Below are 72089 nucleotides of genomic sequence, written 5' to 3' on the forward strand. Positions count from 1 at the left end.
GAACTATGTTTCGCTCGATCACTAAGAAATTATTCCCTTGGATCCTTATTTAACATGACCATACTAAATTTGATAGAAGCATTTAAATCTGGGAGTTTTAATTGTAATTGCATACTAGGCCAATCAGTTTAGATCAAATACAGGGACTTAACACCTTAACTATGTAAGTTATCTTTCTATTCTACTATACCAAATTATACCTTAGTTAGGCTCTGCTGCCAACAAGTACCTTATATTGGTTTGATGTCTTATTACGGACGTACCTTACTACTGGCAATATAAGGAAGGCATACTTATAGTACCCCCTCGTAATGATCTTATGATGTATAACATGCATGTATCTCAAGCCTTTACTCAACTTGGCTTAGTCTCGCTTCAACCTAAAATATATCTGGTGTCATCCTATAACTTACTTGTAAACAAATAAGGTATTACTATGTATTTAGAATCTTTATACTATCTTTCAAGCCAACCCATAAATTCTCAACCTAATTCCTTTTCTTTTTTCTTTATTCTACTTTACACATATAGGTGTGTGTATGTGGATACAAGGGGTATGTCTCTTTTATTCCCTACACATGGTTATATCCTTATGGTATCTCCTCATATGTTAACCTTTCAATGCACACGAGTGTGCCCTTTTCAGATACTTATTTCACTTTGCTTTTTAAACTTGTCTCAATTGTGTCACTTTGTAAAGGTATTTTGGTCATTTCACCCTTACACATATTCGTGCATAAATTATGCATGAGAATTTCATGTGTTATATTTGACCACTCACTAGTTAATGACATCTAATGATTGTCATAATGTTAGAATAACTCGACCTAAATTTTGGGATTTGTACACATGGTCATGTGTCTTATACCACAAGACCATAAGATGGTCCAAAAAGTCGACCGAGAAACCTATTTTGTGCCCTAACTTGGTCTCTACACATTCCTTTTGATACGAAGCATACCAATATACTTATAATCTATAAACATCATGCCTTTCAAGTATCTTTACCTCTTAATCAAGGTTTATATGATATTATTTTTAAACATAATCAGAATAGTGTATAACACCATGAACATATGAAACAATAACATCCACACTTAGATCATCAAAACGACCAAACCTTTTATCCAAACACTGACTATTGGAAACAACCATAATGATGTAGCATATATCTTACCATGTCTAGGCTTAATCATTCAATATTAGAGCTTGATCATTTAATACATGTTATATAACCAAAAGAATAATAAACTATTAATATTCAAACGCATCATTATATTTGGTTCTAGCAGTAATCGTTATTATATGATCATAAACTCATTAGGGATAGGGATAAGTTTAGGCCCTACTTACCTCTAGATGTTTTTTATAGCGACCATAACTCAAGAAGCCTTATTTCACTTGATTTTCCTACACTATGTCATTAGAAAACAATCACCTAAGTAACAATACAAAGGTTGAATGATTAGACTTGAAATCTCTCTCTTTCTCTAAAAGGCGTACGCGTTTGACTAAGGATAAAAATCCCTAAAATGTAGGCATCATGCCTTAAATAAAAAATTGAATCCGAGTTCAACATACATAGGCATATGTCTAAGGCATATGACTGTGTGTCACTTAAATTTAAAATTTACGTAGAATCACCTTAACTGACTAATGTGGGAATAACACATAGACATATACACAATTGTATGTTACAGAAAACTCACACTTTTACTTTCCAGTCACATTTAATCCTTCACACAATAATTAAACTCATAAATAAAGACTATTTTGCCTTTAAGATGTACCTGTAGGAGTTACAGGTTATAAGTCTAGACTGGAATTATGACAAAAAGAAATTAGGTTGTAAGTTACCTTGAGAATCAACCTATAATGCCTTATTGCAACCGTCGATTTTAATATTTTTTAAGAAATTCATTTGTCATTATTGTAAATAGGCTTTGAAAAAAAGTTTCGTATGTGATAAGAAAAATAAGCTGAAATTTAATTGATTTTGGTGATGTATGTTTGAGTTCCAACTGAAAAGAATCTTATGTCAACCCAATAATTCATGTGTCTTAATACGACTAAAGATATGTCATACTCAAAATATTTAAGAAATGCCTAATTTGCTTTTTAACTAAACTTTTGAACTTCTTAAAGATATGTAGTGCTTTAGAATTTTCTTTAGCAAAATAAACCCATGCAAACCTGCTATAGTCATTAACAAATATAATAAAATAAGTCTTATTATTAAGAAAAATAGTTCTTATGGGCCCAGACATGTTTGCATGCACCAATTCAATGGATTTGGATACTCGTCCAACTTTTCCCTTAGGAAAAGCCTCCTAATATTGTTTCCCAAAAAAATTAGCTTTCACAAATTTATTTGATAGGCTGGATTTAAGGCATTCCATCCACTAAATTGTTATTGGATAAATAATTCAAGCTTATGAAATTTAAGTACCTGTACTTGTAATGTCATAACCAATTTTTGTCTTCTAATGATGTTTTGAAAGCATGTTTTTTCACCATCAAGGTAAAGAAGGAACATATTGTTTTTGGCTATTGGCAATTTGAATAACAAATTCTTCTCAGTTGTATCAAAAAATACAATATAAGATAAATCCTTAATAACAAGTGAGTAGCCTTCTCTTAGAAATTGAACCACACTCAACAAATTGGAGTTCAAATAAAGGACATAAAGTGCACCTTTAATACATTTTTTACCATCTGAGTGTATCTAAACATCACCTTTTCCATTGTCACATTGGTTTGTATCAACTAATCTAAACTGATAAAGGCTTTCAAATTTATTATCATGTGATTATTGTAACTTCTATCTATAAAACAAACGTTCGGAGAACACATGGTAAAAGTACATCAAACCACAAATAAACTTTACTTTCATTGTTTGAATCTTGTCCAACAAACTTGGCATGTTTTTCTTTCAACTTGAAATCCTTTTAAATATGACCAAACTTATTACAATATTAGTGTTGAAATTTATTAGGTTTGTCAATCTTCTCTTTTGTTCTCTAATTCTGATTTCAACCACTTTACCATCCATCGCCTTGCATTCCATGATGAGAATAACATTCATGAACTCTTTTGCCACTTGACTTAGAGTTGTTGCTTTGATTGCCTAACTCATTGTTGTTGTTAGAATTCCTTTTATATGGTTGTAACTTAATATAAAATGCATTTTCCACCACACCTTAGGCATCATACTACTTCAACCTATTTTCATGAGATTGTAAGGACCCTAACAACTTATTAACAATCAACTTAAGTTATTTTCTTCTTTTATGACAACTACAATATGCTCATATTTCTTGGCCAAACTTCTCAAAATTTTTTCTTCAACGTTTTGCTCAAATACATCCTTATTGTACTTTCACTTTAGTTAACAATCTCTGATAGCTTAGTATAGTAAGCATAAAAAGACTTTCCATCTTTCATAAAAGAGTTCTTAAAGTTCCATCGAAGAGTTTATAACTTGACAAATTGCACATTTGAAGTAACTTGATATCATTTTTTAAGAAGGTGGCTATTTCAATGCATAGAAAAATAACTTCACCCATGACTTGTTGAAAGAAAAAAAAAGGTTTTCACATCTGTCTTTTGATGATCTCTAAAATCCTTAACTAAAACTCCCACTTTTGTGTACCTTTTCTCTACCAGCTCCCATAAGTCTTGAGAGATGAAAAATGTCTTCATTTTGGTACTCTAAGCATCATATCAACTACCTTTAAGAATAGGAATGGAAAGAATTGATGGATTGATACCAATGTTATTGTTAGCCATAGGAACTCTGTTGGAGCTCTAATACAAGATGTTATAAACATAATGGTTGTTATACTCTCACAAGGTTCTTTCTATAACAACAAAAATAAAGAGGTAAAATCAAAGAGAACTTCATATCAAACAAGTTATAGACACAAGAAATATTAAGTAGAAAAATTAAAATTATTAAGTACTAACAAATAAAATAAAATTCTTAAAGTCTAGGCACCATAACAACTACTTAACAAATATCTCCATTAAACTAGAAACACAACTCACAATGCTTTAGACTAGGACTTTCAATAACTACAAATTGACCAAGTAAAAGACAATGACACTTGAACTTTAAGAAAATAGACTAACTAATTTCTACATTAATCACTAACACTATAACTCATTTACAACAAGAGAAAGAAAAACTCTATATTATTTTATGGAACTGTCTTTGATTTCTTCTTTCTATGACAAACTAAAATCTATTTAAGGTGAGTTACAAGGCCTTCATCTAATAACACAATGTAAATTTGGGTGCACTTGTGATATAGTATAGAAGATGTAATCCATGTGAATGAAGAAATGGTTTCTAATTTTTTTTCTTTATAGGACTTGATAAAGGCTACATAATTGTAAGGTCTCAAATATTGAGTGTTGATCCACTGCAAATCTTGGAAACTCCTATGCCACTGCCTCATTAGAGGAGAAACAATGTCCAATTGTTGTGAATTGTGCTCTTGTTATTGAATCTAATGTTTTGCTAACTAAGCAACACAAATTGATGTTGAAGAATAATGGTGATGGAAATTGCAACCAATTTCCACCACATGCACATTGTGGGAAATCAGTCATGACAAAGAATTTTGATTCAAGGTAATCAGCTAGCCACTTGACTCATAAAAGCCAATCGTCAAGATTGTCTAAACATTTTGTAATCATGATTTTATTTAATAAAATTGTTTTATCTTTATTATGAATCTTATGCACAAAAGTAGATAAATATCCTTAGAATAGTAAAACTGTGATAAAAGGATCAATGTGTGTCAATCGATCATGAGAACCTAATAATCACCTAAGATGTCCGTTCAAGAAACGCTCCTAGTCCCGATATTACCTTAACCAAAGACATATGTAACATAGTTAGGACTATCATATTGTTAAACAATTTTACCAAAATATGGTGACATATCTCACATATCAAAGTTGTTCAAAGATATCTTGGTGTAACACATGAATGTATGTTATGTAGTTATGTCTACCAGACTAACCCACTAATAGGATTCTTCATAATTAGTTGTTCTAGTATCTATAGAACATCTTCTAATAGATGATAATATATGTGATCTTTCTATTTGAGGTTATTAGTTTGTCTTATATAAGGATTAATATAGTTTGACACCAACCCAACATAGTTTTTGAGAAACTATTGTCAAAATGATAGTGATTAGCCATCTAATTTGATGAATAGAGGCTATGGTAGATCAAAAAATGATTTATTACTCTTGATTGATTAAAAAAAGCAAATTATGAGTAAATTTATCAAAAAATTAACTCATTTAATGAGTTTTGCCCATAAACAAAATGCATATGACGATTATGATTGTCATATTAAAAGTGAAAGTATAAATAGTGAAACCAAAGGCTTTTGTTATAGTGTAATTGGGGATAATGAACCAAAGATGGAGTAATTAGCCAAATTAGGGCATTTGGCAAGGCTTTAACTTCAAAATTACTTAATCATTAATTTTGGTAAAAGTTTGATCTATCTGGATACGTCATCATCATTTTTAGTAGGTTAAGTTCACATCATATGATAAATAAATAAATAATATATTTTTTTATTTTTAAATTCATAATTAAGGTTGCAAAAAAAAAAAAGAAATATCTTCTATTTTATTTTTTTAGGTGGTTAAAAACTCCTCTAAGTTAAATTATGGGCATGACTCTTGACATGCTAGTGGCTAGTGAATAAACATCATCCTGCCTCTCTATTCATAAGGTCAATTCTTAAGAAGTAAATATCCTTTCTATAAGTTTAAAAAACAAGAAATAAGGACTATGCATGATTACAACAATCATTGATATTTAATGAACATTTAATATTGTTATGGAATCATCTTTCTTAAAATCAACAATTACAACTAAGTATGGTTGTGCTCCTATTGGAACTACCATGTCCTACATTACGTCATTACTTACTATATTATCTTAAAAGTTATAGAACACTAAAACTATATACACAAATGGTGAGTAAAGAAAATGATGAATTGAAAACTGGTCATAGATTTAGTAGCAAAATCAAAATTTCTGTCAAAAGGAGCATTTGCATAGGATGGATTTTAGTTGAATTGACTCAAGTTTGAATCCATGTAAAACTTGAATAAGTTAAACTTAAGTTATAACGATAGGGATTTTGCAGTTTTCAGCAATGAAATAACAAATTAAAATTTTTAATTTAACAATACAAACACTCCGCGAAACCCTCTTTAGATCATCTCATAATATGATTAATTCACAAACATGAAATAACACATATAAGGTGTTTATCCAATATACCTATTTTAGCGGCTCTTTTACCTTTCTCTGATGGCAAAAGGTTGTGAATTTTTGCTTTCAAAACCAAGCATAGGCTTGATCCTTGGAATACGCATAAAGCAACAACACGAGAAAGGCTTATGCTACGCTTAAAGTTTACTAGAACTTGAGGGCAATATGTATTTTCAAAGAAAGGTGGAAATTTTCTCTAGCTTGCTAGGGTTTTAGTATAAAATTATGTTTGTGTTTAAAAAATGAGATAAGACACATATTTATACACATGCACAAGTGTCGATCGGAACTTGAACATGTCTCGTATGGCTCTTCTGTGCTTACCCAAGACCGATGAGTATCCTAGGCATGCATTACATGGGTGGGAATTGTCCCACTCATATGCAACTCAGAAAAGCTGTATATTTGGTCAACGCAATAATTATGTATATTCCCTCATTAATATCTCATTAACTCCCACCATTTTTTTGCATTTAACCTAAATTTAGGAGATTGTAATATTAATGAACATAGGACAACATCCTATCATTATCCTAATTTGAATTTCAAATTAAGGGATGTAGATTTAACTCAATCTAACTCAATCCTATCAATTCTCCCATACAACCCAACAACTCAAGCTTATTACACTAAGATTCCAAAGTATAATAAAATATACTTCGGATCTATAGGTCTTTTTAAGACTCTAAATTTTCTATCTGAAATCTAGATCGAATCTAACTTAGATAATCTTCACGCCTTCAAAGTTCATCAACTCCTTTTGTGTATAACCCATAGGATAAATAAAGGATTCATGTTAGGATCTTGGCTCGACATCCATTCGAATACAGACCAAGATTGATCTCTAGTAAGACATTATGACCATTCGATTAGTAGAGGTTAGCATGCGACTTCTTTTAACTTGTCAGTGATATAATTATTCGTATAATTCAATCTCTTCATCATACAACATCTCTTAGAGGCTAACGTACAGATTAAGTGTCTCCCTCAAGGCTCTTTAAATTACATAAATTAACTTTTGTTAATGACCAAATAGTATTGAATCAAGCATCAACTCAATCCCACAGTGGCCACAAATTTGATTGGTTATTAACATCCATCAATAAGCCCTAACTAAAATATTAGCTCTTTTTCTCAAGAGTAACGAATCCTTCATGAATACACCATAGTCTTTGTATAGATCTTGATATAACCAATTATCACCTTTCTAGTAATATTCTAACTAGACTATATTGAATTGGGGTCAAACCATACCAATCTTTATACAAAATAGTATGGTAATCTTAAGTCTAAGGATTACATGTTTCTTTGTTCATTAAGAGGATATTTTTTATAAACACTAGAGCAACCATCTATATAAAATTCTCTTGACAGGTCATTCTAGTGGATATGTTTTCAATATGTACCTATGTGTTGCATCAAGTTGTCAACAAATAACTTTGATACATGAGAACTGTCATCATCTTTCAAAGAGATTGTTCAACGTTATGATAACTTTATTATTATTACTCATGCCCTTTATCATGGTAATTAATTACAAACATTTTAAGAACAATCAGTTAATGTGCAGATAGGGTTCTCATGATCATGTACCAAAGAATGATACCCTTTTCACGATTCAACTATTCTTAAGACAACTATTTATTTTAAATAAAATACAAATAATAGAAGTGTCATTTTATTAATCAAATATCAAAGATTACATCAAATATTAATTGTGGTGATTAGCTCTAGAGCACTACCCTAACAATAGTTATAACTTTGCTTCAGTTTCGCTCATTTGCCCCTTTGACAACATCGTCTATCCTTTCGATGATATTGTTCATCTTGTTAATAGTATTATTCACCTCATTAACAATCTTTTAATGAAATAGTGCATCAGTTCAAACAAGCTTGAGTTGAACCTTTAACTATGAATTTAAGTCAAATTCGACTTGGTTTGAATCCACCATTACCTCTGGCATTCCACCATTATTTACTAATCAACACATATGTTCCTTTGAAGAAACACTTATTCAAATACTAACTTCTCTTACACCACAAGTGATAATTTTCTAATTCGCATGCAAAATTAAGGTAACGAAATCATTAATGTGAAAATATAACCCACAAATTAGAGACTCTAATTCAGGTTTGGTAGAATCACAGATAGTTGATAGAGATTGACACCATAGTTCACAAATCACACAGACATGACAACTAGACACACCAAAAATTGCAAGGATCATCTTTTTAGGGGTAGGCTTTGATGAAATATAATAAAAGGAAACATGTTGAAGGAGGAAGTGATCGATGTGACCTATAAAGTTGCAGGATAAATATGACGCTTAAGCTATCATCTCATGAAATTTAAGGGCAAACTGAAGTCTACCCTAAAAGAGGTTGATTTCACCCCCATAGATAATATATAATATTTTGTTTTTTCGCCTTGTATTTTGATTTATCTTGTTAGAATCAATAACAATAAGATAAATATATAGGTTGTTAACTTTTTTTTTATCGAACTCTATAAAAAGTTATCTCTTTATTACATTTATTATTATATCAAATTATATTCTTATATTCGAAATTTCTTGATTTAATGTATTATTTTTTATTTATATTCTCAGCCCCCAACAATTTTTAGTGGGTCAAATTCACATCATGATTTATATATAATTAGGGTTGGGAACAAAGGGAAATATCTTTTATATTGTTTGTAATGGTGGCTGGCTCCAAATTCTCTTGAGTAATGATTCGCCAAATGATATTTTTTCCAATCCGAAATTTGTTGTATTTATTTATTCATCCATAAAGATTGGAAAAAATAATAATTTCCCAATTATGATAAAAATTTAAATATAGTTTTCATTATAAAAAGTATTTTTTTAAATATATATTTCTATAATACAAATAAATAATTATTTCTTTTACTGATTTGAGAATTAATATTGACCAAAAAAAAAAAAAACTTAAGAACTAATCACTTAAAAATGATCTTAAAGAAATCAAAACCTGAACCTAACATTATTTCATATAGTTAGATTAATATTGGTCTAGTATGACTTAGTCACAATTACTTTCAAATAGTGTGTTTTGACTAATTTTAGTTTGAAACACATGGTTAGATATTATTCCAATCAAATAAAATGATGTGATTTGATTGAAATCTCATTTTAGATAGTGTAATTTGACTTAATCTTGCAAAAAGTAGTGTGATTAGCCAACTTATACTATTCTAAATATGATTCCAATCAAATTGCATTTGATTAATGAGATTTGGTTAGAATTATACTATAAAGTGTGATCCAATTCACTCACATACTTAAAGTGTAAATTTGACAAAATCGCACCACCGAATGTTGCTAGTTTTTCGATATGGAACATTATTAGTGACTTTTTTTAATTGTGTTTTGTATCATTATTAATTCTAAAATTAATATAAATCTTACATAAAAATATATTTAATAATTTTTTAAAAATTATAATTTTTTTAAAAGAAATTTTGTAGATGATAAATACTACGAATCTTTAGAAGAAAAAAAAAAAAAGTCATTTCGCCGTGAAGATTATTAATCAGACGTTCACAGACAATGACAAGTCCTGTGCTTGTGCTTCAACACATTTAACTTAAATTCATAACGATGATAATATTTCCAAGACTTCTTCCAATGTTATTAATTATTATTAGCTGAATTCGGATGGAAAATCAAATAAAAGAATAACAAACTGTTTTATTCCACTATTATTTGATGTACACCAGGCCCCTCTCCACCACTGTTCATTCCCCATCAGATGTTTTACACGTGTTGTTCGACCCCACAAAAATAATCACCCCACCTCAAACCCAATAATAACAATATTGAGTTAATCATCGCCATGATCATCAACAATCAGAACAAAATGAATCCAAGAAAAATACAAGAAAAGAACCAAATAAATAATAATAAAACACTACTCAATCAACAAAGGAGAATAACAGATCTCTCGATCCGAAAGCCGAAAACGTTACTTCTTCTAAATCATAAAAGCAGCGATGAAAGTTCCAACTAGAGCAGTTCCAAAGATAGCGGCTCTGTTGACCCATCCGTCGACAAAGCTACCGCTGGGAGCGGGCGGTGAAGTACTGCCGGGAGGAGTTGCAGCGGGAGGTGTTGTTGATGGAGTTGGAGGAGTGACTGGAAGTGGGGTCGGTGAACGAGGAGATGGTGCAGATTCCGGTGATTGAGCTGGTGATGGAGTCGGTGAGGGTTTTGGTGATGGTGTTGGTGTTGGTGTTGGTGCTGGTACTGGTGGCCTCTCTGGTGTTGGTGTTGGTGTTGGTGCTGCTACTGGTGGTCTCACTGGTGTTGGTGTTGGAGTTGGTGTGGGTGCTTGAGCCATGCATGAAGTGGCCAAGAGACCCAAAAAGAAGAGAACTTTAAGCATTGAAGAACTCATTCTGATTTTTCTCTAGAAGAATTGAGAGAAGAAGAAGAAGAAGAAGAAGAAGAAGAGAAGTATTTGAGCTGTAGAAGATGAGAGAAACGTTTGAGAGTGAGGGAACTGAAAACAGGAGAGGGTTATATATAATAAGAATGGAGAGTGGGGTTATTATTCAATATCAAATATTAATTTCTAAGAGATTCCTCAAGTCGTTTTAAACTATAATTGTTTGTGCATTATTTATGCTGCGTTAACGTATATATATATACAGGCCACGCACATAACATGATGAGCTAGCCAAGCGATGCCGGTGTGAACTTTCTTCGAGGATTGGCTATAGAATCAGTACCTATTCAAACAAATGAGGATGCGACACCTGTCCAATTAAGGGCTATTTTCGTGTTTTGTCAGGTAGCTTAGGTTAAGTAAGATGTCTCTTTCTACCATCAACATTTTTGACAATATAAAATTTCGTCACCTTCCCTTCACAGTCTGTCATCCTCTCCGCGTTAACTTTTCCAAATTCAACAACTCTGTAGCGTGGTCGGTTGATTTTACTTGAATACCCTTTTCCACATGACTTTATCATCATCATTTTATTGAAGTTTAATAACCACATAAATCTGATCGACTGTGTCAATGGTCAGATCATAGGTTCGTTGATTGAAATCATGATGATCAGGACTCAGTCAAAAAATGAACTTTAGTACACGTGTCAAAACACTGTAGCTTTGATGATATGGCACTTGCTTATCTTATTTTTAAAAGATTGGCCAAAAGAGCTATTTCATCCCAAGTTTTAGTGTATTCCTAAGCCACGCCAATCAGATTTTAAAAACTCAAAATTTCACCCATAAATAAACTCCCATTAAAAAAAAAAGGTAAAATCGTCATTTCATTAATTATATTAAAATAATATAAAATTCATTATATTTTTTCTTTACAATTTTAAAAACTAACAATTTTACTTTTATTAAAGTTTTTTAACTTTCAAAAGTAACATTCTCCCTTTCCAAAACTTAAAAATTATTTTTTAGATGTTCTTCAGCTACCATCTCCGACAATTGAAGACAACACTTTAACCCATTACTTGTCGACCAATAGATTTTCACTCTCTAGTGGAAAAAAAGGTAACAAAGACACATCTTCGTTGATTTTAGACGAATCAATGAAGATACATTGATTTGTTTGAATCGATGAAATCTTTGTCAAGTCCAAACAAATCGATGAAGATGAGCATCTTTGTCAATTCTTAAATGAGTGTTGACCGGTGACTGGTGAAATGGTGGGTTAAAGCTCTTTCTTCTTTAGCCAAAGATGGTGATCGGAAAGCCTTTGAAAAATAAACCTTAGGTTTTGAGGGGAAAATATTACTTTTGAAAGTTAAAAAACTTTAGAAAAAAATAAATTTATTAGTTTTTAAAATTATGATAAAAAACATAATGAATTTTATATTATTTTAATATAATTAATGAAATAACAATTTACCCTTATTTTTTTAACAAAAGTTACTCTATGGGTGAGATTTCAGTTTTTCAAACTCGATGGATGTGACAAAGACACTAAAACTTGGGGGTGAAATAGTGTTTGGCCTTTTAAGATTAAATAGCTGGTTTTGTAGCCGTTTTGTGGAAGATAATTGTAGAGAGAGAAAGAATAGTATTAAAATAATTATTGCAAATGGAGAACAACTAACATGTTCAATTTATTTGTCCTAAATGTGCGTGTCTTGCTATGGTCCTCCCAAGAAGGAAGTTTGGGACATCTGACTTGCAGGTGTTTGTAAGAAGCTATGCACTTTGTTTCTTCGAGGGACACGTGTCATAACAACTGTAGACAGACACGTGTTCAGCTGGAAAGCTCTGGTACAGATCCAGTATGTACCAGAATACAATAAGTCATTATCATAATTTCGGTTATCTGAAATTACAAATAGGCGCTGGCTAAAGACACGTCTCCCGTTTTAAGTCTATGATTAAATAACGAACTTCTTCTCCTATTTTTAAATTCAAAATTTAGGTGTTAAAATAAATAATAATAAAATAAAAAATTCAATTAATTAACGATAAAAAGATTATTGTTGCTCCAGAAATTGCCAAAAAACAAAATCGTATAACATCAGGTCACAGATGAGAATATTTCCAAATTTTGAGAAGATAATCATTCATTTTTACTATATATGAAGTAACATTATTAGGGTTTTTTTTTTTTTTTTTTCGGTTTAATCTGTAGCCCACCAAAAAGGGAAATTATGTGATAACCCTAAATTTTATGATGATGGGACTGAACAACAACCTCTGAAAATATTAATTAGTTACTAAAGCATTGTTGATGGCTTTATTTTATAGCCAAAAAGGAAATCAAAACAAAGAGTTTTAAGCCTAGCAATTAGATTATTTACAAAGTCTTAACTTATTAATTAATTCAATAATCTAGATTAAATAAGTTATACTAAACAGACATAATATTTCCTTACCAAAATTCATAGACAATTAAATATTGAAGTGGACATTCTTCTAACAAACTTTACATAATATTCTCATTCGTTAAACATATTATTAGCAATGTCCTAATCTTGAATTTATAAATTATTTAAAATTGAATAAATAAAAAGTATATATTGTTGTAAATTTCGTGTTTTTCTTACATAGAATTCAATCACGAATAATCTAACCTCAGCATAAAAATGGAAAGTGAACAGAATTGGGTCGTAGGTAATAATTAACTGTATCTTAAATTAGAAATAATTAATTAAGTTAATTATCCAAGAATATTCATTAATGAGAAATTCATAAGTGATCATATAATAAGTAAAGAAACTGACAAGCAAAGTCAGCATTTAACTGGTATTCCGTGTATTTGGGCAAGGAAATTCATTTTTGACTTTCTAACTACTCCTGAATTTTGACAAAATCGCGCTGGAAATTGCTGGACTATTCTTCAAGTATCAGCCATCTTTGTTAGACCCAGTGGTGTAAATATAATAATAGCCATCAGATGACACCTTCTTCTTCTTTTATATAATATATGTTGCCCTTTTATTTTAACAATTAAATTGAAACAAAAGGTATATGTTAAACGCATCGCAAGAGAACTAGAGTTAGTCAATGAGTTGAGAGGAATAGCCTTGTTTTCTTATGCATATTTATGTCTCCCGTTGGACTTTTCTGAAGCTTCACGGGCTTAGAGCTGAAGAAAATTACGTAATTGCTACGCAAGGATGCAGATTTATCCTCGTAGAAAAGTTGAGCAAGTATAGTTGAACAAACACATTCGAAAAAATTCCTCAGAGAAGAGAATTTTGAAAAAACAGTTGAAGGTTCTTAGTTTTTCAATACGAAAATGTTTATTTGTTTCACCAAAATAATCAACCATTTATTTAAAAAAAATATATTCTACTTCTTCTACAGGCATTGACGTGTATAAAATTTTTTCCTATGGGAAGTTCTTGCCCAATGCAATGTTGCAGTCTTGTACCGCTATAATTGTCGGAAAACATAAACAAAACCTTAAGAAAGGAGAAAGAAAGAAAGCTTGAGGCGGGATTAAATCACTGTCCTTTTAAGGATTTTTATTCTATGAATTAAAAGAATCCCCCTGCTAGAAAAATTGGGGAGACATGAACAACAAAATAAATAAAAATTTAAAATCAGCCACAAAGGAGAAGTATTTTTGGATTTGACTGTAAGATTTAATAAAAAATATGACCGTTATAAGTTGTAATGATTGTATAAAATAAGGATGTTACAATACATAAAATTGATAAAATGTTAACATAGGTAGCATCTGAAATCTACCAAGTCAAAAAATCAAAGTAAATACTTAATTTTATAAAACTAAGCAATGTGAGATTCAAACCTTTTAGAAATACTTTCTAAAAGGTTTTTAAAAGAAACAACTTAATATCCTGTTGGGTTCTATGTGAATGTAAATGCTTTGAATATGTTGTCATTTGGACTGTGGACCAGACCTTAGACAAGTAAGGTATCTCTCACAAAGTTAAAGTGAAGCTATTACCTTCTATGAATTATAAACTCATTTTTGTAAGTCGAAGCCTTGTTAATCACATTTCACCCCCATAATTTTGTTGTTTAACGCGGTTTTGCACTAATAGGGCGTGCACATGCCAATAATTCATAAGCGCACTAGGGATAAACTCATAGGAGTGACCTCACTCTACACTTATATAGATGATTTCATCAAATGTACTCCTTAATTAAATACACCACCCATAAGGGATATGAAATTCACTAAGAGTTTTATGTCCAATCTCTCATTTTAATGTAGTAGCACTATCAACACCTTAGAAAGGGACAAAAATGATTAGTACTAGCGTGATTAACATATGACTTATTATTACCCATATGAACCTTATTCATGGGATCTACAATAACAAAGGTTAAGTTATCATCACTCTTAATTTCTCAAATTGATTCAAGTCCCGTTCTCCTTGATGTTTCTTAATTAAATATCTCCTTTAAGGTTTGTTCAAAGTATTGGCCAAAATCACTTCCAACTTCACATAATTAATGGATGCAATTTCATTTCCAACATATGTTTAATCACATCATGTCTCAAACAAATGGGTCTATTTTTACCATTGAAACTTTTATTTTTTGCAATGGCTATTGTCACGTGACAATCACAATGCATTACACCAAAAATGTTGCTTTCATGCCCAATGAAATATTTGCTAAGCAATTTCTCAACCACTCAACCTTATTATCAGCAAACTTTTAATCCATAGTAAATTTCATAATAAATGGCCTATTTGGATGATTTTCAAGCAATGGTACCCTGACTAAGGGTGAAATCACTAGTGGATTTCATCTCATTTGAATATGAGATTCAAATAGCATCATTGTATCCTTCTCATATAGTGAGAAAATTACTATATAGAATACCATGGTTAATGGTACCTCTCAAATGTTTTATCAAACTAACTAAATGTAGTACAATGATCATGATTGGGTGTGTATATGTCACACCTACAAATATGCTATCAGGGTATTTTTATCATTTAGAGCTTTTAAATTTAATTATGCATAAGTGTTATAGGTAGAGTACATTGTACAACCATGCATGATAGAAGTGCATACTTGTACATGTGCAGAAAGGGCAAAATGGTATTTTTCTACATTACAAGTTTGAATTGTCTAAGTGTTTAACGATATACAACCATGCATGTAAGTGGTGCACACTTGTAAGGATGTACAATTGTGCATGTAAGTGGTACACATCCATACATGATAAGGATGAATAGTGCTAATTGGCCATCATGAATTATCATACATGAAGAGATGCATGATTGTGTATGGAATTTGAATTATGGATAATGTGATTCCAAAGATCATAGGACGATTTGATAAAGATGAAAAACCATATGGATGACCTTATAGGGAGGCTACATAGTCATGATAAATGTTATTTGCCCAAAAATAGAAAGGACCAAGTCATGCCTAAAAAAGGGATATCATTTGCATATTTTAAAAAATGAACCGAAAGTAGAGAAAGAGATTAGAGTTTGGCAATTATAGTTGGTTGTCGAAAAAGAGAAAATGACATCAGGTTTTGTCTTAGGCATGCCAAGAATAACAAGAACCAAGTAAGTAGGCTTGCTTTTTGAGCTAGGTTGATTTAATGTATTGTAAGCATGTTGGAAGCAGTGGTATCATTTTTTGGTTGTGTATTTCATTGTTCTATATTGGTATAGGATAAGTGTATGGATATAGAAGTGAGTATTTAAGTGTATGTTTATCATGAATAACAGTTTAATTAGTAGGGTTATAAGGAAAATTTATGCTAAATTTTATGATATGAAAATTTAGTATATTGTTTAATATTCTTAACATGAAGCATGATCTAAATTTTATGATATGAAAATTTATGCTAGATTATTGCATTAGGACATAAAGATTTGTAATGAAATCGTAAAGTATATAGTTTCAGATAACGATGCATAACCTTCATTAAGAGGTATATAGTCATGCATGTGTGAGTTTGAAGACAATAAAATCATGCATGGGGTGTATAGTGTACCTCATAATGTATGATTATGGGGTGCATACTTGTACATACTCCACCATAGATTTGTTAGCTAATTGTAGAGTAACTGTTGTAAGTTTAAGTTCTCTTATATCCAACCTTTTGCATACTGATAATGACATAAGACTAATACTCGCACCTAAGTCACATAATGCCTTATTGAAGGATTTATTCCCTATTGTGCATGGCATAAAAACACTTTTGGGCCCTTCAATTTTGGTGGCAATTTATTCTAAAGTATGACACTGCATTCTTATAAGAGGCCAACTATTTTGAACTTTTCTTTCTTCCTTTTGTTTGAGAGTATATCTTTTAAAAATCGTGTATATATGAGCATCTAAGTTATCACTTCAAGGAATGGCATGTTAAGATGTATATGTTTGAAAATCTCAAGGAATTATGCTTTGTCATATTTTTATGGAAACGAGAGAGCAGTATGGTATTTATTTTGTCTTGAGTCTTTTTCTTCTTGTTCCTTAGTTGCTCGTATAACATCTATTGCATCTTTTTCATTTGTTTACTTTACACTCTTATCTTTTATTCTTTTCAATGTGATTAGTTTATTATGGTATGTGAATGTCAATCCTTCATATATGTTTTTACTTGTGGTGGTTATTATTTTGCATTGTTTTCCCAGATTGATTGGTTAGCTTGGTAACTTTCCTTAATCTCGTGAATTCAACAAATACGTTTGCTAGCGTAGTTGTATTTCAAGCATTCTATTGTGTGTAACTAGTTGTTCGATCTTTTTAGTAAGGTGTTTGATGGTTTCTTCTTAAGTTTGCATCTTTTGACTTTTTGCTTGAATGAAACTCTCTATTATTGGTTCTAGACTATAGTTTTGCTCATTTGATGTAGGATGAAGGGTTATGGTGGTGACATCCTATTTTGAAATCCCAACATGATGGCTTAAAGTTTTGGCTAGAATTAGTCTAAACCGATCAGTTGTTCCATGAGAAATTCAGGTGATTTCTCTATCTTGAATTGTAGGTGTTTAAGTATGGATTCTCATGCCCTTTTTGATTAAAATTAATCATGTTTGCTTCTTCCTGGTTTTGTTCATTTAGGAATGCATTCAATGTATTATAATCCATATTAGCATTACTCTTCCAATTATCTCACATCGTATTGGAATGTCAACTGCTTTCATATCGATTTTTTCCGATTTCTTTGTTAAAACATCAAGTTTTGCATTGACAATAGTTATTCCATCAACCTCATGGATTATCATTGACTTGCTTGGTATTATGTCATAATTCTAGAATGAGCTGTTTACTACCATTTATTCAATCAATTGTAATGTGTTCTCTATTGTTAGTCATATAAACAATCTATTAGTGGTTGTATCAAGAACAATTTTGATATGTCTTGATACTCAATTATAGAACATTGTATTAACAACCAATAAAGAAAGTCATACTATGGGTAATGCCTCTGTAGATCCTTGTATCTTTCCCAAGCCTCATATAAAGTATCCCTCATAGTAAATGTGGTGATGTCGTTTATGATTTTTGTTGTTTTTGCTGCTAGAAGTCAAAATTGCATATGATAAGGCTTGCCAATTCATGAAAGATCCTAGAGTCCTAGACTTAAGCCAGATAGTCATTTTATCTTTGTGAAAAAGGAAATAGTCTCAACTTTATTACTTCATTAGGTACTCTATTTAGCTTGGAAGTGTCATATATATATGTGAATTTTGCTAATGTGCGTATGGATCTTTAAATGTTGCTCTTCCAAATTTATTTTACTAGATCATATGTATGATGAATGGTTTGATCTCAAAATTATTAGTGTTGACTGGTGGTTGAACAACACTTATGGGAGCATTTCTAATGGATGGTATGACAAGTCTTGAAGTGCGCATGACTGAAATGGAATTTTAACTACATTTGGATTAGGGCTTGCTTCTAGGTCTTTTATCTCAACTTTTTGTTCTTGTTTGCTTTCCTTTAGATTGCATATCATTCTTTCAATCTCAGGTCAAGATCTGGTCTTATGGTCACTCTCGATCCAGTCATGCACTAGGCTAAGCCTAGAAGAAAAGAACTAGAATAACTCACTGGTAAAAGATAAATTACTTAGTCTAACAAGACTTTAAATTGTATTAGTATCAATTTTAAACACCAATCCTCGGTAACGACACCAAAAACATATTGTGTCTCTCTCAAGTGTACTAGTCATAAAGTAATATAATAGATAACAATTCTAAAAGGATTGAGAAATCAATTACTAATTTATTTTGAAGTATGTATTAGCTAAGGAGATTATAAATAAAAAATCATAGTATATATGGATGCGACTACCACTAATACTAAAACTGCTCAAACTAAATTTGCAACTAAAACTATAAATGAAATATGATCAAAACACTACTCGTATTCGTATAATAAAAGACTTCTAGGACTTCAAGTTCACCAATAACTCCTCACAAATCTATAGCTTGGATAAAACTATTAAAGTAATCGTGATGTGATTATCAGTTGGATATCCTATATTAACCTAATTCCCTTTATGAGGTTGACTAAATGTGTAGATATTGAACGAGTCTTTACTTTTGTGATTACTCAAATGATAACTACCCATTATGTTATGTGATTCTAATGATTTTGCAAGGAATTAACCTATCTCTAGTATTAGTTTTTTAAGTTCAATGAATTCATGCACTAACTCAGCGTCTACTTTTTGATAGTCTAAATGAGTCAATTAACATGTGAAAAGATGGGCCCTTATCTTTATCACAAGCAAAGAAATATTATTCACTGCATCAAAATATAATAATTTATAATAATATAAAATAATGTAAATAGACTTTGGGGACTTATCGGATTCCCTTAAGCTCTTAGAAAAAAAAGAAGATTAACCACTCATACTAAAATAGACACACAATAGCAAATATGAAAAAACAGTATACTCAAAGCAAAAAGATGAAAATATCATATATAGATGTGTATGCATGCTTTAAGTGTAAGGCTGTCACTTTTGCTTGAAAAATAATATATTTTTGTGTTGTAGTACTCTTAGTGGCTTATAGAATTTTGGTAGTGAACTGCTCAAAGCTTTTGCTATGAACTATTCAAAGCTTTCATTATGAACTACTGGAGGAAAAAATGAGAGTGTCCGTTTGTAATGAATGAAGTGGCTTTATATGTGTTCTTCTTCTCATCAGATGCCCTAGAGCTAATCAAATTTGACATTTGTGGATGTAGTTTTATATTAATCATTAATAAACAGATTTATTGTTATTCAATTTATATATTGTTTATTTATATGATCATACAAATAAAATGCCTTTAGAATGGTAGAACTTGGACAAAGGGATCAGATAACTGATCGTGAGAATCTTATGTACAATTAAGTGGTCATTCTAAACATGTTTGTAATCCCGACATTAAAATGAATAAGGGTATGTGCAATAATGATAGGATAATCATAGTATTGAGCGACCCCAATAAAAGTAGCGACAGTTCTCATGTGTTAAAGCTATTGTAAACAACTTGGTGTAACACATAGGTACACATTATAGATGTGTTCATCAAACTGACCTGACCAAAGGATATCCATATAGACAATTGTTTTAGTATCTCTAGAATAAATCCATTGAACACCACAGTTGCATGTGATTTTTTAATTTGAGGTCACTAGTTTATCTCATATAAGGATTGGTATAGTTTGACAATATCCAACATGCCATCGTAGTAGAGGTAGCCATAAAGATAATGATCAGCCATACCATGAGATACATGGAGGCTATGTTTGATTGATAAAAGATTTGTCACTCTTGAGCAGATGAAAATATGTCTCACATGAGAATATTAAATGACATATATGATTGTTTGAATCTATGGCCATAGTAGGATAAAGTTGTAACCTAATCAAAGTTGGTTATTGATGTGTATCAGTTTATATTAAGGAGCTATTAAGATAAGCACATTTTTATATCTCAACCTTAAGAGATATTGGTTAACGAAAGGATTGAATTATACATAACTATTATGTTGTAAAAGCTTAAAAGATGTCCATTGACACTCTCTCGTTTGAGTGGCCATGATTTTTTTTTAGAGGCTAATTTTGGTCTATGTTTAGACTTATCTCGAATCTAGACACTGTCAACTCAATAGAGAGCTTATAGGTCACACACATAAAGAAGTTGAATCAAACTCAAAGGTGTGGATTGTTTGTTAACAATCTTGGTGTTTAAGGCTAAGAAAAAGATCATGAATGAATTGGGTTAACCATTCAGGGTTGAGAGGATTTAGTTGGCCATGCTTTGACCAAGTGCACAACCATACACCTAAAAGTGCCAGTCCTGCACTTAGTATGAAGGCGTTGACCATGCAAATGCATGATGTCGATCGATGCCATGAAGAAATCTTATGTCAGCCATGCAAGATATAAGCCATATTGGCTGACATATACTTATAGTGCCAACCGTGCATGTGTTAAATGTATGTCGGCTATGTATGTTTACATGTCAACCATGCATGTGTGTTAAGGGAGTTGTGCTTGATTGAAATTCTAGTCGTGCTCAAACACTTGCACATATAAATACAAACTGCAAGTTTGAAATAAAGATATAAAAAACACCTTAGTCGCTGTTTTTTGTGCATTCTCTCCTTTTGTAATGAACAATATTTTCAATCGAAAACCCTAACAACCTCTTTACCTAGATTTTCTCTCATGTTCATCCTTTGTATGGATATCAGGGTGTTACCTCATGAGGTTTGGATAACATACTTTTTCTAGACATGTGAAATTGAAGAAGTCATCAATATAGGTATAAATCTAAAACATCCTATGAGTGTTTTGCTTGTTCATGAATTTTACGTTTAAAATAGGTATCCTAACTGGGGGTTTTTAAGATTGTTTTAATTTTTAAATTTTATATTCCATTGTGTTGTCGATTATTGGCACCCTGAATACCCTATAGTAGGAATATTAGGTTTCTCTCCTAATTTTTTTTGCATTAAATTTGCTCCTTTTTTTGATCCCTTGTTGTAGTTGCATATTTCTTTCCTAGTTCTTCCTTACGTAGCTTCCTTCTCCTAATGTGATCAGGAAACCTTATGTGAATTCTTTTGTTTTTCCCTTCTTTTTTTGCAGTTCTTCCTTGTTTCCCACTTTATTTTCCTACAAACAAAAATAGAATAATTAAATAAGATATTTAGAAATATTATTATTATTTAATTAAAATTCTAAACTAATTTATTATTAAAATCCATATTTTTATGCGTTTAAACATTGCATACGAACATTTATTTTGGATACAACATTACTTCACCTCTAGTGGAATTGAGTGAACCAACTTAATACACATAAGAGCTATGTTAGCTAAGTCAAGTATGTCACGAGCTAGAGATATTCAGTTTTTTAATGACTTAGTACAATGACGTATTGGTCATCCATGAAAACGAGCCTATGATTTACGCTGATATTTGTTTGAGTCCAAACTATGACAAATGGCTTAAAGCAATGAAATTTTAGATTGATTCTTTATACTAAAACTAAGTATTGACTTTAGTATATGCACTTGAAAGGGTGAAACCCATAGGGTGCAAATGGGTTTTCAGAAAGAAAACTAACATGAAAGGTAATATGCATACTTATAAAGCATGGCTGGTTGTTAAAGGTTTTACTCAAAAGCATGGCATTAACTATGATGAAACCATTTTATAGGTTGCAATGCTTAAGTTTATCAAGATTATACTTGTTATAGTTGTATACCACAACTATGATGTAAAGACTATTTTCCTTAATGATAACCTAGTAAAAGATATGTATATGACACAACGTTAACCCGTTGGTTTCATTCTTGTTAGACTAGTAGACAAGGCATGCAAGTTGTATAAATCCATTGATGGACTTAAAATAGGCTTCGAGGAGCTAGAACATTTGTTTTAATTAAGTTGTACATGAGTTTAGCTTTATCAAAAACAAAGATAAGCCATATGTATATAAGAAGGTTAATAAGAGTATCATTGTTTTTTTTTTTTTATATTTTATATCATGTCATATTGATTATTAGAAATGATATACCGAACTTGTAATTGATAAACACTTAATTATCCAAGTGCTTCTCCATAAAAGACTTAAAAGAAACAGCATACATCCTCAATATTAAGATATACCATAATAAATCACGTAGGTTGTTTGTCTTAAGTCCAAACACATACATAGATAAGGTATTACCTAAAATTTAATATGGAAAAATCCAATAAAGGATTCTTACCCATGTCCCATGGCAGATGTCTCTCAAAAGAGATATGTCAAATATAATCTGAAAGGGATAGAATAAGTTAGATCTCATATGTATCCATTATAAGATCTATTATGTACGTCATGTTATGTACGAAGGTTGATGTCTTATATGTCTTGAGCATTTGCAATAGATATCAATTTGTTCCTACTGAAAAACACTAGAAAGTTGTCAAAAACATTCTCAAGTACTTGAAAATGATTAAGGATATTATCTTAATGTATAGAGGAGAGACTGAGCTCATTATGTGAGGATACAATGATACTAGTTTTCAGACTGATGAAGATGACTTTAAATCCCAATCAAGATTTTTTTTGTTTGAACGATGGTGTAGTTTGTTGAAAAAGCTCCAAACAAATTATAATTGCTGGTTCTACAATAGAGTCTAAATACATTGCCCTATCTGAAACGACAAAGGAAACTATTTGGATCAAAAAGTTCATTACAGAACTTAGAGTGGTTCTTAGGATTTTCAAGCAAATTGAACTCTATTACGACAACAATTGAGCCATTGATAAAGTAAAGGACCTAAAGGCTCACCAGAGGTCCAAGCACATTCTCAAGTGATATCACCTAATTTAAGAGATCATTTAATAAATGATACATAGATTATGAGGGTTAATAGAGATGACAATTTGGTAAGCCTGATGACCAAGCCTTTGTCATAATAGAAGCATGATAGGTATGTAGTTGCATATGACATTATACATATAAGCAATTGATTATAGTGCAAATGGGAGATTGTTAGAATAATGCCCTAGAGTCGATTAGTTTGTACATTTGTGACTATGTAATTTACTTATTTATTAATAAAAGGTATATTCTCTTGTTAATTCATATTAATGTTAAGCATAATATGTTTGTATTAATAATGTCTTTAGAACGGTAGATTCATGACAAGGGAATCAAATGACTACTCATGGTAACTCTATGACATATTAGATGACTATTCTAGAAATGCACATAATTTTGATATTACTATGACCAATGGCATTAGTGATGAGATCATCATAGTATTAAACAACCTTATCGAAAAATAGTGACAATTTTCACTTGTCAAAGTTATTAATTGATAGTTTGGTGCAACATATAAGTGTACTTTATAGACCTACCAAGACGATTTCTAGATATATGATCGCTCTTTTGTCTATGAAAATAAATCTTCTAACTCATAAGTATATGTGGTCCTTAGACTTAAGGTTATTGGATCATCTCGTACAAGAATTGATATGGTTCAATATTATTTAACATGTTATTATAACTGTGGTACTATAAAGGTGGTGACCAACCATATTAATAAATGTATGGAGGTTATGTTGGATCAATAGAGGATTTATCACTCATCTAGCATAGAGATGATATTTTGCATAAGAATACTAAAAAACATCATAACCATTCATATCTACAACTATAATAGGATTGAGTCATAGTATAATCTAAGTCATTCAGTTATTGATGTGTATCAGTTCATATTAAGAATTTACTACGTTAGGTATGTATCCGTATCTCAGCCTTGAGAAATATAGATTGATGAAAGAATCAAATTGTATGCAGTTGTGTAGTTGACAAAACCGAGATTAGTTCACTTACACTCTATCAGTTGGGTAGCCATCTTGCTTTGCTAGAGACCAATCTTGGTCTGTATTCATATTCAACTTGAATCTAGACACTATTAGTTCAATAAAGAGCTTATGGGTCACACGCATATAAGAGTTAGTTTGGACTATAAGGAATTGGATTATTTTGTGATAATCCAGATGTATATGAGGTGATATGAATTCTAGATTGAGTTAGAGTTATTTGATAAGATTGAATTAGCTCAATCTGACTTTTACTTATTTATGAATGACTAATCATGTGTCATTTACAACCACTCATGTTTCGTAAAAATGAACGACTGTGCATGCCTTTAGTGCACAATCATTCATGGCATTCTCTATTTATATGAACGTGATTTTAGAATTCAAAAGTGTTCATTACAAACTTTAGTCTTGTGGCACGACTTCCAGTGCACATATATACTATCTATAAAGCCCTAACAACCTCTAGTGCATAGTTTGAGCCTTTCCATGTCTATGTTTCACATAGATACCAAGACACCACCTTATTATGGGTTAAATAGTGATCTCATAGCCACGTAAATAATTTTGAGGAGTTATCCAATATTTATTGATCTTTAAACACTCTATGTATGTTTGAATGCATGTTTATGAAATTATTAGCTATAATATGATCCTTGGTAAGGTTTTTAGGATATCTTTGAATTTTTTTTTTTTGTAATGTATTCCATTGGCTTACTGATATCTAGCAACTCAAAATCCCAACACTAAACACAACAATAATCTGATGTTTAGGTCATATAGATCTAATCTACAAGGTTTGATTAAATCTATAAACCTGCCAATTACCTTATGATAACCTCAATTTTCTCTCTCACTAACTGCTATTGTAATTCATAGTGAGTTGTAACCTATGACAATGCCACTTTCTTGCTTAAGGCATTTTTTACCACATTAGCCTTACTTGGATGGTATCTGATCTTACAATCATACTCATTTGCTAACTCTAACCATTATCATTGCCTCATATTGAGCCTTCTCTAAGTAAAGAAATACTTGAGACTCTTATGATTCATGTAAATTTTGCTCTTGACCCTCATGTAAATAGTATCACTAGATTTTTAAATGCTAACACAAGATTTGCCAACTTTAAATTGTATGTAGGGTATCGGGTCTCATATTCTTTTAATTGGCGAGAGGCATAAGTTATGACACTACCTTTTCTACTATAATATTACTCTTAATACCTTATATAAGACATTTGTGAAGATATCATACTCTTTGCCCTCTGTTAGCAAAGCCAATATGGCAGTTGATGTCAACCTCCACTTTAAAACCTGAAAGCTCTCTTTGTAGGTGTCAAACTATCAAAAAGGAACATCCCTATAAGTTAAGTTTGTAAGTGATAAGGCTAACTTGGTAAAACCTTCTACAAATCATTTGTAGTACCCTGTTAACCTAAGAAAACTTTATACCTCCTTAGCTATCTTAAACCTCTATTATTCTAACATAACCTCTATTTTGCTAGGTTCTACCAAGATATCATCTACTAAGACCATGTGTCTAAGGAAAATCACTTTGTCTAACTAGAACTCGCACTTGGAAAACTTGGCATAGAGTTACCTCTCTTTCAACCTCTATAATTCAAACCTCAGAAGTTGTGTGTGTTATTCTCGAGTTTTGAAGTACACTAGAATATCAACAATGAACTATGAAATTGTTTAAGCAATCTTAGAATACTTTGTTTATAAGGTCCATGAATACTATTAGGGTATTTGTTAACTTGAAAGGTATGACTACAAACTTATAATGCCCATACCTTGTCTTAAAGGAAGTCTTTGGTTTATCTCTCTTAGCTACTTGAACCTAATGATATCTAAATCTTAAATCAATATTTGAAAATACTAAGACACCCTTGAATTGGTCAAACAAATCATCTATCCTTGGGAGTGGGTACTTATTCTTTATTGTGACCTTATTTAACTTGTGATAATCAATGCACATCTTTATCCATCTTTCTTTTTAACAAATAGGATCAGTGCACCTTATAATGAGTGACTCAGTCTGATGAAGCCATTGTCTAACAACTTTTGTAATTATTTCTTTAACTCTTAAAGTTCACCTACAATCATTTTGTATGGTGCCTTTGTCTCTAAGGCTAACTCTATATTGAACTTTTGTTCTCTCTTTGGTGCCAACCCTAGAAGACTATCAAGAAACATATCTAGAAATTTTTGCATCACTAAAGTATCTTTCAAATTTGGGACTGCCTCATTTGACTTGCTTAATATGGGATCAAGAAGGGATGATATCACTGTTTTTGTGCATTATCTAGTAAAGCAATCAGGTTGCTTGTATTTGTAGCACACCTTTTGATTAGTTAACCACTCATCGATATGTTTTTGCCTATATCTACGATAAGCAGGGGGATTATCATGCCTTATCTGATCTTTTCTCTTTTGTTTCTTGTCTATCTAGTTTTTCTTGCTACTCTTAGATTAGAAGGTCATCTTGCCTCTAAAATCCTTACTACCACCATCATAGTTGTCATATTCTTAGTTACCTCTTAACACGATCGGATCTGATCTCTATGTTAAGGCTACTAAAATAGGCTAGTCTAGAATATGCCAATCTTTGGTCATCTTTTACCTTATGGCATTTGATATTTGCACCTTGTTTAAGGCTTCTAAATATGATTTGGTGATGTGGTCTCCGATCATAACATCCTTAACTATATCCGATCTGAGCCCACTAAGGAAAATCTCTATCTTACTTAGATTCATGTTGGCCATTTCTATGGCATACTTGGATAAGTCATTCAACTTGGCGGAAAACTCTTTCACTAACATGTTACCTTGTTTCAAATTTATAAACTGTTAGGCTCTTACATACAAGATGTTTACTAATAGGTATTCTTTCTTTAAAGCCTACTTGAAGTCAGCCTAAATCATCTTTATAACTTGATAGGTCTCATATAATATCTATCATCGTGTCTTGACATCACCTTTAAATAGAAAACTAGTGTAATAAATTTTCTCCTGATCTGACATCTGAAACAACCTTGTTATATCCTCAATTTCCTCCAACCACTTCTCAACTAGTTATGAATTTGAAATTGAACTACCTCTAAACTATAGAGATAGGTATCTGCTTATTAGACTATAGATAGGGTGAAGTTATCCTTTACTACCACTTGTCACTATAACTCTAGGTGCCTTCCTACCCGTTTTATCATGTTAGAGTGGTAGCTCAACTATTAGGGGTTGTTTTGTTACTGGTAAGGCTTTAACTAGATGTCTAACACTTTCTTATGCCTCTGGGTTCACCTTGAGAACCTAACTGTCTATCTATGGTGTAGTTGCCACACTAGAGGCTTGTCCTCGAGCCTTTGCTTGGCTCCTCTCTTGAGTAAGAACATTTGAAACATCTCTAATAAGCCTTTTAGATCTCATTATCCTGAAATAATAACGCAATTCAGATAGATATACTACTTATCTTACTATAGGTTAAAACATACTTACAATGGTAGGTGTGCGAAAGCAATTAACATTGCATGGGGGGTTACTTTTCTTACTTAAATTACTTATGCACTTTTCAGACATACTACTACTTAATACAACTTTTTGGGTTCCAAAACTATGTTCTGATACCATAAATTAACATCTTTCTCTAGATACATACCCTTATATAGAATATGACCTAAAAAGACGTTTACAAATTGAGTTCTTAATTATTGCAATGGAATAAATGAGCATGCATTCAAACTTAACTCATAGCGTGTAAAAAGGTGCAATCAATTACTTTATTCATAAACACTAAAATTCATCCATTATATCTGAAATTGCAAAAAATAGGTCATGCCAATCAAATAAATCATATCTTAAAAACCAAAGGCACCATACTTACTTGTCCTCTGAATACTTGCTAATCTTAGTGTGGCTGTGACAATTTTGATGATCTAGGGCTCATTCTGTCAACCAAAGTTCTCATCTTTCTTTCTTCTCTCTGTATTTGGCGGTTGCTTTTTTGTTCTGAAAGAATTATGGATGCAAAACATGCATATAAGGCCTTACGCCTATTTTTATTTTACCTACCAAACATAACACACGAGCATGTGGTTCCTTACACATGAGTGTATACCCTTCTTTATTTAGTCAATTTCATATGCTCGACATGAAAAAGACGTTTCTACCCTTTTAAGGTACGAATAGGCATCACCTTTATAGTGCATGATTGTCCCTACTAAAAACTCATCATAATTCAACATTATTTAAATTAAATAAAGAGAAAAGCTTGAAATGTCATTGGGCTTACTTGTGAGTGTTACAAAAAGGTATTCAACAACCATTAATTTGGATGAAAAGATTAAAATACACTATTAAAAACACGTAACGAAAAAACATGCAAAAGACGCTTAGTTATATAAAAAAAAGTTCAAATACTCAAATATAATAATAAAATACTCAGTTTATTAAAAAGGATCCTTAATACATAAATGATGAAAATGACATATTTGCCCTTACTGCTCACATCAACCATAGCCTTGTACTGCATCCATCACTTAACTTTATCTTCTATAAAATAGACAAAATGGGAAAGGATGAGTGATAAACATTCAGTAAGTAGGAATATAACTTAAATTTTATTAAATTTCTATTTTTCTCTTAGACTTGGTTCATCCTAAACAAGTCATCGAAAGTAAGCTATTTACTCTACTAGGATGACATGAATCCACTTTTAAACTATTTAAACTCCTAAGACCAACTAAATCTCTTGAACTTGCCTTACTACTCTAGTTTCCATGTCTTGTGTCTAATGATCCCATCAGTCTTATTTACATTAGGCACTTACAGGTGAATTCTCACTTAACCTTAAACTAAATTGTAACTGACTTGTCAATCAAACAAATGGAAATAAGGATCTAACACCCTAGCCATGCAAGTATCACAACTATGTAGTCCACTCCCTTCAACTATATTAGACAACGATTACACTTGAGCCTACTACGGTTCACCACACCCTACTGAGAACCAATGGTTTTACTTTAGATAGTGTCGAGAGTATCTCATAGTAATCCTATTGTAACGACCTTAAAACATTTACCTCTAACAATGGTACCATCATACTAAGCATGCATGCTCTCTTGAGCTACTTACTATGAGCTTGTAATGCTTTCAACTTTTTGTTTTTTTATACAACTTGGTTTCTTGAGATATTATCTTATTTTATAAGTCTTACTTTTACCTATAGAGTTTTTAGGATTTATTATTATTCTTAAATTATTTGCACAGTGCAACCAATGGTTGTTTCTTTCCTATGAATGTTCGTTCATCATTTGTTCATAACGAGTGAACATTCCTAGTTTGATGAACATTTGTTCATCATCCCTTGATGAATGTCCATTACTCTTTATCTTGCTTATTCTTAAGGCCTAAGGGTATTATAGTCTTTCTATACTATGCACATTCTATAATGTTTCATAAACAATCATTCAAGAAATCTTTTTTGATGAAGATGAACAATAAGTAGTGTACATGCACATTCGTCCAACTTTATTCGAAAAAATTACAAGTCATGAACAATCGTTATCACATGAACGAATATTCATGACAAGTAAAATTGTATTCCAGGCTTACGAAGGATCCAAAATGAACTTATGCAATAGCAAGACATGCAATACATTATGAATCTTATCCATACTTGTCGACAACACAAGTGTATAGGCTACTTTATTGGCCCGTTTAATTATCTTATATAGGCCATTGAATTTGAAAGCCAACTTGCCCTTATTAGTCATTTCTTGTTATGCCCGATCCTTAACGCCGGTACTATTATTAAGAAGGATAACTGACAGTGCCTCTTAGTTCATCTTTTGAACAATCACCTTTTATTTAAGTGTCTTACTTAATGTCTCATTGTAAGTTTAGGGTGGTGTTGATGTCATCATCTCATTATATGTTATTGCTAGGTTTAGCCTACGGATAAATTTCTCCATTTTACCTAGTTTCGTGCTTGCCATACCAAATGTATAGTAGGCTAATGCATTAAATTTGGTGGAGTGTTCCTTTACTGAGCTAGTCCTTTGGGTGTAGTTAATGAATTCTTGAGCCCTTAAGTTGGTCATGTCAATTGTCTTATACTCAACGTTAAATAACTTTATGAAATATGTCCAAGTCATTTTTAAAATCCTCACAGTCTCTACGGTGAGGTTTCGCCAAGCTCTGCATCTGACTTGAACATGTAGGTGACATTTCTCACTTTCTTCTTATTTGTCATATTGAACAAGGACATAACACTATTTACCGATTCTAACCACTCCTTAACTATGTTAGGGTCCTTGGTATATGTAAACTTTTGTGGTTGATGTATGCTAGATAGGTTGTATATCGGGTGTAATTGATTCTTCCCTAGGGTTAGGGTTTCTATTGAAACTTTTTCATTAACACCATACGCTAGTGAAACTTGCATTGATTCGACTGCTTATGTCAGAACACCCTCTACTGTTTCTCTTTAAGCTCCTCGCAAATCAAATTCTTGATATTTATAGCATTTAATCGAAATTGAGAGTTGAAGGAGCAGTCCTTAAATCCTGGGCCTCCTACTAATTGCCATGAATATTTCTATTCAATCGTTTAGATCTTCTCATTATGAATCCTATAAACTCACATAGGTTATTGAAATTTCTTAAATAAATAGGAAATTTATATACTAACTTACAGTGATTAGCTACAAGTATGGTTAACTTGTCATGAAGGGCATATATGTGTTTTCCTAAAAATTTTTTAAGATATTATTTAGGTATCAAAATCATTTTTTGATACAAATTATAACACCCTCTCCAAAAGTACTATTTTCTAGAGGGAAATATCACTAAAATTGATTACAAGGGCACATATTTGAAAAACGAATTTAAAAAAGCACTAAAAAACTATTAATTTGGATGAAAGACTGAAATACAGTTTTTTAAAAACACATAGTGAGAAAACATGCAAAAGAGCTTTTACAAGTGTAGGAGCCCACTTTCTCTCACTAGAAATCTTTAGTCTCACCAAAAGTAAACCTCACTGTTTTACAATATGAATTTATACGAAGATAAAGATTAAAAATTCTTTCAAAGAGTATATATGAAAGTTTTAGTTTAGTATAACCTAATACAAATAAAATCAAGAAAGTATATAAGCAAGAGTTTGATTAAAGAAAAGAATTTGTAAGTGAATAGCTCAATAATGTTTTGCTCTTAAGTATATGAAAGTTCTTAGTTGTAAAAGTCATTCCCAAATAGATTTGATTAAGTTTATATAGAAAAAAATGAGAAAAGTTATCGTTGTGCACAAAACGTATTGTTTTAATTTTCTAAAAAACCCAAAATTTAGTCAATTTGATGTGATATAGTCAATCAAATATGACATGACACTTTCGTGATGTCTACATGACACTTGTCATTAGAAAATTTATCATCTAATTTAGTTGCCCATAAGGAATTTGGTCGATTGAATTTTTGAAAGCCAAAATACATGGCTTAAGGAAGATTTGGCAGCTACTAAAATTTTGGGTTATCAAATTCAGTCAACCAAATTTTATTGCATTTGCCTCTTGAAATTTTAATCAAAGATTTTGGTAGACTCTCATATTTTTTAGGAGCTGAAGTCTTTTCCACCAAACATGGTATCTTACTATCTCAACAAAATACATTTATGATCTTTTAGATAAAAACAAAATGCTTAAAGCCAAGGGCACCACTACACTTGTAACACCCAGATGTATGTTCAAGGGTAATTGGGTCTTTTTTCCTTGTGATTATGTTTATTCTTGTATTTTTTTTATTTTGGGGTTACACAGTTTAGTGGGTAGGCCACACGCTTGTGTGGGTGATGACAAGGGCAAAATAGATTCTCTTTGTGTAATGCTTGAAAATTGGCTAAGTTTGGAAGACATATACGCCTATGTATATTGATCTACACGCTCATGTATGGTTAACACATTTAAATATTGAATAAGGATCAGTTTTGTAGTGATTTCAGAAACTGTCATTAAAGGGAAACAACATACACGTCTATGTATGTGATCTACACAGTTGTGTATCGCGCGTTACATGTAAAAATAAAAAAGGACTAAACACCTTTGGCTTATAACTTTTCACCACTTTTCCAATATAATCAAAGAAACTTGAAAGTTCAAGTGAACTTGGGAGTGAAGAGACGCACAAGAGTCATTGGAATTCCACTTTGCACACGAAGGTTTACATTTGGACATTGGAAGAGAGGTAAATAGGATGATTCTTGGTTTGGGTTAGTTATGGTTATATATGTATGTGTGTTTGTGTGTGTGTGTGTGTGTGTGTGTGTGTGTGTGTATGTATGAATAAATGCACACGCACACACACACACATTTGCATATATATATATATATATATATATATATATATATATATATGTATGTATGTATGTATGTATGTATGTATGTATGTATGTATGTATGTATATATATATATATATATATATATATATATATATATATATATATATATATATATATATGTATGTATGTATGTATGTATGTATGTATGTATGTATGTATGTATACATATACAGACATGTGTGTGTGTATACATTTGTATCAGCAAGCACGGATGAGATTACACTGTTATAATTGAATTGAGGACATGAGTTCATATGGATAGATTGTACTTTTATGATGATCTGTTTGATGAGTGTTGGTATAATTAAGGTTTCATATGTGTGTATGCATCTGTATCAACAAGTATGGATGAAATTACTCTGTTATAATTGAATTGAAGAATGGGGTCATATGGATAGATTGTACTTTTGTGATGATTTGTTTGATGAGTGTTGATTTAATTAAGGTTTCATATGTGTGATTATGATATATTGATTAGTAAAGCATGGCTGAGTATCACACACACACACATGTTACTTGTGGGCGTTATAGAAGATGAATATATGTGTACATGCATATGTATCAACAAGTATGGATGAGATTACACTATTATAATCTAATTGAGGACATGAGTTCATATGGATCGGTTGTACTTTTATGATGATATGTTTGATGAGTGTTGATTTAATTAAGGTTTCATATGTGTGATTATAATATGTTAATTAGTAAACCATGGCTAAGTATTTTATATATATATACACACACACACACGCATACATATTGCTTGTGGGTGTTATGAAGGATGAATATATGTGTATATGCATATGTATCAACAAGTATGGAAGAGACTACACTATTGCAATTGATTTAAGGAAATGAGTTTATATATATCTAGATAGATTGTACTTGTGTGATGATCTATTGATGAGTACTAATTTAATTAAGGTTTTGTATGTGTGATTATGAGTGAAAAATAATATGAGTAATTACAATTATATGGAGATATAACTATGAGTGCATTTAGTTCAAATAATCCTTTATTATAAAAAAGAAAAACTTATCATAAAGATAAATTATATAGAATATTATCGAATATAAATTATTGTTATATTTAATAAAAATTGATATCTATAAATAGTTATTGTGGTTTGTTAGATATAATGAAAGAATACTAAGATATTTTTTGCTTAAATGTCCTAAAGATTATCGAGTATAATTATTTTAAAATATTTTTTATTTTATTTGTTATATTAATTAAAAATTAGAATATTTTTGTCTTTAAAAAAGTAATTATAAAACTATAACAAAATCAAAATTCTCTTAATAATCTTTTAATACTTAAGGTGAAAGTAATAATATAATTACCTCTTGTATTATCTATCACATCACTATTGGTTATATTAAATTACTGAAATTTTTTATTTCTTAACAAACCAAATAAGATAATATCATTAATAAAAGATATATTATCGGAGTAATATTTTATTACTTGGAACCAAACTTCACCTATATGCAATCTATAAGGATTTCAACTACTATTGATAGTTGCTTTTTAACATTTCTTTAATTTATCCGAACAAATTATACTAAAGTAACATTTATCTAAATATTCAAATTAGTTCGGGTTAGTTTGAATTACTTTTGTGTCAACCCTAACACAACTTAATTTAATTTTGAGTTGAGTCATGTTAATCCAAAATAAATTTTGCATAAAAAACTCAACCTAACTCGATTATTTTCATATTGTGTCGTATTGGGATAACATGTCATGTTAAAAAAAATTAAAAAATAACTCCTTTATAAATCTTACCCAAATATTTTAAATACAACAATATAACCCTTAAAAGCTTAAAAACTCATAAATTACTCCTTGGAATATTTTGAAAATTATTATATTCACACCATACATTATGAAAATACAATTATAACCCCAATAGTTTGTAATATGACATTTACACTCTTCATTTATTGCATTCTTTTCAATTCTTTGAGAGTGTAACTCTTATTTTTGAAAGAACAATGTTATATATACATATTTTTAGTACACAATTTGAATATACGGATGATGTGATATTATGTTATTGAGTGTTACTGTAACATTCGAATTCAGGTGTGTCAGTAAACTCCACTTCCAAAATTACCCCTAGAGTTGATTTTATAACTTGTTGTGTAAAGAAATTGCAAAAGAATCATAGAAAACTACTAAATGAGCAATATTTTTCAAAGGGGGTAAAATGGTCATTTTATAAAGATTCAAGGGACAAAGTGGGAATTAAAATTGAAGGGCACACTTGAAATTATATGGTAGTGCTAAGGGTTTTTGGTAATTGGGTAAGGATAAAATAGTAATTTATGAAAAAGATTAAGGGCAAAATGGTCCAATAGGCTTATAAACTTATTTCTATTCACTTCCTTCTTCATTTTAGCCGAGACCTCCATTCTTTATAGCTAAGCTTTTTCCCTTAACCAAAATTCGTCCAAAAACCTAGCTAAACCACCTAATTTCTAGAGGCTCCAGTTATAAAAAGTGTAGATCTGTCAATTCTGATCAGTTCTAAGGTAAGAAATTTACTTTTTAAGATATGTCAAGTTTAGGGTTTTGATGGATGATCATATTTTTGGTTGATTAAGGTTGCCAGAAAGAAGAAAAGAAGGTGAATAAGCTTAAATCACTAAATCAGCAAAGAAAAGGTAAGAATTTCATACTTTACATACTTGAAGTAAATTTGAGTTATGTTATTTAAATAACCTTTACTTATATAAGTGTGTAAGATATTAGAATTAAAGTGATCTATGCTTAAAAAGATAAAGAAATTCATTAGGATTCATGATGCAATTTTTTGCCATAAGGGTAAAAAGGTAAATTTTGGCCATAAGGGCAAAAATGTCATTTTATGTGATATAGGGTACTTTTGCTTAATTATGTGCATAATATGTGTAATAACCCTTATATTAAGCCTACATTGTATATTTTGAAATTAATTAAATGTATGAGATATATAAATGCATGAGAGGAGAATATGATGTTTGATAAGGAATGAAAAGAATAAGGGAAAACAATGAATGAGTATATTTTCTATTATGATTATATATGCATACATGAGGAATCATAATATATGCATGATTTAGAAAAAAAAAATAATAAAGAAAGAGGAAAAATATTTTCTAAGTCATGCATGCTTTCAGAAAATGGAAAATAAGTATTTTTGGTTTTATAATGACTCATATGGTACAGGAAAGCAGAAAACATACTTAAAATCCTTACATGCGAGCTGTACTGTGTAGACAACAAAGAAAATAATCGGTTGTACTGTGTGGACAACCAGTTGTACTGTGTGGACAGCAAAAAAAAAAATATCAGCTGTACTGTGTGGACAGCAAAAGAAAAATATCAGCTGTACTGTGTGGACAGCAAAGAAAAATATTAGCTGTACTGTGTGGACAACAAAGAAAAAAATATGCGTGTAAGAGAGAATTATACTTTGTATGGTGACTGCAAGTACTGTCATATGTAGTCTAAACCAGTCAATGAGAAAGAGAGAGAAACAAATTAGTAAATATTTTATGAAAGTCATTTGCATTAGAATTATGCATACAAGCCTGTGTGGCTGATAAAGAGTTGAGAAAGATGTACGATCAGAAAATAGAAATGTCATGACACTCATACATGCATAAATCATAACGAGTGAATCATATCTGTATAGTAAGGAAATGAATAAATGTGTGAAAGAAAAGAATTATGATATGTGTTAAATGCGTGTTTTGTGTCAATTATTTTGTTGTAAATAGTTCAGACACGCTGAGTATGGAAAAGATTAGAAAAAGATTAGTATTGGTATAAAACGCTTTAAGTGTTGAGTATGATTTTCTTACTGAGTCATAATCGCTCACTCCGTTTAATTTAATATTTTACAGGTAAAGAAATGCAGCAAAGGTTCTCGGGGAGCACTAATGAGACATGAGGCTAAGGGAGGAAGGCACCATAATTTTGTTGATTTAAATGTTATGATATATATGAAATATATATATATATATATATAAAACTAGTTTTGAAAATTGGTTATAAAGTTTCTATGGGTGATAATTTTTTTATGATAATTATTATTATGTACTTATTTTATTTATTATGATTATGTGATGAAAATCCAGTCGATTGGTAGGACTGGTTTATGTGAATTGCTAATTGAGAGTGTTACAGGGCATAATGAAAAAAAAAAAAAAATTCCCCGGGCCCTCTAAAATAGGGGAACTCATGCCGTTTTTCTGTAACACACCCAATGGTTAGGAGAGGTTACAGTTACTTTATCTTTAATTGAAAATCATTTAATCATATAATAACACAACATCTATGTAACTAAATTATGTATTAAAAATGTGTACGTATAGTTTTATTGTTTTTGAAACTATTGAGGAGTATAATGAAAATTTTTTAAACACCCCAAATTTTTTTGGAATTTTTCAAAAAACTCTTGAAAATTCATAAATACTCTGACATTTTTGAAAATTACAATTTACCCCTAAATATACAATTATAATTATTGGCACCTTTATCTACATTTTGTTTAGAATGATCACTACCACTATTAAAAAATAAGTGTGTTCTTCTATAATTTAGATATTTAAATGATTTATTTTTAAATTTTATTAATTTGGGTTATATGAAAATTTGAAAAATGAGTAGTAAATATAAAACAACAATTTTATTTTTTAATACTGTATTTCTTTTTAATATTATTCTTTTTTATGTAAAAAAATATTATTTATATCATCCAAAGGTGGAATCATATTTTTATGCGAACCTACGTTGGAAAATGTAATTTACTCCTATCATTTTTGGAATTTTAGTTACATGAACCTTTTGATCTAACTAATTTTTTATTCCTGACTTGGTAAATGGTTTAAAATAAAATTAAAAAATATTGCCTTTCATCAAATTAAAACAATAACGTTACCACCCATCACATCTCATTTTTTTTTTTCCAATGATGTACTATATTGAAGTGCAAATTAAGTAAAATTTTGGTAGACTCATTGGGCCTAAGGATTGTACCAAACTTAAGGTCTACAGAGTTGTAAGCTTTTAATCTGGGTCAACCCAAAAATTTAATTAAGGCCATGTTGTATCGAGCCCTAAAAGAGCTAATTTAGTTATATATTAATTAAAAATTTTTTAAAAATAATTATTTAAATTTATTAATATACATTTTTTTTCTAAATTAATATAAATAATGATTATAAATTAAAAATCAATTTATTAAATTATATTTTATTTATATTTTTAAATAATATAAAATTATTTTTTATTATCAATTATCCTACGATTAATCCCAAAAACCCACAGGTTTGTCACATATACTTCTAGCGGGGCCACAGGGTGAGCAGCCTAAATTGTATATATGGACATTTAATAGTTGGATACATCCTCGGAATGTGTTTTCACTTTTTATTGACTTTTAATAATAAATACCGTAATCATAAGATGAGATATTAATTAAAATTGATAATAATTTTTTGTGTAAATTTTTTTAGGTAAATGGATAGTAGTTTTGTTTTTATAAATAATTTTAATTTTAATTTCAATAATACCCGCTTGACTAATTACGTTATTCTCGATTATTTATATTACTCTCAACTAATTACATTAAATTTGACATAATTTTTTTGAAAATTTGATAAGTTTTTATTCAAAATTCAGTAAGTCATATTTTAAAGATTCAAAACATATTTGAAAATTGATAAATTTTTGTTAAAATATAGATAAGGATGAAAAAATTAACATAAGCAAAGAAAATGGTGAGTGTAAACAGACGGTGCATAGAGTGTATAGAGTACATAAATGGTATGTAGGGTGAGTAACGAGTGCGTAGAGTACATAAAAAGTGCATAAAATGTGCATAAAGTACGTAAATTGCTAAAGGGTGTGTAAGAATTATATATTATATATAAATATAAAAAAAACCAAACAAAGGGTGCGTAAGAGTGTGCGCACCTTCGTATCTTACGCACCTCTATATATATACATAATTATTATTTATATATATTATATTAATATTATAATATTATATTATTTTTTAAATATAAGATAATATAATTTTAATATAATATTATAATATTTAATATAATATATATAAATAACAATTATATACATAAGGGCGTGCACCCTGACGCATCATTTTGTAATATATTATTATATTATATTTAATATAATATTAGATTTTAAAATATAATATAATATTTAATATAATATATATAAATAATAATTATATATATATATGTATATCCTCACACACCTTCCTGTTTGTTTTTTTTTTTATATTTATATATTATATATAATTCTTCTGTATCTTTTACTCACTTTATGTATCCTATGTATTCTACGCACTCTTTACGTAATTTATGTATCACTTGTTCGCATTCATTATTTTTCTTATTTAAACTAATTTTTTCATTTTTATCTGTATTTTAACAAAAAATTATCAATTTTTAAATATGTTTTGAATCCTTAAAATATGACTCACTGTATCTTCGAATCAAAATTTATCAGATCTTCGAAAAAAATTATATCCGATTCAACATAATTAGTCAAGAGTAACGTAATTAACTAAGAAGATATTATTAAAATTAAAATTAAAATTAAAATTATTTATATAAATAAAATTACTGTATATTTATCTAAAAAAATTTAGACAAAAAAATTATTATCGATTTTAATTAATATGCCCTTATGATATTATGATATATTTTTTACCAAAATTTTCAATGAATCCATATGGTCAAGCAAAAATTGTCCATTTTGTTCCTCTTGGCGCTAAAAAATGTCATCTCTTTCGACGGCCCATCACCGCCCTTTACGCTTTACCCCCCTTCTAATCCCTTGATCAAAAATCCTCCGACACTTCTCAAACGCCATTTTCCAAACTCACTTTCAATATCATAACTCCCGAATCTTCTAGAAACCATGGATCAACAACCTACCAAGTCGTCTCAGGCCACCGACCACAATAACAAGCCTGAACCACCGACCGAGGCCCCCCACCCGAAGCCCGATCCGAGTCAGAAACTCGCGGACACAGCCGAGACAGCCAATGGAGACAACAATAACAACTGGCAAAGTATCGAAATGGAATCTGAGTCTCAGAAAACTGATACTCAAGCTGAAACTCATAATAAGATTCATACGGAAAAGTGTACCAATCAGCCGGAACTGTCGCCTACGGTGTCCGTTTCAAAGAAATCGGTCCACTGGAGCCCCGACTTGGTGACCGAATCACGCGCTCCTAATACTGGTAATTACGATTATAACATGCCTGATCGTGACAGATCCAATCCTTATGTTACTCACAGCCCGGCCGCACCGTCCTCTTCATTTTCTTTTAAAGGTATGTACCCTGTATTGTATATGTGATATATGCATTTCGTACAATTATACTCATGTTTATTTCGATTGTTTGTTTCAGATGCGATGGTGAATGTGAAAGACGTGCTCGGGCGGTGGAGGAAGAGAGTTGGAGAAGCAACAAGAAAAGCTGAGGATCTAGCAGGAAACACGTGGCAGCACTGTGAGTATTATTTTTCATTATATTTTAGTTATTCAATTGTTTGTTGTTTGAATTGAATGTGAGAATAGAAATTGGTATTTCTTTCTCTAAGTTTTGTATACTGGGAATGATGTGCGATTGAAAATGTTTTGTAAATTAATTGAATCTGTTGTTGAGCTGAAACTAACCTGTTATTATGGTTTTATACAAATATAGGTAAGTTTATTATAATTCATCAATGAAACGAGTTTAGCTACTGAAGACCTGGATCTATTTTGAGGATTTGCTAATGATTAAATTATATAGGAGATTGATTCAAGGGAAAGCCAAGTAAATATAATTTTGCCTTACCGTGGGCTTAATGGATTGTGAAGGGTCTTAATGTTAAACATAGACCCCTCATTGGCAAGAAGAGGATTTTGGATCAGTAACTTAAAGTGCTTTACGAAGGTGGGGAAAAATCAATTTTGTGATTTAGGCGGAATTAGCATAAATTCAATAATGATTCCTGTCTTCCTGATGAGAACCAAGCTTTTTCATTTTGAATAATGGAAAGTCATTTGATTGGTCACAATATGTTCAATGTCATCTCCCTTCTTGATCTGTACATACATATCCATTGCACCTCTTTGACATTCTTACTTTTCTAAGATGCCAAAAGAGATTTTCTGTTGGTGAAAATCAGAGTTAGACATAATATACAAGCCTCACTATGATTTTATATGGTACTTTTCTCATACCATTTTTGTCGTAAGTACGTTTTACGCTAGTTATTATTCTTGTTTTCTTTTAATATCCTATCTAACATAGCTTTTTGTATGCAATAGCTAATTATATGTTTTAAGTGGATTTAATGTCAATACTAAGATCAGTTATGTTCGATCTACAATTGTTTCTCAATAATTATTGTGTTACAGTATGATTTGCCTTTGTCTAATCTTCTTGACTTGTATTCTTTCCCTCTGCTTTATGTTCCTAATTGCTTTGATGAAAAGTATTTATCTTGACAAGTTTTGAACTTGGTTGCACAACCAAACTATTTCAACCTGTTTGTTTCCCCTTTCACTTAGTTTTTGTGCCTCATACATAGAAGCAAAATTAAATTTGGATAAACATCTCATATAACTACTTGATTATGCAACTCTAGAGTTTCAATTGAAAATCATTTTGGAGTTTGGTGAGCTTTAAGTTATATGCAAATTCTCTTAGAAGTCAGTGATTAAGCAAGAAATCTACTCTTATAGGCAAGAAACAAGAAGAAATAATTGGAATAATCTTCTGGGACAATATATTGAAATTATACCTAAATGGAAAGAACTTAAAAAATGAAACTAGAACTTGTCTTTAGGTGACCTGCAAGAGAAGGGAAGTGGACAATTATGAAAACGGAAAGAGGGCAGTTATGAAAGCAATTATGAGCAAGAATAAGAGTGGAAAATATGGACAGTTAGGAAGGTAGTTATAGGTAAATATAAGAGAGATTTCAGAGGGAGGAGTTAAAGAAAAAAGGCAGAGAAAACATAGTGGTAGGGGGAGTTCTAGCCTCTCGAAAGCTAGATAAATTAGAGAGAGATTTTGGCCTCTCGAAAGCCAATAGAATTCTGTTTGGTTTATGTTTTTATTTTTGTAAACATTGTTGTTATTCAGTATAAAAATCTTATTTTTCGTTCTATTCTATGTGTTGTTTAGATTGGTTGTTTGAAAGTTAAGAGATTTTAGGGGTTTGGACATGTTCATGGACTCAAAATGTTATGAGCACAACAAAAATATAATATTTTAAAATTTTACTAAACAACATTCATCCATAAACAACCCAAGATTAGAATATTGCTATAATATGCATAATCTAAAAGCATATGATGTTTTAAAGACTTACGTTTAGAGGTTCCATCAATTTTGGGTGCAGATCCAACAAAGATATTGCTCTTTTATCCATGTAAGGATGACACTTAGATAATCCACGTTGGGCAACGATGAATTGGAAGGTAATGGGGAGCTTAGAACCTTAGTTAGAATGCCTAGGAAATGAGTGATAATACATAGTGAGTGTATATAATTTTTGCCAAAAAGCTCAAAAAGGTAGCATAAACGAGTGTTTATATACACACTGTTGAAATGTATCATGTAAATAAGGAATGTATTGTGTGAAATAGGAATACTTAGATGCTTAAATAGGTGTAGTTAGTAGTTTTTCTAAATTAATCAAATACACTTTCCTATATAATGTTGTATTTTTCTAGACTGAGATCTAGTATAATGGGAAAGTAAATGAGGTTACTAGAAATGTGATCGGAAACACTAGAATTGAGGACCCATGGCCTGAGAGGGGAAGATTGAGTAAGGCACACTGCTGGGTGTCTCGTGTGTGTAACAAAAACAATATTGGAGGAAGATTGCTTGGAGGCTTGATATTTGAGGTATTCTTCATAATCAGCACCTATGAGAGTCAAAGATGGTTGAGATTGATTTTCAAAGGAATCAGAGAGGTCTGTTTGAACAACATTGGCTACTCGAGGAGGATAGCCACACAGTTTATAGCTTTTTTCTTTGGTATGACCCTACTTGTGGCAATAATTACATAGTGGCTGATTTTCCTCGCCACCACGGTCTCCTTGTTGAGTCTGAGAGGCAAGAATAGATGATTTTAAACTAGAGGAACTTGTTACAACACTTGGAGAGGACACACAAAGCAATTGAGTAAAGACCTTATCAAGGGATAGTATAATTGCATTGGCCAGAATTTGATCTGGAGCTCTCAATAGCCAATGACACTTGGGAATTGGTTCCACTATCTCCTGGACACTCCATGGTTGGTTGCCGATGGATCTATACTAATAAGGTTGGTCCGGATGGTAAGGTTGATGACTTAGACTATAATGAAACCGTCTCTCCTATGGCTAAGATGTTGTCTGTTTGCCTATTTCTGTCTATGGCTACTATTAAGCAATGGCCGCTACATCAGTAGGACATAAAAAATGCTTTTCTTCATGGTGAACTGCAAGAGAAGATTTATATGGAGCAACCACTTGGCTTTGTTGCTCAGAGGGAGTTTGAATTGGTATGTAAACTTCGCCGTTCTTTGTATGGCCTGAAACAGTCTCCTTGTGCCTGGTTTGGACGTTTCAACACGTTGATTCTGGAGTTTGGCATGCGTTGGAGTGAGTCTAATCATTATGTGTTCTATAGACATATATTATAAGGACAATGCATCTATCTGATTGTTTATGTTGATGATATTGTTATAACAAGAAGTGATTAGGATGACATTGAACAATTAAAGCAACATTTGTTCAGACACTTTCAAACTAAGGATCTAGGACCGTTCAAGTATTTTCTTGGCATAGAAGTTGCATAATCTAAGCTTGGAATTGTTATTTCCCAAAAGAAGTATGCATTGGATATTTTGGAAGAAACAGAGATGTTAGACTACAAAACCGATAGACTCTCCCATGGACCCAAATACTAAGCTCTTAATTGGATAGGGGGAGCCCTTTGTAGATCCTGAAAGATATCGAAGATTGGTTGGTAAACTCAATTATCTCACCATTACACGACCTAACCTTTCATTGTCAGTTAGTGTTGTTAGTTAGTTTCTTCAGTCTCCATGTGATCATCATTGAGATGCAGTTGTTCGAATTCTATGGTATATCAAGGGAGCCTTAGGAAAAGGTCTACTTTATGAAAATAAAGGCTATACACAAGTTGTCGAGTATATAGATGCTAATTGGAAAGGTTCACCATCAGATAGACGATCTACTTATGGGTCTTGTGTACTTGTTGGTAGAAATCTTATATCATGGGAAAGGAAGAAACAAGATGTTATGGTCAAATTAGGTGTAGAAGCAAAATATTGTATTATGGTCTTAGTTACTTGTGAGCTTATCTGATTGAAGCAGTTGATTCAAAAGTTGAAGTTTGCGGATATATAACAAATGTCATTATTTTGTGATAATCAAGCTACACTTCACATTTCCTCTCATCCAGTTTTTCATGAAAAAATAAAACAAATAGAAATTGACTGTCATTTTGTTCATGAGAAGATTTTGTCTAGCACTATTACCATAAGTCATGTCAATTCAAACAACCAACTTGTTGACATCCTTACTAAATCTCTCCGAAGTCTTCGAATTAATTTTATTTGTAACAAGCTTGATGCATATGATTTATATGCTCTAGCTTGAGGGAGAGTGTTGAAATGTATCATGTAAATAAGGAATGTGTGGTGTAAAATAGGAATACTTAGATGTTTTTCCTAAGTTAGGTACATTTTCCTATATAATATTGTATTTTTCTTCAAATCAATACACTGAAAATTCTCCAACCATCTCTTTTCATACACGCGGTGAAACAATTATTCTAAAGAGTGGATTGATTGTTCCATCCATCATATAGTTGTTTGAGATTTAATAGTTATTTGAATATAAAATATAATTCAATATTCAAATAAGAACAAGTAATGAATGACTTTGTTTAATGTGAAACAACTGTTTCACAAACAAGATCGCTTGTTCATTTGACTTGTTATCTTAAATGGTCAACATTGGCATGCATCACCCTAGCCCTTTTATATTTGGGTTATGACAATTTGGCCCCTAAAGTAAGATAACATCTTACATTGGTACAACAATCTTATAGAGCTAAAAACCACCATCCTATAATCCATATGTGATTCACTCTACGCAACCTAAAGCTCTTACACCTTATGATCAACCACTATTGTAACTCATAGGCTTTTCATCATATTGGTAGTGAGCTAATTCTTGTTGAATTTATAATCTATCAGTCATTTGCACATAGACCATGATTGATCTCTAATAAAACATCATATCCACTCAAATGACAAAGTGTCAAGGATAGACAAGAATACAACTACTATGCAATCCGATTATTTTATCAACCGATATCTCATCGAGCTTATGAATAAAAGTAGTGTCTACTTCAAATTATCCTTAATTTGTATAATGGATTTCTATAGCAACTACTGGTTAACATTAGATTGAGTAACAATCCATTATGGTCACTTGTTTAATTGGTTGTTGACAACCATTTGTAGATCCAATAGTGATATCTTCTCTTGTACCCAAGAGTAATGAATCGTTTATAGATCTATTATGGTTGTCATACATTTTTTAATATAACCAATCACCACCAATCTAATAATATTTTCTTAAGGATCACATTGGGTTGGTATTGAATTATATCTAGATCCATATACAAAACTATTCGATTATCTGAAGTCAATGATCATATGTATTATTGTTTGTTTAGAGGATATGTTCTATAGAAAACGAGGTTACTATTTATATAAAATCCTCTTAGTAAGTCAATTTAGTGAACATGTCTGTTCGACATGTATCCATGTGTTACACCAAACTGTCAGTAAACAATTTCGAAACATGAGAACTATCACTACCTTTCAATAAGACCATTAAACATTATGATAATCCTAACCGTATTATCTGTGTCTTAAATCAAAATAATATTGAGACTACAAATGTTTTTAAAATGACCATCATATGTACAAATAGAGTTCTCACGATCAATTAATCCCTTTGTCACGGTTCTACCATCCTAAAGAAATTAATTTTTTATTATAAATGTAAAACACTTATTGATAATTGCTATTTATTGTTATAAACATGATACATAATATATAGATACACCGACTAGACGTTTGGCTATAGAGCAGGAGGTTCTTTGCAAATTGGTATCAAAGCAACGATTTGGTTATGGTAAAATCCTAAATGGAGGGAAGAGTTAAAGGAGTGGAAAATGAGTTGGGAGACAATGAAGAGTAGAATGGATGTGATGAATGGAAGACTAACCAATTTAGAAGAAGGGATAGAGACAATGAAGGATTAAACGAGAGAGCTAAGGGAGACGATGGTAAACTGATAGGTGTAGAGAGGTGACGATAGAGGGAAAACACATTTGGAACAGTAGCAAATGTTGATGGAATCATCATTGTGTAGGAGGCAACGTCGCCTCCTTCGATGAGATGAGATCATGCAATTAGAGAAGAAAAGGTGGTTGGTGAAAGAATAATGGCTGGGGAAGTGATGATTGACAATAACATAAGGGGTAGTTGGCAAGACATATCTCCTTGGTGGTTAGAATTATTGTTATATATTTGAGTGGATTCGATAGGTTGGATGCAGAACAATACTTTATGGTGAACAAGATTTTTGATTTGAAGAACTTGATGTCGATGACTTTGTGCATGGATAAAATGACTTTAAATTGGATGTGGTGGAGAGAAGCCTAATTTTCGATTGTCGGTTGGGAAGATTTGAAAAGGGAGTTGTTGCAATGTTTTTAACTATCACAGCAACAAACCCCATAAGGAATTGATATTGCTCCAGTATGCATACACGGTGGCAAATTATATATGCCTATTCAAACTCTTGTTGGCCCTGTTAAGGGGCATTTCCAACGAGGTTTTGTTGGGAACATTTTCAAATGGGTTAAAAGAAGACATCAAAGCTCAAATGAGGCTATATAGATTGAGAACATTGGAAGACACCATGGAGTAGGCTAAAAATATAGAAGAAAAAATTTATCACACAAGTTGAAAACCTAATCGGTTCAACCCAAAATCTTACAATACAAATGCAATCCACCATCCAACCTCGACCCATTTCATATCCTTCTTTTATTACATAAACTCAAAAAGCTCTTACCCAAACCAAAATATTTATCACACAAGTCCAAACTCATTTTACCCAAATCCAAGCTCCATTATTCACTCAAACCATAACTAAGCCTAATCCAATGGTTTCAACCCACCATAAACACTCCCACACCAATTGAACTTGCTAAACCACCGTTTCAAAAATAAAGTGGGTCAGTTTTAAATGCTAGGAAAGAAGACCCTTTGAAGAGGTTGTCAGAACTAGGGCTGGACTCGAACAGAGCCCGAGCTCGGCTTGAACGAGCCAACCCTATAAAAGCTCGATCAAGCTCGAGTTCGAGCTATTCGTCAAATTTTTTAATTAAAAATTTTAATACAAAATGATGTCGTTTTGACCAATATATATTAAAACGACGTCGTTTTAATAACAAAATAGTTAAAAATTTAAGCTTGAAACTAGTCAAGCCGAGTTCAAGCTTGGCTTTCACGAGCTTGAACTCAAGCTCTGCTATATATAAACCAAGTCGAGCTCGAGCTCGGCTCAGCTCGAATCCAGTCCTAATCAGAACATTGAAATATGATTGAAATTGGAAAAGGGATTTTGTTTCTAGTGTGAAGTGAAATATGGTCCTACTCATTGCTGTAAATTTCAACATTTGAAAGTGATGCTTATGAGTGAGTATGACAAGATGGATGTCATAGGGAATGAGGACAATGAAATTTTAAAAAGGGAAGATCCTTTCTCACCTCTACGTTGAGGATAAAGTGATCTCAAAAGGATGTGTGATACAGACCTGAAGAGTGAGAAGTTTCCAATCCAGCAGAGCAATGCTACACAAGAAACAGTTCCAGTTGGCAACAGTCTCAGAATAGTGACACCACACACAATGTAATGGAGATAGTAATCAATGAAACAGTGAAATACAAATCACTTAATGTAACAGAACAACCAAATATGTATTACTTTCATTCAATAGAATTTGATTACAAAAATGGAAGAGTACATATGCATTACAATAAGATTTCATTACAAAAATGGAAGAGTTCCTGTGCATTACAATATAGATTTCCAGAATTTACATTAAGTAGAGACTGTTCACCCAAAAGAACAACTTTCCACAATAACCTTACCAACTCAACTGCCCATTCCACACAGCTATTCGAGAGGCTGTACTCTCCCTTCCTATCCACCTTTCACTAAAAAACTCCTTCATGCTTCCCTCCTCCAAGTCTATATTTGCTCTCCCACTTCTTTGCCTCTTGTCTGCCACTCATGGTCTACCACCTCATCATTTAAATTCCCCAGGATCAAATAATTTCTGCTGCTCTGATTTGAAAGACTCTCACGACCTGCTAGGTTATCTTCTGCTGCTACTTACCACTCTTCCTCTTCGGCCTTCTTTTTGACATACACCTTTACCCTAACATTGCCCCTCCCATCAAGAGACACCTTGCCCTTAAGGTGCAATTTAGGGAAATGGTGTTTGAGATTATTATATAACTCCCATGAATTTTCACAGTTTGGCAATCCTCACCATTTCGTTAGTAAGTCCAAATCACCCTACTCGGAATATCTATAATTCAATACTGTTTCTGGTTGAACATGCAGCTCCAATTCTTCACTAAGACAATCTGGTAATGGCTAAGAAATAAGATAGAACTAAGGTGCTTCTTCAGCTGAGAGATGTGAAAAACAGGGTGTATTTTTGTACCCTTAGGCAATTTCAGTTTATAGGCCACGGTGCCTATTTTTTGAACCACCTCGAATGGTCCATAAAAGCGAGGGTTGAGCTTCTCATTGGGGCAAGAAGCCAACGAACGAAACTGATATGGCTGTAGCTTAAGGAAAACCCATTCGCCAACTTGAAATTCGATGTCCCTCCGATGTTTGTTGGCTGCCTTCCTCATTCTTTCTTGAGCCATGTGTAAGTTGGTTTTTAATTCATCCAAAATTAGATTCCTCTCCTTGATCATGACATTCACTGCTTCCATCCTTGATTCCTCTTCTACTCATCTTAGAAGAGGATGATCTCTTCCATAGACTGCCTTAAAGGGAGTCATACCGATGGAGCTGTGAAAGGACGTATTGTACCAATATTTAGCCCATTCTAGCCATTTAGGCCAATTTTTGGGTTGCCTCGAAGAGAAGCAACGAAGATACGTCTCTAAACAGTGGTTTACGACCTCAGTTTGGCCATCCGTTTAAGGATGGTAGGTCGTGCTATATTTTAAAATGGTTTCGACAGTTTTAAAAATTTTTGTCTGAAAGTTACTCAGAAAAATGCGATCTCGGTCTGAAACGATTGTCCTTGGAAATCCATGGAGGCGAACCACCTCCTGTATAAACACCTTTGCTACATCCTTGGCATTATAAGGGTGTCGTAGGGCGATAAAATGCCCCGTATTTCGTTAGTCTATCTACAATCACCATAATTACACTTATCCCTTTAACCTTCGGAAGGCCCTCGATAAAATCTATGGACAAGTCTTCCCACGTGTCTGCTAGAATTGGTAATGGTTGCAGTAAACCTGCCAGCTCGTATTTCATCCTTTGACAAACATCGCATTTGGCCACAAAATCCTTGACATCCTTCTGCATACCTTCCGAATATAGAACTGAACTGAGCCTTTTATAAGTTTTAAAAAACCAGCATGGCCTCCATAAGATAAGGAGTGAAATTTAGTGATGAAGGAAGGGATAAACTTGGAATGTTTTGGCACCACTAGCCTACCTTTATGCAACAACTTTCCTCCTCTCAAAGAGTAGCCAATGTGGGAGGTAGGATTAGACAACAAATCATGAATAATACCTTGGAGTTTTTCGTCTTTTTCTACTTCATGTTGCAAGCTGTTGGCTCCCTCCATTTGAACCACTGTCACTGTTGCAATTTCTGAAGCAAACTTTGGGTTCCCGACAAGGCATCAACAGCCTTGTTCTCGCATCCAGGATGATATATGATTTCAAAATCACATCCTAACATTTTTACTAGCCATTTTTACTGCTTATGACCTGTGAACTTTAAGCTCTTTTGGTCTGTTTGAATCTTGAAATGCCTCCCGAGAAGGTAATGGCACCATTTCTGGAAGGCCAAGACTATTGCCATTAATTATCTCTCATACACCGATTTGCCACGATTTCTTAACAAAAGGGCTTTGCTTAAGTATGCGATAAGTTAGCCTTCTTGTACGGGGACAACTCCTAATCCTGCTCCGGATGCATCCATCTCGATTATAAATTGTTTGGAAAAATCTGGAGTGGCCAAAACAGGGGTTGTAATCATTGCGACCTTGAGTGCTTCGAATGCTCGTTGTGCTTTGGGTCCCCAATGGAAGGCGTTTTTCTTCAATAAATTTGTTAAAGGTTCGGCAATTTGTTCGTAACCCTTTACGAACTTGCGATAATAACCTGTTAATCCTAGAAAGCCTCTCAAATCTCTTAGGTCACATGGAACAGGCCATAACCCCATATCTTTTATTTTTCTTGGATCAGCTTCAACCCCCTCTTTGGAAATGATATGCCCCAAGTATTCTATCCGACTCTGCCCAAACAAATATTTTTTTCTGCTTATCACCGGCCCGTGATCCTGCAGTAGCTGTAAAATAATCCTTAAATGCTTTAAATGCTCTTGTAAACTCTTGTTGTAAACCAATATGTTGTCAAAGAAAACGAGGACAAATCTCTATAGGTGGGGTTTGAAAATCTCATTCATTAAGCTTTGGAAGGTGGTTAGGGCATTTGTTAGCCCGAACGACATGACCATAAATTCATAGTGCCTTTCGTGAGTTTGCAAGGCCGTTTTTGTCAACGTCTTCGTCTCGAACTCTTATTTGGTGATATCTCGACCTTAAGTCCAACTTCTTGAACACCTTAGCCCCTCTTAACTCGTCCAATAATTCATCAATGGTGGGAATTGAAAACTTGTCTAGAATGGTTAGGTGATTGAGTGCTCGGTAGTTGACGCAGAAGAACCATCCCTCATCTTTTTTTGGGACAAAAATCACAGGGCTAGAGATGGGACTCACACTCGGTCGTATAACTCTTGTAGCTAGCATTTCCTTCAGTATTTTTTCAATCTCATTCTTTTGGTAATATGGGTAGCGATAGGGTTGCAGATTCGGAGGTTGGGAGCCAGGCAACAATCGGATAGCATGGTCGTGGCTCCTATGCGATGGAAGCCCTTAAGGTTCCTTAAAAAGAGCTCTGAATTCCCACAAAATTTTGATAATCTTTGGACTTTCAGCAAGTTCCATGGCGCCTTCATGTTCAGTCATTGTAGCCAACTCAACCCAAAATCCATGACCTCCGTCGCTCATCAGTTTACATACAATCCTTAAGAGAAGTTTCCAATTTAACAAGAGAAGAATTCTCCATTAGTTCCATCCTTCTACCCTCCCATCAAAATTTCATGTGAAGATTATTCCAATTAATTTTGACCTTCCCCAATTTCTTCGATCATTCCACCCCCAAAATAACATCTACCCCTCCTAACGGGAAAGGAAAAAAATTCAGTTGCATTGAAAGCCCTGGCAGTAGCAGCTTCACTCCTTCACAATGCCCTACTCTCTGTATCTTTCTGTCATCACCCAATACCACAAAATATTTCACCGTTTGGACCATTAGACCCAACTTTTGCACCAATGTCTCAGAAAGAAAATTATGAGTGGCTCTACTATCCACCAAAATCACTACCTCTCTGTCATTGATTTTCCCTAATAATTTCATGGTTTGGGGCGAATCAATCCCTACCACCGAGCTATTATTCAAGTTAGCTTCTTTTTTTGGCATTTCCTCTGAAGGTTTGCCCTCTATCGCCTCTCCCATGTCGCCTTCTCCTTCTTCTCCAGCTATCATAACTCTTAATTGGCAGAATCGACAGTGATGGCCCGAAGCAAATTTTTCATCACAGCAAAAGCAAAGTCCCTTCTCTACCTTAGATTTAAATTCTTCATCTGAGAGTCGTCAGAAATTGCTTGACTGAGGGAAAGAAGAAGACGCTCCAGTTGAACGCAAATAGGTGCTTGCATGTGTTGAAGACGGGTTTGTTTTGTTATAAAAGGACGGGCGGGTTTCATTTAGGGAACGGGTTGGGCCAATAGGTGGATTTGGAGTAAGGCTGATTGGGTCCTTGGTGTTGGGCTGGGGGCAAAAATTGGCTAGGGTTGGGGTTAAGTTGATGGAAGCACTGGGCCTGGAGTTTGAGATTGGTAGGTATGGGCTAGGTGAATTTGAGATCAGGCCGAATTGTGAGGTGTACGTGGGTTAGGTCATCTGTGCTTGGTTTCTGTGACTACTTGTTCCTGGACGAAGCACATATTTCTTATCAATGATTTGATTCTTTTTCTCCATTTGCCATGCCTAAGTCATCATCTCTATCAACGTTCGAAGATGAAACATCTTCACTTCCGATTGAATTTCCTCTAGAAGGCCATTCATAAAGATAACTTTCATGGTGTCTTCTGTGAGATTGTCGATGGTTACAGAAAGAAAGTAATTTGAATTTGCTACGGTACTCTTGTATCGATCCTGTTTGTCGTAGAGCAAAAAGCTCTTCTTCTGTCGTGCGCTCGTTAAGAGGTGGAAAGCGTTCGAACACTTCTTGCTTAAACGCCTCCCAACCTGTAAACAGGTGATGCTTTTCATGCCATTGTAGCCAGTGTAAAGCATCCCCTTCCATACTAATTCCAGTCGCTGTCAACTTTTCTCGCTCTGATAATCCATTGATCTGGAAGTAGCATTCAACCTTGGATATCCAATCTAGTGCTTCCTCACCGCTGAAAAGCGACAACTCTAACCGCTTGTATTGGAGATCCCTTCTGTTACCTCCCCTATCACTCTTTCTTCTCTTTCTAACTCATTAATTTCCCCTTCCCTAGTGTTCACTTCTTTAGTCTTTTCAGGAGATGGCACCGTTGATTCTCTTGGTAGAGAAGCGCTCGTCGAAGCTGGGTTGGTTCTCATCGGTGCCTTCCCTTTATCGTGACTTTCTCGTGAGATAGTTGCTTCCCTTATCTCCTTTAAGAATTCCTTGATGGTTTCCATATTGGATTCCATCTTTTCCATCCTGACATTACTGTCTCTCAACTTTGATCGAATGGCCTCCATCTCTTCCTTTACCAAGGTTAACTCCGACTCAATCCCTTTTACTTTGGACTCCATCCGAGTTATGCTCTGATACCAATATGATATAGACCTGAAGAGTGAGAAGTTTCCAATCCAGCAGAGTGGTGCTACCCAGGAAACAGTTCCAGTCGGCAACAATCTCAGAATAGCAGCACCACACACAATGTAATGGAGATAGTAATCAATGAAACAGTGAAATACAAATCACTCAATGTAACAGAACAACCAAATATGTATTACTTTCATTCAATAGAATTTGATTACAAAAATGGAAGAGTACATGTGCATTACAATAAGATTTCATTACAAAAATGGAAGAGTTCCTGTGCATTACAATATAGATTTCCAAAATTTACATTAAGCAGAGACTGTTCACCCAAAAGAACAACTTTCCACAATAACCTTACCAACTCAGCTGCCTATTCCACACAGCTATTCGAGAGGCTGTACTCTCCCTTCCTATCCACCTTTAACCAAAAACCTCCTTCATGCTTCCCTCCTCCAAGTCTATATCTACTCTCCCGCTTCTTTGCCTCTTGTCTGCCATTCATGGTCTATCACCTCATCATTTAAATTCCCAAAGATCAAATAATTCCTACTGCTCTGATTTGAAAGACTCTCACGACCTGTTGGGTTATCTTTTGCCTTTCTCACTTGGCTGCTACTTACCACTCTTCCTCTTTTGGCCTTCTTTTTGACATAAACCTTCACCCTAACAATGTGTAATTTTAAAAATTTCATATTTAGGTACCCCGCATGAGAAGGGAAGTGGAAAGTTATGAAAGGAGATTATGAAATGGGGGAGTGGATAGTTATGAAGGAATTTTATGGGAAAAAATAAGAGTGGGAAACATGGACAATTATGAAGGCAATTATGGGCAAGTGTAAGAAAGGGATTTCAAAATGAAGGAGGCAAGGTAAAAAGAGAGAGAAAACATAGTGGTAGAGAGAGTACTAACCTCTTGAAAGCTAGACAAATTAAGAAGAGATATGGCCTCGAAAGCTAGTCGAATTATGTTTGGTTTCCCTTTTTGGTCTTTGTAAACAATTCTGTTATTCAATATAAAAATCCTATTTTTTGTTTCATTCTATTTGTATTGTCTAGATTGATTGTTTGAGAGTTAAGAGGTTTCGAGATTCCTAAAAAGCTCCTAATTGAGGAGTTAAAGACCTCCCATTTGTCTATTGTTGGCTCTCCTACTACTTGACTGCGGGACTTTCGGACACTCTTGCATAAGGAGGTACATCACATGGTTACCAATTTTTCTAAGCTTCAACTCTCTCTTTTCGTTCTTTTACCAATCATTACATAACTTTTCTCTTCCTATATGGATGATGATGTTATGTTAAACTGTTCTTTTCCTTCATCAATCTTCATGATCGTACATGGAGTTTATATCTCTGAAAGACTTATCTTTTGAAGTTCCACTAATGTCATTGCTATGTTAATTGTGGTCAAAATGTTCCTTTGCAACTCTGGGAAGTCCAAGGTTGTTTTTTGTCCATTTTGTTGATTGGATATAATCCCTACTTGTGTTGTGTATTTACATCATGATTCCAAGCCTAAGTCAAGTTCCCTATGTTGAGCTTTTAAACTAACCAATGTATCCAATTCCCTTGCTTAGAAATCTAAGTTATCTTGATGTTGTGCCTCCATGGTAGAATTAACAATATTGAGCTCACATACCATGTTATGCACTACACTCTTAAGATCTTCCCGGAGTTGTTACAGTTAGTTTAGTCTGTCCTCGAGCTGATTTACCAAGTTATGCACTGTATCCTTAAGCTCCTCCATATGTTGGTACAACTAACTAGTATCTCCAGAGTGTCATCATGATTAGTTCCACACTGACCTCCTTGCCTCTATGGTACTTACAATGTCATTGGAGCTGTCCTAGCCATTAAGTCGTCTTTCTCAAATTAGGAGCAACTTCATGTCCCTGCTGCTCTTACTGACAACATGCATTTTTGTCAATTCAATCCTGCAAATAACGTCCTCTATAGACCTTGGTCACTGTCAATTTCACAATTGTATCTTTGCCATTGTGTCTACCTGCAAATGTTCTCAATCCAGAATAGGATCTCCTTTGTGTTCCATTTGAGGATTTTCTTATTTATACTGTGCAACCTTAACTAGTAAAGCTCTTCAACTTTTAGCCTTGCTTCACCTCAAAAAAGAGGTTTAGATAAGATACAGGAAGACTGGAGACAATGAATTGTGACATTTAATCAAAAATTGTATCATTAGCTTGAGAGCTTCAGTGTGTGTGCTCGATTATTTCTTTTATTTTATGCTCTCAATCATTAGATCCTTGTACTCTAATGGAGATTCTCCTATTTATAAATGCTTCCACCCTCTCAATTTATGGCTAATATTAACAACTTTCTCTACATGTACTTCTTTGCATCATATGATTATTATTCTACTTTTAGAGTGCTCTTAAACTCCTAAAATATTTAAAAAAGAAAAATTATCTTACTCTACAGTATGTTAAGACTATGTACGAAATTTTGGACTATAAGAATTCTTTAAGTGCTCTTGAGACTTGCTGAATGTTCTCCTATTCTTTTGAGACTTCTGCATACTTCCAGAATTTCCCAGAGAATTCCTGAAGTTCCTTTAGTTACTAGGTTGTTCTGGAATCTTCTATAGTTTTGCATGAAGTTCAGAATCTTTGAGGACTTTCTGCAACATTTCACAAGGATTTTAGCACATTCTTGAAACAAATAGCATATCCGAAATACTTTGAATTCTTCTTGAAAACCCTCTGTTTTTTCAGGGAAATGCACTGAGACACTGGGCACATTGCAATGCATGCGTAAGCATAATCACCTTCACTATTTGGTTATATCTTTTATTTTTGTAGTTTGTTAAATTGGAGAAAAGAAGAGAAACAAAAAAAGAGCAAAGAGGTGGAAGTGGAATGGATGGAGATGAGAAACCAAGTGAAGATGGGAATCGTTTCATAGGATGAAGGGGCAATATGCCATCAACACTTCTCTTAATCCAGCCTACCAAAAAACTTCAAAAAAGAAACCCATTTATATCCTATCCCACGGTATAGCCCTAATGTAAAAATTTCTCCAAACTCTCTGATCTTTTTTTTTTCGCTTTCTTCTATGGCAATGACTTAATCGATCTGTTTTTTGTATTAGATTTTGATTATTCTTAGTTATTTTACATTTGTAAAATCACTTATGTGACCCCTTTGTGCATTAAATTAGTGAAAACTGCCCCAAGTTTTGCTGATGCTGCAATGGGAAGACTAGCACAGGGAACAAAGGTTCTGGCAGAAGGTGGTCATGAGAACATCTTTAGACAAACTTTTGAGACCGTTCCTGAGGAGAAACTTCAAAATTCATATGCTTGTTACTTATCCACATCAGCTGGTCCAGTGATGGGAATCTTATATGGATCTACGGCCAAGCTTGCATTCGGCAGTGACAATCCGCTTTCTTATAAATCTGGTAGTCAAATAGAATGGAGCTATTATAAGGTATTTTGCTGTGCTTCTAAATACACTATTATTATAATTGTTATTAATATAATTAGTATTCCTTTGAAAAGAGAATGTTAGTTTGGAGATCCTCTGTTTATCTCCAGTCCATTAGATTATGATTGGGTGATATGTGAGTAGTATTTATTTATAATCATAGACTGTTATTTGTGGATAAACATTTCTTGAGAGGGTACACTTGAGATTTTAATTTAATGTTACTGTGAGCCCCTGGCAGCCTAATTAAGGGTGATTTTCCATCTTTTTCATTGTAGAAGTACACAGTATGGATGTAAGTAGAGTTATATTTCTTCGTCCACTGTGGAACTTATGAAGTTGCTTGATTATTTGCGAATTCATTTTAATCAGTATAAGAGATCATGTACTCTGTTCTTTGTATAGTCTGTGTTGCTTCCCACCTTTTTCCTATCTGATTTCAAAGGCTGCTATGTTATTGTGATAACATCTTTGTGATTACATGCTTCTGGTCTGTAAATGTGTATGACTAACCAAAGCAGATTCTGCTTTTTATCATTTAAATGAAACGACTAGGTGGACTAGGCACTCTTGGTAACCTGAAAGTGATTCCTTTGGAGGGGTGTGTCTGTTTCCTCAGAGTCTTTTGGAAGGTCTCTTTTGGGTTGGTTGATATTTGTTTTACCATCATCAATTTTGGGCAGTAAATATTTATATATTTATTTTTTGTGAATATTTGTTGTGATTATGCTATATTAGCCTTTCCATCCTAGACCTAATTGAATTTTAGCGATAGATGAATCATTTGAGTGGCTAAAATCAGGTGGTAATCTTTTTACTTTAATTCTAATCAATAATAATCCTGATCAACCTTAATTAATATTTCATTATCCTAATAATCAATAATATCCTTATTATTATTCTAATCCTAACATCATCCTAAAAATCAATAGTATCTTAATTAATTATTATCCTAATCCTAACATAATCTTTTCACTTTAATTTGAGCAATGGAGGAATCGTTGCTTTTGGCTTGATATCAGATGGTAATATTTCATTTTTTTTTTTTCCCTGGATTTGTTTAGTAAGAATATGTGTGGTGTTTATGAGATCAGTTTCCCTTTCAGTTGGCGTGGATTCAATCCAAGGTGTAAGATAGGGACTCACTGTTGTCTGATCTCTGGAATGGATCTTTTTCATTTATTCTGAAAGTCCTGCATGATTCTTTTGTTAGAGGCTATTGTAATTTACACATACTTTGCAAGTTTGTCAAAACTCTTACCCCGAGAAGGAAAAAAAAAAAAAGAAACGGAAAGATTTTGAACAACAAAAAGAGAGACAATAATTTTGTAATAACATTAGTTTTAGTCTGGTATGCTCTACGTCAAGTTCAATTTTCGCTTTTTTCCCAATTAGAAAATTCCCTTGCCCCTTCACCTCAGTAAAGAACAACATTTGTACTTAAATCTTCTGTAACTTAAATCAATTTATGTTTTATGCATTCAGCATTGGCCTATAGCAGATTTCTGTTCCTTATTTTGTCAGTGAGAAGAGAGGGAACAGTGGGGAAATAATGGAGGGGAAACAGATTTTTCATATTTGCCCCAGCTATTTTGAACTCTGAAGTTATTAGCACATGGTTATTCATTAGTTTATTTTTGTTAATATCTTTTAGCCAAAGCTTATTACAGATTTATATCACATTTTTTTTTTTTTAAAACTTGTTTATTGATATGGACTGTTGTCATTTGTTCTTTCTTTTATCATTCATGACTTTCTGTTATAACCATTGACACCTTTTACATACTTAAAATAGGTAGTTATTCCATTACACCAGCTTAAAGCAGTCAATCCTTCAGCAAGCAGAAACAATCCTGCTGAGAAATATATACAGGTTATTTCTGTTGATGATCATGAGTTCTGGTTCATGGGCTTTTTAAATTACAATGGTGCTGTGGAGTTCCTGCAGGGAATCTTGCAGACCCGTAACATGGAGACTGTTTGACACTTGAGACGGCTCAAGTTTTTACTCTAATGTAAGATGTTATTTATTTATGCAACCACCAAGTAGTGCAGCTTGTCTCTGGAAATGGCACTAGGTATTGTCGAGATAATGTCTGGAATATTTTTCAGTTATATTAGTCAATATGGTTGTAATTTATGCGTTCAACTTTTGTCAGGGAGCTTTATATTGTATTGAATCATATACATATTTAGTGAAATTTTCATTTGTTTCTCCATTGGGTAAACACAATTTTTTTGTCATTTTCTATGGTTGGTAATTTAGTATCTACATAACGACTAACATATACGGAATTACAAACATTATAAGCATATTAGTTTTTATCTTAATGTGATTTTAGGTTGAATTGGTTGGAATTGTTAGTGAACATCAAAGATTGTTCCTGCCTGTCGATGTGATAGAAAACTGGACTGAATTGTGGCACAGCACTTATCATCAAACCTGTCATGCTAGAGCTTTCTGTTATTCATGAGTGTTGAATGTGGCACATTCAATGAATGATAGCTGCAATTGTTATCAATATTTAGTTTGTAAAACTGAAAAAGAATAAATTTGATTTACATTTAAATAAGCCCTACAAATGCTTCTGAGATTCGAGTCTTTTATTTGTACTGTCAAAACACTCCGCTAATAAAATAATAATAAAACTTATTCAGTATGCTCTCTTTCTTGCCCTATAATGATTGAAGTTGTAGCAAAAGTCTTGTGTAATCTCATTATAATATGATAATACCAACACTAAAATTATTTCAAAAAAAAAAAAAAAAAACCGCTCATGCCACTCGCTTTCTTCGTTTATAATGATTAAAGTTGTCCCAAAGTCTTGTGTAGTTTTGATTAATTAGTATAATCAAAGAGCTAGTTTATTCAAGTTTCTAAGAACATCTAGTATCCTAGTACTCTAGAAACACTTTTCTTGTTATAGCATTATGGCTTAATTGGGTTTAGAATGGCCAGGAAAATGACTCTCCCTTCAATTCCTCTTTCATTTTTTCTTCTTTGTCGGTCACTAATATTCTCAAATCTAATAATTTGTATCCTATGCAAGTGATATTATAATATAATAATAGAGATGACTCTTCCAATAAAATATAGCAAAGATTACATGTTACATAAATAAGGGGATTGTAATATTACCATTAACTCATTTTGTAGTGTACATTCCCACAGATGGTTTGAAATCTAAATATGCATTGCCCTTCTAATCATTTGGTAATTGAAAATAAGTTGTGGTAGCACTGAACTTAAAGCGTTGACAATATTTTTTTACTAGTGATATCTTATCAGCTACAAACCCTTTCACGTTTAATCCCTTTCAAATGTAGCTTGTCTTTGATGCCAAAGGTGATGATGATTGTGTTTAGGTTTAATCTTTTGTGTACCGTTAGTAAATAATATATGATGGAAAATTTTGATGTGTTTTTGTTTCATGTTGATACGAAAAGATATTCAACGCGTGAGGTCCATTTATTTCTGACTTTACCCAAAGTTGTGGAAGTTTGTAGGCCGGTGCACATAGCCCATTATGATAAATCAACTAAAAGTAAAAAGTCCTTGGAAATTGGGGCCATATTTGCCCCACGGGCCATGGCCTACCCATAAAGTTCCAACGTCTAGGCCCAGTTGAAGCTCTCACTTTCAACCCATTGACTCTCCACACACAAGTGGACCATCCAATTTAAGCTTTCGGCAAGTTATTGTTTCACAAACAATAAATAGAATTAAATGAACAAAAGAACCTTCAGCACATAAAATCACATCAAACCTGTCGGGTAAAAAAATAAAAAAATGTATACAGAGCCTTACAAAACCTTGCAAAAGATTGATTGGGTAAGAAGTGGGTCTGAATGCTCATAAATTAGTGTTTTACTTTTGAATTAGAATGAGAAATACATAAGCAATGACATGACTAAGTTTTGACAAAGCCCCTAACCCAATAACAGTGAAATTATGATGATTATAAAGCTATGAAATTAAAGACTAAATTGTGACCCACACACAAATTGAAGTTGCACGCGCAAACGTCGTTTCATTAGATTACGTAAAAAGGGTTATGTTAGCGAAATCAAAGCTATAAAGCTAAAACCTTTCTCTTTCTCTCTGTGCATGTTCCCAGTTGGAAATAATGAAAACCAGCTAGCTCAAAACTCACTTTTGAACAGCAAAGTAATCAGAATAATATTATGTGCATTTCCACCTATTGCCACCTTCTTATGCCTTTACATTTATAGCTATTCTCTCTTTTCTCTATTTTTCTATTTCTATTTCTATTTCTAACTTATTTTCTTTAAGTCCACAACCCATCTCATTCAAATTTCGTGAGAGACACAAAGAACATATAACCATTTCTAAGACGATATTACTCCAGAGCTTTTTGAAGAAATTGCTTCATTCTTTATGGAATTCATGAAATAGAAAACAAAAGCTGTTAAAAATATTTCATGTGTTTGAAAAGGACATATATGCAGAAAATATTTTTAAAAAATTGAATTATCTTTTATCATCTAGAATAAAAATATCCTCTGATTTGGTTGATAAATAAATTAAGCGTAGAACTTTTTCAGTGCTTTAATTAGTATCGAATTCCTTTGACAGTTGAAATGTTCTCATTACATTCTCTCACAACAGTTTTGCATAATTGAAAACATTTGTATTAACAGTAACACACAATGATAAAACTATTCAGTCAATTATCTAAAAGTATGCCATTTTACTATTGTACTCCAACTCTTAGCCTTTAGTCCTGTCGTTTATAATAATATTTGTGGGACTTAACTCTATAATCTTAGCCTCTCATTGCACCAATCCAATGCGCTCAGACTTAATTATGTTTGTCGCCATCATGCATGTGTCTTATTTTCATTTAAGTCACCCTGCTTAATTTTGTATCCTTAAGTGCTCTCATTTTTTCACCTTTCTTTCAAGTATTAAATTTCACTAATCTTAAGTCCTATGAGATTTTTCAATTGGGGTTCTAAAATACATAAAAGATCCTTCTCTTACATCATAGTGGTCATGATTTAAATGTACACTAATTATTTAATCACTCAAAGACATAAAGCAAAACTAGATGATATAAAGAAGGTTTATTTTAGGGAAATTAAAATAATTGCCCCAAAGATTAAGGGGCGAAGCAAAATCACCCCTAAATCTTAACATTAAACGAAAATGCCCTAAAATTGCGAAGAGATGAAAATGCCCCTCTAGTCAAAATCGTCCATAACCACACGCAATGTAGCCAAACACACGAAAACATAAAATTTTGAACACACGTTCGCGCACTCGGCAACTCCGATTTCATCCGACGATTTTTTCGACGTTTCCGGCAACGAAGATGGACAAAAAGGTTAGTAAAACAACCCTTGTCATCTCTTTATGCATTTCGTTTCACGATTTGAGCAATTTGATGTGAAATTTGGGTGTTTAGCGTTAGGATTCGGATTTGAAATTATCGAAGAAAATGCTTGATTGTTTGCTAATTTTGATGAATTATGTTACGACTTTTATGTTAGATTAGGTGTAGAGTTGATTGTTGTTGAAATAGAGTTTGAAAAACGAAGTTTGGAAGGTGAAATGTGGCCACACGAATTCGACAGTCACCACGCGAATGGCGCAGTGACCACATGAATTCGTGTAGATGGGGAGGTGTTTTGCACTTTTCAAACTTCGTGGACTACACGTTATCGTGTGGTTGGGGGTGAAACTGCGCGTTTTCATCGTGTGGTAGGGCATAATGAAAATTGGAAAACTTTGTGGACTTGCATAATTACGTCAAACCCCCGAATTCGTGCGGTTGACTCACGAATTCACGCGGTTGACGCGCGAATTCGCGTGGTGGGGGCAAATTGTGGTTTTCCAGAGTTATCCAGCATGCGTTTCCTCTGGTTGGAATTAGGGGGGCAGAATGCGATTATATTAAATTTTAGGGTTTTTTTGATATTTTTCATATGGGATCAAATTGAAATTTATCCATCTTAAGGTTTTTTGACGTGTAGAATTTGAATTTGATATCTGTTTTTTCCAATAAGGCCTCTATGTATAGAATTGAATAATTTATTCACTAAAATTTATATAAATTTAGTATAATTGTAATTTAATTTTCATACAGGGAGTTGTACAAAAGAGAAAAAGAGATGAAAGTAGAGATGAACTACGATTTTCTCTCGAAAAACACTTCAAGGCTCAAGTTACTACACATGGATATAGAGATATTGGAGCCGTGATCAAAAAATTATTAACAGAGAGACAATTACAAATGTTTCGGCGTGCATATTTCGGACACTTTCTAGACTTGAAGGATAGTCGATTTAGTGGGGTCCTAATACATTCCTTCATCCTTTGAGCGGTAAATAAGGTGACATCGGGAGATGAGTTATGGTTTCGGGTTAATGACGTGGATGTCAGATTCAGTGCATATGAGTTTGCTATTATGACAGGCCTTCCATTCAGTCATTTGGTAGATATCGACCTCTACATTCCATCGAAGGCCACAGATCGGATCCTCCAGACATATTTTCACAGGTGTAAATCAGTTACATATGCTGATCTAAGTCGTGTTTTCCAGCAGAGACCGTGGGGGGAGGATGACACTGATGCAGTTAAGTTAGCACTGTTGTTTTATCTTCACATGGGGTTGTTAGGGAGTGACTTGAGGAAAACAATTCCTTAGAAGATATTACAATTAGCTGATCATTTGGATGGGTTCAATGCATACCCGTGGGGAGTACGAGTGTGACAGATGACATATCGCTCTATATGCGATAACATCTCCCGAATTTCTATGGATTTCGATCCGAAAAAAAAAAAGAAAAATCAGCTTAAGTAGTATGACATCATGGGATTTCCATTAGCGTTTCAGGTAATTATGATATTTATTAATTCAAACAAAAAATGAATGTTTAAAATAAAATTAGTTTAATATGATTGTAAAAATATACAATAATCGATTTATATTGATATTAGATTTACGAGACGCTGGACTCTTTATTTCGATGGGTAGATATATCGCCGTATGTGGGAGCCGCCCGGATGTTGAGATGACACACGAAGGACATTCCGGGATGGGATTCTATCTCAGCTATCTTCACTGGAGATTTAATAAGTACTAATTTATTAAGTATTAACATATACTCTAGATATAACAATAATGAATACTGAAAATAAATATTTTGTAGGATGATGTTAATTTTCCATTAAATTTATCTCCGGTTGAGAGAGATACGGAGTGGTATGAGGATATTGTCAGATATATAGGGGTGTCGGTAGTCGATCTTCTTCGGCATCAGGAGATGCACCATTGAGTCCTCGTGACGTTAGTTCTCCGATCGTTGCCCTTCTTCCTATTGATGCTTGTGTTCAGCCTCCTCCCACGTGCCCGATTAGTGACCCTATTGAGGAGCACATATCATCAGATCCCATGCCTAGGCCTCCTACCACTGAGCACATATCACCAAATCCCATGCCTATGCCCCTTACCACTGAGCAGATATCAGATGATCCTCCTACAACTAGACCAGATTTCTCCATTCATCACTTTGATGCTGCATTGGCTCGATGGGGAAATCTTATCTTAGCTCGACTTACTGGATTAGAGGCTAGGATGGAGGATAGGTTTAGTCGCATCGAGAGTAGGATGACTCTTATGAAAGATAGATTGAGTCGTATAGTGGATACGATGACTCGTATGGAGGTCGGACACTCTCATCACCACACAGATACTGTCGGACAGGTAAAAAAGTTAATATTTTACAAGATATTTCATCTATTTATATACGCAATCATCTATAACCTTATAATAATTGTAAATTATATTACAGCCTTCTCGGGACGATGGTGACAGACTATCGACAGGGGCTTTCACGTTCCCGTCTCCACCTGTTGTCGATGTGAGTGTTAACTGCTTCTAGTATTTTAAGAATGTTACTTTTGAAATAAATTTTAATATGTTAAAATTATTATAGCGTCAGTTATTTGATGAGAGACCATCCCAAGAAGATATGATATTGACTGTTGATATTAGCGGTTATATATCATCGCATGAGGTCTTCTCGATGGCACCTTCTACGATGGTTCAGGTAATTAGAACGTCATTTTGAAATAAATGTTATATCTGAATTATTTGATTGTACATCTATTAATCTCGTTAAATATAACTTTTCGATTAATTAATATTAATTGCTAATACTGATACAGGATGTCGGCGACAATGGATCACTTCACATGCGGTCTTCTCCGTCGACACCTTCTGTGATTATTCCGATTAATCTAACATAGATATACAATATTATATCTCATTTACACATCTGTAGTTTGATTTTTTCTAAACTTGTTAATATCGTCCTTTGTGACAGCGGCCTGACGTTTCTGTGGCTGCACCGATTACGGATCCCATTGTGACGTCTGTTTTGACATTAGAGGTACGTACATTGTATAATGAATACTTTGTTATTTTTTTGTTCAATAGTTTGATTTACTAATATTAAATGTTAATATTGTCATAGGATATTACCGATGTCGATCGATCACCACATGCGGATGCTCTAGTATCGCTTTGGGAGGAGGTTGAGGTGAAATGCCAGAAATTTCATCTATCAAATGTTACATTTGTTAATTTCAACAGTTGTTTAACCTTTCTATCCTGTTACAATAGGATCTTCGTTTGGTCTATCTTAACACTCAAAGCAAAGGAAAACAGGTGATCGATATTGTTTCCCAGGATGATGAGGTCACTGATGATATTGTTGAGATCACTGCACACAAGGACCAGAAGCAGGTAATTGAATTTTCAAGAAATTTAATAACTTATTTTCAATGAAAAAATTTATCATCCCATTTAGTCAATTCATGTATTTGAATACAGTCGGTCTCGAAAGAAAATATATTCGATATAACTTCACTTGCGGATTCTCCAGCTATGACTCTAGCGATGCAGAAGGTATTAAAAAGTTTAGATTTTTAATAAATTTATTAAGTTCGCTTGGAATAATTTATTATTCATTTTACCTAATGTTTCATTTGTTTTGGTGTAGTATTTTCGCACAGTTCGTGGTAGGATTGTCAAGAAGGGACCTCTGATTCGTAGTCCATACACGAATCCTCTGAAACCACGTGGCCAACAAACGAGACCATCTATGCAATTATCGAAAACCGAACGTGAGGAGGTATTCAAAAAGTGGTATACAGAGCCGAACTTATTCGAGAAACGTCATGTGTATGACATAGGTGAGAGGAACAAAATTACATTTTGGGGTACACTCATGAACACCTCCGGATGGTTGTCTGACGAGGTGAGTTCACTTTAACAAATGAATTTCGTATTTTGGTTAGATAATCCTTTTATGGCTTGATGACGTTATATCTTCTGTTTTTTCAGCATGTTGATTCGTTTTTAGGGTTATTACGTCGATGCCAGCATGATGATACTACAAATGTTCGACAGAATTGGACGATGATTTTGAGTTGTTTTGTTGGATACATCCCTTATGAGTATACGACCTGGACGAGAGATCCGGATAGCTACCAGTTCCCTCCGCTCTTTACACGTATGGTGGATGCAGATTACCCACCTGAGTTGCATTTGCAACCTTGGGGTATGATCGATGAGGTTAGTAATCGAATCTCAAGTACATTTTGAAGAATAATCGATTAAGATCTAATTATAATTATATCAACGTATGCAGGTTTTTATCCCAATAAACTTTGAAAATGCTCATTGGGTAGTAGGGGTGTTGGATTTGAAGGAGTGGAAGATTACGGTTTACGACTCCTTACAGAGTTTCACAGCTGACCCGGAGCTATTTAGGCGAAAGATGTTGGGATATACGTCGATGATACCACATTTGCTAGCTACGACATCATTTTGGGCTGTTTCGCATCGGAGTCCACGGGACGATCCATTTGCATTGCATAAGGTGGTGGATATACCGTAGCAGACACCCCTATCAGGTGACGGTGGGGTGTTCATGTTACGATACATCGAGTGTTTAGCACTTCACCACTCGTTATGCTTTGAAGAGGAGGACTCGTTACGCTTGCGTACTCGTTTAGGCACGCAACTATATTTTCAGGATATTGATTGACGGTTATTGTATATGTTATTTGTATTTGTATATATGTTTATTTATTCATTTGTATATATATTTATCCATATATTGATTCATTTATATGCATTTACATTTTATATAGTTACCGTAAGCGACAAATATAATGGAAAAAAACCAATATAAAAAGATAATATTCGCAGTAACAATCACAAACATTAGGTTTACAGAAACAAGTACAAGTGGATATATTTGATTATTCCCATCTAATGCGACAACAATAAATAGTTGACCCAGATATCGACCCTTTAAGAAAGCAGCATCAATACAAATAACCGGTCGAATATGTTGCTGAAATGCACGAATACTACAACCGAATGCCATGTAAAAGTATTTAAATCAATCCTCCTCATCTGTTAGTATATGTGTCACCGTCCCCAGATTACAACGCTCTAAATTGAGGCAATACTCTGGTAGCAACATAAACGACTCTTCTGGTGTCCCCCTCAATGATTGAAGCGCCCAATTTCTCGCCCACCATGCTTGTGTGTATGATAAATCAATTTTATATCGGTCGGCGATATCAGCAATGATCTCCTTCGGTCGATAAACACGATCAACTAAAATAAATTTGGTCCTCAAAATCTACCCCAAAGCTTGAGCACCTGCTTGCCGATGATGAGGTAATATCTGATTTCTGCAACATGTGTGACAACTATCCATACGACGTAATTCAAAGCTATCAGTTTCTCCCACCCTACCTGTCCGTGCACGCCATTTACATTCTTTGTTACGACATTTAAGAACCCATCTAAGTGTGTCTGATTTGTCCACAAAAAATTGATATCCCCTACGAAACGCGTCTTGAGTTATCGCATCAATGACATGTTGTTTACTAGGAAATAATGTACCAACTTTTGGAGAATCAGTATCGGTCGATGTTTTAGAGTTTCTAGATGTAGATGGTTGATCAGGAAAATGTGGTCACCAATGAAATGCATCAGTAAGAACATTCCCACCAGTAGGATTTATTTCTGGAAAATAACTCGTACCTCCAATATCGTTATTACCATAGGTCTTCTCTTCAATCTCTGGTTCTTCGATTAGAATATCATGTTCAACCTTTCCATTAAATTCACTCCAGTCTGGAAAAGTTGCTTCGTCTCCATTAAGGAATTCTTCTGCGCGATACAATGCATCAACGTTAACTTCATTTATATGTGCAAAATCTTCCTCTAAGAATTCTTGTTTCTGATTGATCTCGATATTTTGAATCTCTTCTACACCAATAGTTTGATTTTCTGGATAACTGCTCGACTCACCACCTTAAAAATCTTCATTTGCTTGTTGAGTCTCATAACTATCATCAGTAACTGTAGTTATAACAAATACTGGAACACATTTTTTGAAGAGGTTAGATAGACCGTTAAGAACCTCAACATCTTCATCATTCGAAATTTCTATCAGAACACGGTCGTCGAGATGCCTTGGTTTCATGCTTAACTGAATGTTAAATATTTGTTGATCTATATTACACTTGTCGCTCACTATTTCGATTAATTCTTCAAATGATGTGTGTTCTGGAATTTTAATTAATTTCCTATTACCTCCAACATATTTTATAACATTATCACCCTTTTCTATCCAATTTCCCTCATATCTAATTGAAGCATATCCAGCCATTTAGATTAATCCTACAATAAAATATATAATCAACATAAATAATACGACTGAAAATAATATTTACAGATGTCTATTACATAATTATACCTATTGCATAATTCAATTATATATTGTGACTACTTAAATATATCATGTTTTGGTATTACCCTTTAAAGAATAATAATTTAATTTAAAAGGGTAGTTTTGGTATTTAAGAGGATATTTGGGACATTTTCGTTTAAATACTTTAATATAAGGGTATTTTTGCTTAACTCCTAAAATTTCGGGGTAAATTGTATATTGCCCAAATCAAATATATAATCAACATAAATAATACGACTGAAAATAATATTTACAGATGTCTATTACACAATTATACCTATTCCATACTTCAATTTGACAAAATAATATTATTAAACATAGCCTACTAATTTTTATTATTTTACTTATTACACACAACTATAATTTATTATATAAAATATCACATATAATTACATTATTAATAAAATAATAACGATTGAAGTAATATCATGTTATCCTATACTACTATAATATTTAAAACATAACCTATCTAATTTTTATTATTTTACATATTACATACAACTATAATTTATTATATAAAATATCACATATAATTGCATTATTAATAAAATAATAACGATTAAAGTAATGACAGGGATAAATACCTCGTAATGACGAACTTTTCTCTTCACGCCCGAAATCTTGAACACGAACTTATTTTCTCTCTACAGAAATCTCTTTCAGATATGTTAAAAATGAAGGAAGATATATGGTTTATATAGAAATAGAGGAAGGGTAGTTTTGGTATTATTTTGGGGCATTTTTGTTTAAATGCTTTAGATTAAGGGTATTTTTGTTTAAACCCCAATATTAGGGGTAAATTTGTTTATTACCCTTAAATAAAATAGTAATTTAAATTAGAAGGGTAGTTTTGGTATTTAAGGGGATATTTGGGGTATTTTCATTTAAATACTTTAATTTAAGGGTATTTATGCTTTAACCACAAAATTTATGGTAAATTTGTTTATTACCCCACTAAAAAGGGCATTTATTTTAATTTCCCTTTATTTTATCTCTCCTAGAAAGTATTCAAACTCTATTATATATATTTATTTTCTAAAAATAGTAAAAACCATTTAAAAATATTAAGTATCCCTTAGAAATTAATTAAATACCACATAAAACGAAGTGGATAAATATGACAACATGAAAAAATAAAATAAAATAAACCCTTAAAACCCTGAGGTATATATTTAGCTATATTATGGCTAGAAATAGGTGAGAATTAATATAATGGCGCGAAAGAAATGAAATGATACCAACCACATAGATTTCATAATTTATAAAAGCTAGTTTTTAAATGAGATGGAGAAACGACAAGGAAGAAGAATACAAAACGGAGAGACGTGGGGAACGAGCTGATGCAATTGTCATAAGTTAACCCATCATGATGTTGATGATGCTGCAGCAGGGAAGGAAGTAGGGATGGGTAAAGGGACATTCAAATGCACGCAACAACTTCTCTAATGAAGAAGAGTATCTTTCTGTTTAAATGCAAGCTGGATGCTCTTGGTGAATGCATTTGCAATTGTCAGATCAATTTTAGTAGGCAATTGATTTCATCGTCTGTGCTTACAGCTCTATGTCTATCCCTGAAAATTTCTCCCATATGGATCATTCACATGCAACCAACTTTAGAGATTGAAGTTTCAATGAAAAGGGAAAAAAACAGAAGCAATAATAAATGGCGTAACATGAGAAAATTGTTAAGATAAGGGAAGTTACCTTTATCGACATTACCAATTACCAAATGTCAACCGAACCAGTATTGGTGGAGAGGAAATGACTATCACTCTTTGCTTCTTTATTTCAAAATCAAAGTGGGATTTCTACCTTTCTTTTTACAGTGTAATAGCTGTGGTAAAGTTCTGTAGTGATGATAGCCATTAACTAGACATCTCAACATGGTAATAGTACTTATCTAATAAAGAAGAACTAATGATGCTATATACATATATATATGGAAAGACTTTTCTTTTCTTTCCAAACAAACAATTTGTGTATGAAAATATAGAAGTCTTGTAACCTTTTCATTTCATCCAAAGTGGTCCTCGATATGGCTTTGAGATGTAGTCATTCTCATTCCAAGTTTACATCTTTTAATTTCTACTAATATCTTAGAAATCTTTATTACTAACACAATAAATAGAGGGAAAATCTCATGTCGGATGGAGGAGGTACAAAAATAAATCTTTTAGAAAAACAATACAAGATATGTGTTTTGTCCCTTGCTAAAATTTGCATGTAGCTATGAGCTGTAAAATCCTAAGGATGAATAATGAAACACAAGAAAAGAATCAAAAGAAACGCAATGGATATAATATTACATATATGATAACAAGCAAAAGAAAACAAATAAAATGTAGTGTTGTTGTTCATAAGTTAATAGGATACTGGTGGTGCAAACTGCAAACAAAGCAAAGAAACAAGATGGGGCCTGGCAACTGTTTCAGAGTGAGAAATAAAAGGCTGCAAAAGAATATAGAAATGGAAATCAAGGTCGTCCCACTCTTTCCTTGTATTGTCACCATCCACTTCCCTTTTCCCGTCATTTCTCTCTCCCTTCTCTAATCATTCCCACTCACCATCATCAACTCAACAAACTTATAAGAAATTGTGTTTACGTTTAATATTTGTTATCTGTGAACCATAATCTATCATCAAGAAACTTAAGGGCAAGCAATTAGCAAAGTGGGTTTTATAAATTCGCATTAAAGTTTATGCAAAAAGAATGAACTTGCAGTAAGTAGCTAAAACTTCTTGCGGTTTCCCGCCAACTGACAGCACAGTGAAAGATTATTATGAGGTTTTGGATCAGTGGCTCTGTTAGTCTGTCAGCACCTTCCACAAACGTCTCTCAATCCATTTGGCCTTTTTTGGCATCACATCAAACTCTTTAGCACGCCACCCACTTTAACCCTAAATTTAATTATTGTATTCTTTTTTTTTTCATTTTTGTCTGATAAATGTTTGAACCCTTTGTATTGTATCAATTATGGGTAAACTTTGTTCACTTCTCATTCTTGTCTTCTTAATCAAAGACATTTCTGACCTATATTGTCTTTAAACAATGAGAGAGCAACTCCTTCAGTTAATTATCATCAGGGAAAAAATCTTCCGGGTAATGTTCCTTTTAAGATAAAGCTAACGGAAGCTCTTATCCACACTGATCAGTGGAAATATTACCCCGAAATTTAACTAAAATTCAAGTTTATAGACAGTATGTTGAATACTTACCCTTGAATCCTAGCAATCCAACCCGAAGTATAAAGAATGGACCCAAACATAGGAATTTAATATGTTACTCATAATGTTAGTCAATTTCTATTGACTCCTATATCTACTAATTTTGTCACTGTTCTTCATATTCTTTGATATATTAAGGGGAAATGGTTTCATGGTCTCCTTTAGTCAACTTAGTCCACTTCTAACCTCATCACATATTCAAGTGCTAGTAAAGCAGGAGATCCCACTGATCAACGATATACTTTAGGATTTGGCTTCTTTTTAGGAAACTCTCTAATTATTATGGCGAACTAAGAAGCAAAGTTTTA

General features: G+C 32.8%; 2 protein-coding genes across 4 annotated transcripts; one reads left to right on the plus strand and one right to left on the minus strand.

Annotated features, from left to right (window-relative positions):
• Window positions 1-10002: 10002 nt before the first annotated feature.
• On the minus strand, window positions 10003-10950 carry LOC123210313 (extensin-like). Of its 2 annotated transcripts, XM_044628599.1 has the most exons (2): window positions 10644-10950; window positions 10003-10613 (listed from the first exon to the last, which is right to left on the minus strand). In XM_044628599.1, the coding sequence occupies exons 1-2, from the start codon at window positions 10726-10728 to the stop codon at window positions 10306-10308; spliced, it is 393 nt and encodes a 130-aa protein (XP_044484534.1). In that variant the 5' UTR covers window positions 10729-10950; the 3' UTR covers window positions 10003-10305. The 2 variants fall into 2 exon arrangements, with proteins under 2 accessions (XP_044484534.1, XP_044484526.1); XM_044628591.1 differs by having other exon boundaries at window positions 10003-10949.
• Window positions 10951-39733: 28783 nt separating this feature from the next.
• Window positions 39734-58966, plus strand: LOC123219993 (GLABRA2 expression modulator-like). 2 transcript variants are annotated; one of them, XM_044641982.1, is made up of 5 exons: window positions 39734-40346; window positions 40425-40526; window positions 56038-56076; window positions 56483-56754; window positions 58547-58966. In XM_044641982.1, exons 1-5 carry the CDS (start codon window positions 39926-39928, stop codon window positions 58733-58735), a joined length of 1023 nt encoding a protein of 340 aa, XP_044497917.1. In that variant the 5' UTR covers window positions 39734-39925; the 3' UTR covers window positions 58736-58966. The 2 variants fall into 2 exon arrangements, with proteins under 2 accessions (XP_044497917.1, XP_044497922.1); XM_044641987.1 differs by lacking the exon at window positions 56038-56076 and having other exon boundaries at window positions 39737-40346.
• Window positions 58967-72089: the final 13123 nt, after the last annotated feature.

This window comes from Mangifera indica, chromosome 1, assembly GCF_011075055.1.
Source record: "Mangifera indica cultivar Alphonso chromosome 1, CATAS_Mindica_2.1, whole genome shotgun sequence".
Classification (NCBI taxonomy): domain Eukaryota; kingdom Viridiplantae; phylum Streptophyta; class Magnoliopsida; order Sapindales; family Anacardiaceae; genus Mangifera; species Mangifera indica.

Coding starts and splice junctions, on each gene's coding strand:
- LOC123210313 (XM_044628591.1), bottom strand. CDS start 10,728: ATGAGTTCTTCAATGCTTAAAGTTCTCTTCTTTTTGGGTCTCTTGGCC.
- LOC123219993 (XM_044641982.1), top strand. CDS start 39,926: ATGGATCAACAACCTACCAAGTCGTCTCAGGCCACCGACCACAATAAC. Junction 40,347..40,424: donor CTCTTCATTTTCTTTTAAAG/GTATGTACCCTG, acceptor TGTTTGTTTCAG/ATGCGATGGTGAATGTGAAA. Junction 40,527..56,037: donor AGGAAACACGTGGCAGCACT/GTGAGTATTATT, acceptor CTGTTTTTTCAG/GGAAATGCACTGAGACACTG.